The sequence below is a fragment of the Geospiza fortis genome, unplaced genomic scaffold (genome assembly GCF_000277835.1).
Source record: "Geospiza fortis unplaced genomic scaffold, GeoFor_1.0 scaffold450, whole genome shotgun sequence".
NCBI classification, from domain to species: Eukaryota; Metazoa; Chordata; class Aves; order Passeriformes; family Thraupidae; genus Geospiza; species Geospiza fortis.
In genome coordinates, this window is record NW_005054416.1 from 1,453,723 (window position 1) to 1,518,236 (window position 64,514).

The 64,514-nt window shown below is 47.3% G+C and overlaps 2 protein-coding genes across 2 annotated transcripts in view; one reads left to right on the forward strand and one right to left on the reverse strand.

Annotated features, from left to right (window-relative positions):
* The first annotated feature begins 5,892 nt into the window (after nt 1-5,892).
* On the forward strand, nt 5,893-40,338 carry PLCB2 (phospholipase C beta 2). The gene is made up of 32 exons (XM_014309280.2): nt 5,893-6,252; nt 9,782-9,859; nt 11,378-11,446; nt 18,654-18,794; nt 19,479-19,558; nt 19,845-19,898; nt 21,980-22,055; nt 22,412-22,512; nt 22,821-22,987; nt 23,194-23,340; nt 23,598-23,755; nt 25,731-25,813; nt 26,179-26,263; nt 27,406-27,577; nt 28,335-28,432; nt 29,127-29,223; nt 29,341-29,425; nt 29,696-29,820; nt 30,788-30,942; nt 31,299-31,463; nt 32,430-32,529; nt 32,791-32,895; nt 33,837-33,922; nt 34,014-34,110; nt 34,283-34,336; nt 34,857-35,067; nt 35,255-35,426; nt 36,338-36,414; nt 38,030-38,125; nt 38,416-38,473; nt 39,070-39,156; nt 39,379-40,338. The coding sequence occupies exons 1-32, from the start codon at nt 6,169-6,171 to the stop codon at nt 39,649-39,651; spliced, it is 3,636 nt and encodes a 1,211-aa protein (XP_014164755.1). The 5' UTR covers nt 5,893-6,168; the 3' UTR covers nt 39,652-40,338.
* Nucleotides 40,339-44,341: 4,003 nt separating this feature from the next.
* PAK6 (p21 (RAC1) activated kinase 6) overlaps nt 44,342-64,514 on the reverse strand; it is a 26,806-nt gene continuing 6,633 nt past the window's right edge. The window contains exons 4-11 of the mRNA XM_031061543.1: nt 60,743-60,951; nt 56,263-56,865; nt 52,634-53,125; nt 52,258-52,391; nt 49,456-49,582; nt 49,141-49,266; nt 48,335-48,469; nt 44,342-46,377 (exon numbers count right to left, since the gene is read on the reverse strand). Of these exons, the coding sequence (XP_030917403.1) occupies nt 46,210-46,377; nt 48,335-48,469; nt 49,141-49,266; nt 49,456-49,582; nt 52,258-52,391; nt 52,634-53,125; nt 56,263-56,865; nt 60,743-60,946 (1,989 nt within the window). The 5' untranslated portion in view covers nt 60,947-60,951 and the 3' untranslated portion in view covers nt 44,342-46,209. The remainder of the gene's footprint in view (nt 46,378-48,334; nt 48,470-49,140; nt 49,267-49,455; nt 49,583-52,257; nt 52,392-52,633; nt 53,126-56,262; nt 56,866-60,742; nt 60,952-64,514) is intronic.

The following is a 64,514-nucleotide window of genomic DNA, read 5'->3' on the forward strand; positions in this document are numbered from 1 at the left end:
CCGCTCAGGACATGCCGGTACCGCCCGTGCTGCCACCGGTGCCGCTGCCCGCGCTGCCCCGCCGGGGGCGAGGGGCGGAGCGTAGGGGGCAACCCCGCCCTGAGGGGTGGGAACGACAGGAGGGGAGGAGGGCAGGGGAGGAGAGGAGAGGGGAGGGCAGGGGGAGGAGCCTGGGCCACCTTTAAAATGAGCCCCCTCCCCCGATGCCCGTGTCACCGTACCCATTACCGGCCCCGGAGTGAGGGGTGGGCGGGGAGCGGTGCCTCAGGGACATGGGCAGTGCTCGCCGAGCCGTAGGAAAGCTTCTGGCACGGCCTCCTGGAACGTGCCCAGCGCTGGAGGAGGTCAGGAGTCTCCTCTCTACCTTGGCTTCCCGACGGGAGTTAGTTTTTGCGCTCTCCCTGATGCAGGTATGTGCTGCCTGCACCACTGTGAGGCTGCACGGGTGCCCAAGCCAAGCGGCAATTTTTTAGAGGGAAAGGCTGCCTTAGTTTTGTCCAAATTGAGCTCTTCGCAAGCCCGTTATTGATACAATCTAAACCTCCTCTTAAGTTAAGGCTTCACCTTACTCCACAGGTGTTAGTTCCCTACAAAACTGTTCGATTGTCTTGTTCAAAATGCAACTAAAATGCTGCTCTGGGATATAAATTAGCTTTTTTTTCTTTATGGTGCAAGAAAATTGCTTTTGGGAATGATGTAGTTGTGCCTTCTGCAATAATTTTCTCCCTCCCCTCAATCTGAGGTCAGTCAGGTGTAGTGACTGCAGCAAAAAACCTCTTATAAACCAGGACTTGTAGATCTGGAGGAGGCTACAGCAACTGGAGAACTGCCTGTTACCCAGAGGCTTCCCCAAGAAGGCATGTTATGGAATAAATGGAGTAGCTCTAAAATAATTGTAATTCTTGGGAAGGGAATTTGTAGCAATTCCTACAAAATGGACTTTCTAGTAATTTTTCAATGTGTTTTCCCTCAGTGGTGGGTTTGCTCCAGCTCCTTCTCTTTTTTGGTTTAGCAGGTGAAATGATGATGAGTTACTACCTCCCACAGTCCCTTCCCTATGCTCTTGCTTAATTCCAGTTAAGAGGCAGAGGGTTGACATGTACCATGAAGGCCTCTGGGGCTGACTGAGGTCTCGACAGTTTTTGCCTGGTGCTTGTCGGGTTGAAGTACTGAGGCCTGAACAACAGGCCAAAGCTGACCTCTCGATGAACCTCCCAACCAGATGTTGTATGTATCCACTCATATCAACCAATACCATTAGCAACATGATAGATGTATCTGTTCATTCTCAAAACATGTATTCACCTGTCCCTATTTAGGAACCGGATAAGGCTGGATGTGCAGGGGAACTGTTGGAACATTCCCAGCAAATGTACAGTGTGATGGGCTTGCAATGTTCTGCCTTCAGCCCAACAGCCTCACCTCCCTGTTGCATTTATTTGTGGCTCACTCATGCTGCAGTGGAGACTTGCCCTTCCTAAAAGACACAATTCCATGGTAATATTCAAGAAATTCAGTATTCTTAAGGCACTCTTCTCCCTGCCAACCCTTTGCTGTCAGGGCTTTGAGTAGGAGCAGGCTTGTGTTCATTAAGTGTGAAGTCTTGGCTTTTGCCAAGGTCAGGTGAAGGCTTTTCATTTTATTGTGGATGAATAACTGGGTGTGAGCTTCTCTGCAGGCAACTGTGAGCAGGTCTGTGCCTTCTTTCCTAAAGAGAGCTCCTTGTTAACAACCACCCCTAAAGGAGCTGCAGTACTGTGCTTGCTTTGTCCTTGGGGTTTTAGCAAAAACACCAAGCTGTGCTCTGAGTGGATTCCTGTGGTACAAATCTGAAGCTCTGGGGTCTTGTAAAGTCGGTGACTATGTCCGACACTAGACACAGCTTGCAAATTATCCCTCTCTAGGATTCTTCCTCAAGAGCACAAAAGAGATCACTTGAAGAGAGAGTCAAGGGTACATGATGCCCTCAGGGACTCCTGCCAAGGAAGGAGAGCTGCAGAGTCCCTAAACAGCCTTCCTCCCAGCACTCCAAAAACTGCTCTGCAGGCTCCTGTTCTTTATAAGCTCCTTTAATTTTGACTTCTCATGTCTGAGGGTCCACTAGAAAGCTTGAATTCTGCTGCTACCTCTTGCAGTGGGATGTTTGTTTGGTCTCCAAGGGCTCCTGAAGGATGTAGCTAAATGAACCTGTGTTATTGATTTCCCACAATCACAGTCAGTGAATAGCTTCTTAGTGCTGCAGGATAGGGAAAACTTAATTAAGGGAAGATTGCTGGCCTGAGGTAGATTCTCTCCATGCTTCTGAGAGTAGCAGAATACTGGATGGGATGCCTGGGACATCTCTCTGAGCTGTGCAAAGGCCTTTGCAGGGAGGAGGAGAATGCTGTAGGTTGAGGCTGGATATTACAAAAATGAGAGCTTTGGGCTAGCATGTGGAGAAGTGAAAGGAAGACAATGGCTGACACCTGTTCAGTTTCATGAACCGAGTAGGCAAACAGAGTAAGTTGGGCTGGTGCAGTGGGAAGTAAATGTAGATGAGCTTAAGAGTAGAATGGGGCTTTCTCCCCCAGTATCCTGATTTCCTCTGCAGTGTTTTGCACTGGAGGTGAATACAGGCAGGAACAGGCTGCATTCACCTCCAGGTGTGGTACAAGTTGCTTTTCTCTTCTTGTTACTCTGCTACTGAAGGGTACCATGAGATGGGCATGTTTGTGTGCCACTGCTCCTCATGCTTCCTTTCCTGTTAATGACCTGTCTTGGAAAGTCTTGTTCTTTTCCCAGCAGTCAGGAATAGCATGGTTCAGCCAGCCCTGGGCAGCAGTGACCTGGCACTGCAGGAAGGTATGGGATGTTTAAATGTGATCCTGCTTGCAGCCTCACTGCACTGCTTGGAAACACACTGAAAGCTGTCAGTGCTGTAAACACAACACACTGCCCAGTGAGCAGTTAATTACAGGCCTAACCATGTCTTGGTGGTTGGACAGACAGTTTCTTGGGGTTTGGGGTTTTTTTGCACAAGACTTCACTGCTTTTATGGTTTTGTGGCATCTGTGGCCACTTCTCTGTGCCACAGTCCACTGTCCTCTGACTTTTGCAGATCAAGCTGAAGAGTCATGCTGAGAGCTGTCAGGAGTCCTTGGCCTTGTGGTTTCGGCTTGAAATGGGACACAAGATATGTCCCTGTACACACACTCAGCAATTCTGCTCTCCAGGGTGGTAAGAAAATATTGGCTTTGTGGTCTTAATGGTATTGTTAATCCTTTCCGGATTGCCAGCGCTCTGAGGGCAGAGCAGCCACAGGAGCAGTGGGATGGGCTGGCATTTGCAGAGCTGGGAGTTCATTGCTGATGTGCAGTGTCACAGCTCTTCACTAGAGGACAGCATTACACATGGCAAATTCTCCTGCAACAATGCTGGGAGAGATTTCTTACAGATTTTCTGTGCCAGGAGTAAGCTGGGGTGGAGGTTACAGTAATTTGCTGGAAGTCAGAGTCAGGAGGGAGGTTTAACGGTGTAGCTTAAATGAATGTCTGGAAACCTTGTCTACTAAACCTTGTCTGAAGGGTGATGCTGCCTGCCTTGCTGCTGCATGCACCCTGGGGGGGTACTGGCTGCAGGATAGGTAGCACAGGGAGAGAAGGAAGAATATTAAATTTTAAAAAGGGAAATGTTTGCATATCAAAACTATTGCAGCAAGTGGTGGGTTGCCTGGCAGGGAAGGTATGGGAGGAAAGCAAGGAGACAGGGATGTGGGATGAGCGTGCACTGGGTGATGGGCCTTAGAGGAGACAGAGAATAAAGGATGCTTTCGATAAACAAATACTGCTCAAGTGCTGCTGTTCGTGCCTGCTCTGATGTTGGAGCTCTCTGCAGAGGGCAGGACTGCTGCTCTATCCTATCAGAGCTCCATCAGCCATCTCTGCATGCAAGGGACAGAGGCTCCTACAGAGCAGGGAGTGTGAAGTGGAAGATAAGGAGGCTGGGTTGGGCAAGAGGAAGGGAGCTGCAGCTTTTGTGACAACCTTTGTGCAAGTGGTGGTTTGGCCCTTGCTGTTGGACATCATGTGGCCTTGCAGGGCATCTACCAACTTGGGCACAGCTCTTCATGCTTCTTGTGTTTGGTTGAGTCTTAATTATGATTTCATTATTCATTGAATTAAGGGTTTATTCCTTAGGGGAAGCTGACCTTGAGCAACATGTGAGTTAAGCTGTGGCAGGATTCTTGCTTACTTTGCTCATGAGGCAGAGAAAGCTGATGATTATCCGGGTGTGAGAGAAGAACAGAAGCAGCCTCTCAGTGAGGCCCTGGCAGGAAGCACACTTGCTTCACAAAGCTGTGATAACTGACAGTACCAGTCAAGCCATGGGATCCAGTAGCTATGACTGATCTCACCTGCCCTTGGCAGTTCCAGGTGGCAAAGCTCATCCCACCTCTCAGTGCTTTGCAGCTGTGACCTCCAGGGCCTTCCTGCAGTGCTGTCAGTGTTCCAGAGGCTGGAAGGACTGCAGCACCTCTGAGCAAGATTAATGCTCCCTATTGTCTCCATTGCTGCTCCCTAATTTAAAGGGAAGCAAACCCGAAACTGCTTTGGCTTGCAGAAGAGATCAGTGAGTGTAGAGAACTTTCACTCTCACTGCACTCTTTATCATCTTCTGCTTCTCTGCCTGGGAGTAACCACTTTTCCTGAGTGTGGGATCCTGGTGACACTGGCTTGGCTGGGCCTGGAATATCCCAGTGACCCTAAGGAAAGGATGTTGCGTTTGCTCAGGGTTCTCTTTTCTTGCAGCAGGGAGCTCTGATTCCTGCCTTTATTGTTTTACAGTTGGAGCACTTGCTAAAGTTCCACTTTATCTCTCCAGCCTCATGCCACTAGCACCTGAGAATGCCCTTAGGATGCCTTCAGTGACCATTCCCCAGTTGTCCAGGCTGCTCCAAAGTGCCAGACTCATCACATCAGGGCTGGGAAGAAAGGAAGGAACAAAACATGCAGCTGTCTCCTCTTACAGAGTGGAGGAGGCGTTTGTTCCCCCCTTTTCTGTGCTACTTTTGCCAGCAGCTTGTCCCTTTTGAGCCATGGCAACCTTGGCTTTGATAGGAGATGAGGATGACATCCCACCTCCGTGTGCCTGGGAATCACAGCACAGTTATTTCCACTTGTAATTAGCTGTGGGGCTCTGCCTCTGACTAAATGATCTTGCCCATGTCAGGCCTTTTCATAAGGTGCTCTCCAGGTTAGCCAGTGCCCATCAGCCAGTGGAGCTCCTTTCCTCCTCTGCTGCCCACATGGAATTCCTTCGTTCCAAGGTCAGAAGCAGAGACTTGTTTTGGCCCTGTTTGCCTCTGACCTGTTCTGCTTTTAGTCCCTTCCCTGCTGTTTTGTCACTATAATCCCCATCTTGCCCACCTCTCCTGTTCTGTGTCCCATGTATCTGCCACAGGGCCAAGTGAGTGTGTGGAATAGTGCAGTTCCTGGGACTCTGGGAATGTTTCATTTCATCTGGGGAATTTCCAGCTGCCCTGCTGGTCTGTCTCACTTTGAGGCTGACATTCAGAAGAGCCCATAAGAGAAAGGAAAACTGTTTAAGACTGGACAGTGCAGTGAGTGGCTTCAGAAATGGCATCTGTCCAGAGCAAGGAAGGAGTTTGTTTTCTGGGACATCTGGCCTCTTACATGAAGGGGGCAGTCTGCTTGTAGCTAGAGCTGAGCTGCTCCGTAACCACAGCTGCTGAAGCAGTTGGAGCATTTCTGGCAATGCCTGTGCTTCGTCAAGAGAGCATTTAAGGAAGTTGAGTTGCGGAAGTTCACTGAGCCGGGTGCCTCACCAGCACAGCTCCAAGGAGTGGATCCCACCCGGAGGGACGGTGGGTGTTTGTGCCCACTGGCACCCCAGCCATTGCCGACCTTCCTCGGGGTGACCTTGGGTGAGGCTCTGCTTGCCTGGAGAGCTGTTGATTTACAATGCAGATTCATCGCTCCTCGCCTGCCTGTCCCTGCCCCTCCTAAATTGGGCTGGGATATAAGAGGTTGTTTGCTCTCCGATGCCAACAGAGGCCATGGCAGAACGCCCTGCCACATGAGAGGCAGAGATAGAGGAGAGGGGGCTAAGGAGGAGTGAACTGTGCAGTTGCTCTTGCTTCTGGTAGCTGAGGAGCACGTCTGCAGGACCATGTCTGTGCTGAACCCTGTCCTGCAGCCCACAAAGGTGAAGGAGTACCTGTGCAAGGGCGGCCGCTTCATCAAATGGGATGATGTGAGTACTGGGGTGTTCCTTCCCTGGGCTGTGCCTGTGGTGGCAGGGAGACACTGGTTGGGTCATGGTTTGTGGGGAGGCTGGGAGCCTGTGTTCAGTGTGGTATCCCACCTGACAGCAGAGATCTCTAGATGGGGAGAGGGAACTGGGAAGAACAGGAAAGCTGCGGACTGAAGTTAAGGGGATGTTGTGTGTGTGTGTAAGGGACTGGGTATATGTTTTCTACATCTCTTGTAGTGGAGGATGGAAACAAATGGAGTGAGTGTGCTCTGGGCCTGTGTGTGCAGCCCCTGGTGTAGGACATAAGGTGCAGCCTCAGGAAGGTGGTCGCTGCTGGGAGTCTCTGTGGGGTGATATGCAAACACCACATTTGGACTTTCTGGAGGAGCATGAGGGGTAGGGTAGGATCTACTCCAGAGCAAAGAGCACACATTGCACTTTTCAGATAGAGATGAAATCAGGCTCCAAGTTGCTTCCTCTTATGGCCCTGTTGCCTGAGTGGATCGGGGGTGGGCCGTGGCCTCCCACGCCTGCCTGGCCCCGGGGTCTGGGAATGACTGAAGAGCAAAGGGCCTGTGCTATAACAAGGCTGAAGCCTCAGGGTGCTGCAGCAAGCTGCTGCTCTCTCCAGCTGATTGTCCTCTATACCTTCAAAACAGCTGCTTTGCAGTCACTGCCTTTCTGTGTGAGGGGAAGAAAGTGTAGAGCAGCAGCAGTTCACTGGAATATGAGGATTCCCCTCCTCACTTTCTAAGGAGGCAAAGGAGTGCTTACTCCAGCACCCACAAACCTGAGCAGGAGGAGAGCTGCTGCCCATCTGTGCTGTCTGGAGATGGACTGTCTGTTGTTGGGCATGGATGTTGATAAAAGGGGGAAAACCCAGATTATTGGTTATTCACAGGGATCTGGGGAGATGGTTCATGTGGTGTTGCAAATGAGATGATCAGAAGGAGCCTGCAGCAGCAGTGCAGGAGGGATTAGCACTTTTGTGGGTGTGAAACTGGAATAGAGTGTTAAATCCCAAAGGAGCATGTGGGGGAGTGGATCACCTGTGCTCAACATCAGTGAGGCGGTCCAGTGGCACTGAGAATGAGAGCAGTGTACTGTGCAGCTGGCAGGAAGGATGGATGTGAGGAACAGGAGTTGGAATATGGCTGCCAGTTCCCCTGTGAGCAGTACATAAACAGGAGGATGACACCGGGGTACAGTGAAAAGCACAGCCTTCCTCTTTCCTGTGGGCCTACTCCCTGCAGAGTGCACTTAGGGCTTCTCAGAATTTGAAATCTGCTTTCTCAGAATAACAGTAGCCAAACTTGTCTAAAATTGCTGATGACTTTGTGTTCAGTCCTTGGGGACCATTCTCCCAAGAATTGGAAGCTGTTAAGTACATCACTGGGTATTCCTGGGTTAGGGTCCCCTGAAAACCAACGTGAGTCAGTTGGGCTTCCAAGACCCACCAAGTGTTTATTTCCTGCTGTAGCTGTTGATTAGTGAGCTCAATTCCCATCTGGATCTTTCCTTAAGGTTTATATATTTATATATATTTGTAAACATTTCTAAGTGGTTGCCTCAACTAAGTAGTTTACAGGCTTGATCTCCACCAATAAAGAAAGGCTTCTCCATGAGTGGGCTGTTCTGGTGACATTGCTCCATCACATTGGGCTTTCCCAATCCATGATTAGAATAGGCTGCAGAGGATGATGGTGAGAGCTCCAGACTGCAGGACTGCTGCACTTTAGAATTCATGAGTGTTGAGTTTTTTGTATCTCTTTCAATTGACATGGCTGTACTGTTGGTAACAGTTTTGAACTCCCTCCAGGATAAGTGAGGCAAAGGAGTTCAGGAAGATCAGACTGGCCTCTTATATCACTGTTCAGCTTGGGACTGAACTAGGGCCTTCCAGCAAAAAAGCAAACCCACACTTTTTCTACAGAGCCCTCACCTTGTCCAGCTTTGGTAAGGCACTGTCTAGAGGAGAGAGCAATGGGTCCCTGACAGGCAGGACTGTTCTGACCTGTCCTATGGAGTTAGTTGCAGGACCTTGGGGTAAGGAGCAGCTCTGCAGTGCTGTGGTCAGCATCCAGCAAGCTGGGGCTCCTAAACAGACTGAAGAGTTCTGCTACATGGGTGGTAGCTGAGTTAAAGAACCAGCTGGGAACACTGGCAGAACCCCATGCAGGGCACAAGGCAGTAGCTGACCTCTTGAGCAGGACAGATGGGTATGGCTCTGTGCTGCCTCTGAGTCCTCATAGTAGAGTCAAAATTGTTCCTATCTCTGAAAGATTATGGATTACAGGATTTTAGCAGACAGTGTTTGCTTTTTGCCCCACGGAGTGAGAAGAAACCAGGTTGGCTGCAAGACCATCTTCTGTAGGGTTGCCCATTTCCTTTGCTGCCAGGAGCTGCCCCATTGGAGAGGCTGCCTGCACCCCCTGGCAGGCCTGGCCCTGCCTAGGAGTCTGGCTGGCAGCAGCTTCCTTGCAGCCTCAGCTTGCCCTCCAGAAAGCTGCTTTGTGGGAGATAAGGGTAATCTAGACCATGGCACAATCCTCTGTGGTGGTACCGTGGGGCTTGTTCTGCTCTCCATGGCCATGTGTGCAGGGAGCAGCCAAGGGCTCTGGGAACATGGACATGGTGCTGGGCAGGCTGGTGCTGGCCCTGGCACAGCAGGGGAAGACAAGAGGCAGTAAAAGGACCACACACAATGTGCTGTGCAATGAGCACTTTACTGCAAATACTGTGTATGGAAGTGGAGGTCCCTGAAAACATAGATACACTCTAGAATGAAGTATGAGTTGAGTAAAAAACTGAAGAATTTGAGGCCAGCAGATAAGTACAACTTCCAGATTTCATTACTGGTTTCATATTAGCAGTGATGTGTTCCAGCTTCCTGAATTGAATCTGGAGCCTTCCCACAAATGGCTGTGTGGGGTTCAGGATCAGCCCCAAATGATTTCATCTCATTGCTGCCTCTGGTGTGGGTGTTTGTGTAGCTGCTTCTTGCTATAGTCAGTGTAGAGACTGAGTGTATAGTCTGTGGAGTTTCAGAATGCCCCTCTAAAGCAACATAATGATGCTGCATTGATGTATCCCCTTCTTGAAGCCTTCCTGACAAGGAGCCCAGATAATCTGCATGAACGCCTGGATGGGAGACGCCATGGATGAATGCTTTCTCTGCCTGGCCTGGGTTACTCCTGAACTTGTAGAATGAAGCAGGTCAAAGAAGACTCTTCAAATGAAACAATTAATTGAATTTCCAGATACTTTATCTCAGTTCTTTGTGTAGAAAACTCCAAGAGAGCTGTTCTTGTTAAATGCACAGGTTAGGTGAGACTCAGGATTCAGCTTCCAGAGCCTCACAGGTGTTACTGCGGAGGCATCCTTAAATCCTTGGGTTCATTTTCATAAATCCCAGAGGGTGTTCACCTGCTGGGTCTGTATTTGAACTGGGAACCTCGTGTCCCAGGATGTTTTCTCCAAGTCACCCAAGGTGCCTACATTCTTTCTTTTGGTGTTTTTTTTCTGTCAGGAAACATCAAATGCTTCCCCTGCGATTCTCCGAGTGGATCCCCAGGGATTTTATGTGTACTGGACCTATCAGAGCACGGTAAGCGCTGAGGCTGCACAGCTCGGGCTCCAGCCAGCCAGGTCAGGTTTGGCTGAGATGACAACACTTGCAAGTGCTTGAGTCATGCACTCAGGAGCAAACTGCCACACTTACTCCTTTTAGCAGGGACACCCCACCAAGGAGTGGGAGCTGCTCAGTGGCAGGTTGGTCTGCACAGCACCAGGAAAGTGCAAGAACTGAAGGTGTGAGTGTGGCTTTTCTGTGCCTTTCACACTTTCACCTTTTTTGACTCCTGCAAAGCTCATTATGTGTCCTTCAAAGGACTTCATGGAGAATAGTTTTACTTATACTACTGATATCAGTAAAAAAACAGTGCTGATATCCCTGTCACCCAGCAAGATACAGGATTCTCCTAACCTGTACAGTGGGGTCATTAACTGACTCACTGGAGTTTTAGACTTTAATTAAAAAGTAGTGACTGTAGTGATGTAGGGCCTACATGGAGTCTGCAGAGCAAGTTGTGCTCAGGGTGATGTTTGCAGGCTGCTGGAGGAGAGGGAGAGATAACACATGGAGGAAAGAGAATTCAGTTCCTCACTGATGAGTACATCAAATGATGGAGAGGGAGGTAGGTGGAAGGCTGGCCTTACTTCCGCTTTCCAGAGCAGGCTGTGGTTCAGCTCTACTTCCTCTGCCAGACCTACATGGCATGGCAGTCAGACAGTCCTGCCCAGGCCCTGGCCAGGGACCTGGTGTGTTTGGGTGGGCTCTGCCTTTCCAGGGATTGTGCCCAGTGCCAGCTGGGACCGGGCACTGCCACAGCCACATCCCCTGAGAACAGTGTCACAATACTAGGGACTGTCACACCCCTTGATGTCTCTGTCACCTCTGTTCTGCTTTCAAGGTCCACTCAGGCAGTAGAATATCTGCTCTAAGGGTGCCAGCAGGATGAAGTGGAGCACAAAGTGAGACGGGGAGCTGGTGTCACCATGGAAAGGGAGATACTTCATTGGGATACCTGGGAAAGGGGCTGGGGGAAGGAAGCACAGCTGCCACAAGGAAAGCCAGACTGGAAGGGGTCTCACATTCCTGGAAAATGCTGTTGGTTAGCAGCTAAATTAAACTGAACTGCTCTTGCACTAGGGACTCAGAAAGGAGTGGGATTAGGAGTAAAATTACTTCCTGCTTAACAATAAAATGGGGATACAGCCAGATGACATGGCATCCACATTGTCCTGTAATGTGTTCTTGGAAAATAATATTATCTGCTGCAACAAGTATAATTTGTTCTCCAGATCCATGGTGAGAAGAAAAATTAGTAACAGAGGAAGGAAATTCAGGTTGGATATTAAAACAACAAACAAGACAGCAAGCCAGTAGTGAGGACACGGAGGGGCTGGCTAGGGAAGGCTGTGCAGTGTCCTCTGTGGGAATGGCTTCCCTCCCTGCCTTGTTCTTGCTGGGAGAGCTCTTCCACAGGGAAAGACACTAAGCCATGGAGTGCTTTCCTTCCTCCTTTGTCTTTCCTCATTTTCCTTGTTCTTATTCTGTTTGTAGGAAAGAGAAATTCTGGATATCACCAGCATCCGAGACACCCGAGCAGGGCGATTTGCCAAAATGCCCAAGGTGAGGCCACAGCTTCTTTCTGTCCTGTGTTTCAGTGGGAAGGCAGGGCTGCCTGAGGTTTTGCTGAGCTCAGGCAGTTTGTCCTGGATTTCTGTAGGAAGAAGCTAGAGAGGATCTCATCTCCTTACATCACAGCTATGTAAATACAGAAAAGCCATCTTGACTCTTGTCCCTGACCTCCCAGGGGCCCTCTGTGCTCCCAAAACCAGCACTTCCAGACTATGGTAGATGGGCTCATTGGAAGGAATATGTCAGAACGCCAGGACAACCAATTCCCCTTCCAAGTGCCCTGCTGCACTGTTAAGTCATGCTGGAGACTCTGATGCTCCTGCACTGAGACACCAGAGCTGCTCTTGTGTAAGGATGCACAGGGTACCCACAAACCTGGAGGTACAATGCCATTCCAACAGTGTATGCTGGGTTTTTTCACTTTAAAGGGAAGAAAATGCATTTTCAGAAAAAGTGGTTTGTTTCTTCCCCCCCCCTTCCCCCCCAAATATTTTTACATTTGCACATGATCAGGGCTTTGTTCTTGATTTCAGTTGTAATTGAAGATTCTTGCAGTCCTTGTTAGGACTTTGCTTCTGGGACTTTGTTTGTTTTTGACTTTTCCATGTATGGAAAAGGCAAGCAGAAAACTGCAGTAAAGCACAAAGGTGGAAAAGAGACCAAAGAAGTAAAGCTGATGCATCATGTGGTGACTTAGGTGATTCTCTAAGGCAAAAGGGAAAGGTTTTGCAATATCTCCTGAGCCTCAAGCAGCCTTTTGCATAAGTTGTGTGGCTGTTTTCTCAATCTGCTCTGAAGATGTCTATTCAGAGCTCCCCAAGACCAGTATTTTTCAAAATACCATTAAAAAGTGGGTGCTAAAGGCACAGCAGAGCTCAAGAACAGCACCCATCATAAAATCATATTTCCTTGAGAGAAATGCCTTTCTCCTTAGAAGCTCACTAGAATGGAACATACTTCAGTTTTCAATGAGCCTAAAACTTTGTCAGCAACTCGTTTTGTGGGAATTGTGTTTTAAAAATGCTGTTAGAGGTTGGATTTTGATTTGAGAGAATAAAATATTTGGGGCTGTTTGAGTTGGTGCTGCCCTCCAGATGGGATACACTAAGAGGCTGACTTAAAGGAGATACTCTTTTCTAGGGTGTTAAACATTGAGAAATGACAAAATGAATTGATCTTTGATATAGATAATAAATTGCTGGGGGAAGCACTGAGGTCATGGCTGGATGTCCTGGTGGTAACAGAAGGCTGGAGATGTCCTAGATTTTAAGAATTAGTTAAGGAAGACTAATTGGAGAGTACCAAGAGAAGACAGTTTGCCAATGGTAGAGTTATTTGGGATAATAAAATCAGGCTGGTTTGTAGGAAGACCTTGAATTGCTGATTGAATGCATGATCTAATGAGTGATACATTTTACACAGATAAAAATCAGGCAATGCATACAGAAAAAATCCCTCATCCTTCTGTAATAACAGGCCCTGAGTTGACTGTTGCTACTCAGAAAACATCGTGGGTGTATGGTAAAATATCAATGTAGTGTTCAGCAGTATTTGCCTCCTAAAAGTAAATTGTATGTTAGGGATTATAAGGAAATCATTAGGAAGTTGTGCTGTTGTGTACACCCCAAATGGATCCAAATTTATGTGCAATTCTAGTGTACTCTCAAATTTAGTGAGAACTGAAAAAGGTATGGAAGAGCAGCAGGATTAACAAAGGAATGAAGTGGCTGCTGGGGGCAGAGCATCTGAGTAGGAGGGACCGTATTCTGGCAGAGGGAGTAAGGTGAATGGGATGTGGAGTGCTGTAATATCAGCAGTCGAATGGAGAAGGGGAGCATGAAGCACTTACTCAGGGTTTGAAGCAGTTTCTCAGGGTTTCTTCCAGTGCAGGATCTCCATATAAGGTGGAATTTTCCAGAGGTAGGAGTGGCACAAGCAGGAGGTGCTGCTGCTGTCCCACCTCAGATCACCATGCCATTGGTGATGCTTCCTGCCCAGTCATGGAAATGTGAGTATAAAATGTCAGTGCAAGAAGGGAATGCCCTTAGGGGGTTATTAAATGTGAGATAATGCCTCTGGGTTAGGAAGCTGCTGAATCCTAGATTGCTGAGAGCTGCAGGAATGTGTCAAAGAAGTGCCAGTGTGTATGCCCTGTTCCAGCACTTTTCCCTAGGCACCTGGATGGAGCTGCTCTGTTCTAGTTGTTGTAATAGGCCAGGGATGGGATTTTAGAGCCATGGGAATTGGCTGCAGCTCATTTTTGAAGAACAACGAAGCAAGGGTCAAGCACTGACTGATTTATTAAATATTCTCAGTGGGCAGAAGTGATGCACTTGATGACAACCTTTGCTGTGAAAATCCCAAGTGCTTTTTGAATTCTGCATTTTACAGAGGCTCATTTGAAATAAGTCCCCTTTTTGTTTCAGGGAGTTTTCTGGAATTCTGTGATAACCTGTAGTAAAATGCACTAGATTGGCTCCTTATCCATCTTTTCCTTGTGGATCCTGGGAGGTCTTGTGTGGGCACTGAAGGGGTGTTGAACCAATATGTGCCATCTGGGTCTGGAAGATTGTTACTTACACATAGCTCTGCTATCCTTGATGCCTCTGGCTTAAAGCCCTCAGGGTCGTGTGCATTTGGCTGATGTGAGAGCAGAAGTTCACAAAGGAATGCAGAAAGCAGGGAAAAATTCTTCACATGAACCACCACACCCTCCACATGGGGCAGCTGTGTCTGGGGCGTTGTTACAAAAAGTGTTAATATAAAAAACTGGTGTGGTGAAGCAAATAAAAATCTGTTTAGAGGTGGAAGAATGACCATGGGTGCTCTTCTGCCACATTACAAAATAGTGGCTTGGAATGGTTGTAGAATAGAACTGTTGGAATTAATACAAAGAGTTAACTTGTTTCACTGCCTGAAGGTGAATCAAAAATGAGCCATCGGCCTTGTTTAGGAGAAGGAGAGCAGGATCACAACTGTATGAAGAACTGTGGATGGCACAAGCAATAAAAGGAACATCCTTTCCCCTTCCCTGCAAGTGATGCCCCAGTCAATCTGCAGGTGCTCTGAGGCAAAGCTTGTGGCCTGGTTTTCCTGCTGGATTGTGACTGAAGGAAGTCCAGAGGAAGGAGAGTGCTGTATGGAGAGCATCTGTGCCACTGCTTTCCACAGCAAGGGGCTGTGCAGGTTTGGGCTGTGGCTCAAGGGTGTAACCTGCCCTCAGTTTTCCAGTCCCGTGGCACTGAGAGGTCTCCCTGGGAGGGGGTGGGTCACTATGGGTGTTGAGAGTTCCCTGCTTTCAGTAGCACTCCCACTGCTGCCTGCTCAGAGGTTTGGGGTTTTTCTTTGTAACCTCTACACACAGCAAGAATAATAACATCAAAGCAGCCACGTGAAAAACCGCTTGAGAAGAGACCTGCTGCTGTGTGCACTGCCAGCACGGGTCACAGCTGGAACCCCATCCATGGTTAGGGATGCTTAGGGAGCAGGTGAAGCGTGGAAAGGAACTCACCAAGGGCTGCCAGCCATAGGAGCAGCCTCCAAATGGAAATGGCCCTTGCCTGCCTTCCCCAGTCCTTGCCTCACCACAGAGCAGAATCTTCCCCAGCCCCTCCTACACAGGGCTCCCCTGCTCACCCTCCCCTGTGAGGTTCTTTGAGAGCGGCTCCGCGTTTCTGCCGTGACTTTTCTTTGTGGGTTTTTTTTAATGTGAGGCAGAACGAACTTTGGCGTGTGTTCAAGAGAATAATAAAGATAAGAATAAGCAGTGCCTTTGAACAGCAAAGAGACAAGATTAAAAAGCTATTGACTGTAGTTCAGCAGTGTGCCGATACAGATTGGGCTGTTATTTACAATCAGGTCTGTGTTTTCTTTTCAGTAATGAGGAACAATAAGGGCTGCTCCATTTGTGGGGCTTTTTGTGGTTTCTTTTTTAAGGCACCAAGACCCTGGAATGCTGACAGAGAATCTAATAATAATAAAGGCCAAAATACATGATGTTTTAGGCCAGACTTGTGGCTATTGGCTGTGTCTTGGGGTTTGTTTAGATGTTTCAGGAGCCATTGGCTTTGAGACAGACATATTTTTAAATAAAAACAAAAGTTGTACTTTCTGATTGTCATGATTATAAACCAGCTTCATGCTCTGTCCTCATTCTGTTGGTGTTGAACCTGGAGCTACAGCCTGAACTGCACATGTACAAGAGGAAAATGATACCAAAGCATTTCACTCATCATGTTTTGAGACGATAAAGTTGAAGCCAGTGGGAACGTTCAGGAACCATGCAGGACAGTTACAGTGCCCTCGGAGCTGAGCTGTGGCTGTGAGCCACAGGCTGTAAACACTGTGGGTGGTCAGTGGTTCTGCTGCAGCACAGGGGATGACCAGCTCTGGCATTGGGATTGAGCAACTTGTGAGCCGAGGATGGAGCTGAACTAAGTCTAACTCCAGCCCTCCAACTGGAGAGTGATCATATAGAGCTGTAAGGAGGCACCAATCTGTGAGCATGCATGAGAGAGGCAAGTACCAGCCTGTGTCTGGCAAAGGATTTATGAGTGGTGGAGCACTCATAAATGGGCACGTGTGAGTGATGACCTTTGCCACGCTGGGCCCTCCTGCTTCTGCCATCATTGTGCAGTGATTTCTGGGGCCACAACATCCACAGTGACACATTCTTCTCTGTCCCTGGCAGTGTGTCCCTGCTGGATTGCAGAACACCATGGGCTATTCTGTGCCTGGGAGTCTGAGCTGCTGATTTTCCAGTTCCTTTAGGTAAAACACTGAGGGCTGAGGGTGCTTCACTGTGGATTTTTGTATTCCTGTGTCCCTGAGATGCTTGGTACAGGGACAGATTGGCCCTCCCCATTCCACAGCCAATATGTCCAGAGTGGAGCAGCAGGGCTAACAGGGACAGGAGTGTTACCTCCAGAGTCAAAGGCATCCCCCAAATATCTTGGGGCTTCCTTTTTCCTTTCTGGCAACCAAACAAGAGCTCTCTTCTCCAAGAGAGAGGATTTGTTGTCCTTGTGCCACAAGACACAGCTCTATCAGGGCACAGTGACACAACAGGTCCTGCAGTCAGTCGGCTTTGCCCCCTCTCAAGCAGAGAAAGGATTGTCCCTCTCTGTCCTGTGTCTGTCTCTGACTCTTTGTTTATATTTGCATGAGAATTTGCTTCTCTCTGGACTATGGATCTCTGTACAGCTGAGGACTTTAGGGAAATCAGGAGGGTGGGACATGAAACTCCAGCCGACTCCATATTTCAGCCACTCTGCTAGTAGGTTGTTTTCTGCTTGTCTGGGTTTTTTTTAAGGGGATTTGCTAAGAGTGTTTCCCTTCTGATTTGCATGGCTAATATGCATGTCCTGCTTTTCATGCAGCAATTCCTATTTTTCCTTTATGGCTACCTGCAAGGCAACAGTGAGTAATCCCAGAGTGAAGCTGTGGCACAAGGCACTTAAGGAGTGCAGGTTGTGAAAGAGCCAGGATGTGGCATCAAGTTCAGAGCTCCTGCACACAGTCTCTGGTCCTCTCTCCACATTTTCCTTGGGTGTTGGATGTATCACTGCCTGGATAAGAGCAAAACTGCTTGGTTTGCTGGGGACATGGCCTGGACAGAGAGGTCTGGAGAGAGCCAGGTGACAAATGTCTGCTAGAGAGTAGCGAGAGTAGCGTGCAGAGAAGGAAGGGGTGGGAGGAGCCCCGGATAACAAATACAGGAAATGAGTTCAGCACAACCACAAGTTCACCATTGTTTGGGTCTCCTCTCCTGTACAGCCCTGGAGCTGAACAAACGCTGGTGCATTTGCAAGATGAAATCAAGTTTGGAGTTCAAATCCCAACATTTTGCTGCTGGCACTGGAAAGTTGAGCTCCAACAAGGAGTTGCCACAAGCATGGGACGGAGATGTGGGTGTTTGGTGATGCTAAGTTCTGTGAAGGAAAATGGCTCATGAGGCAAGAAGGAGCCATTTTAGAAATTCCCTTGTAGAAAATAGGCAAATCATATTCCTTCCCTTCCTCCCTCCAAATGCCCTGGGAGTAAACAGGTTTCAGAGTTATCCCCTTGGAGAGGTTCTTTTCCAAAATAAGAGACAGCAGTCAGATCATCCAGAGTTACAACCCACCCTGTCCTGTTTTCCTTAAAGATGCCTGTTTGCTACAGCTGTTACAAAATTGCAAATGCTTCAGAAATTAGGAAAATTGAAGTAAAAAATTCTGCAGTTCCTTATAAAATGTGTATTCAGCTCTGTGTGTGATGTGGTGCTGAAACCTGAAAGTGCTGAAACCTAAAGGTGCTCTCAGATTCCAGCTCCAGTTTAGCTTCCAAGTCTGATCTGCTCTAACAATTCTAGATTGTGGATTTGCCCTGTTTCTAAAGGAGAGCAGGTGCTCTGACAGCTCCCTGTTTGCTTGGACAGGGATTTGTCCTGCACTTTAGATAAGGGATTCCTGTGCTTTATTCTAGGAATGGAAATTTTTATCTTCCCATTATAAATAGCACCATCAGTAAAACTCTAGGATACCTTGGATACCTTGGCTTAGTGACACCATGCACAGGAATGCAGAAAATGATGAATAATTTAAAGCATTCTATAAATACTTTCATATGGTGCTGCAATCCAAGTACCACTAATCGGATGAGCCTTACACTTAACAAAACAAGTCTCTGGTGAGCCATTGCTGTAGGGTACTGGAATTGCTATGGAAAAAAACACTACTACCTACTGACAGCAGCAGAAAATGGGGCTTGGAGGGGAAGAAGCCAACTCTGAAGTGACAGGGGGTCCCAAAAACTGGGTGTCACACTAATACACTTCCTAGTGTGTGTGTTTTGATAAAATCAACTGGTTTCACACCTCTGGCACAAGCAGGCCAAACCCTCCCCTGCTTGTTTGCAAGTCCACCCTGAAGTTTCAGAAGAAATTTCTTTAAGAGCAGTCTCCAGCTTTGACTTTTTCAGGCTTGTGCAGGGATGTTAGTTATGGTGATTTGTCCCATGGAGGATCCAGTAATGCAGACTCCAGAATAAAGATAAAAAATAAGGAAAACCAAGGAAAGGAAGATTGCACTAAGCAATTTTGCAACCCTTGAGATGCTTTCTGTGAATCTGAACCAATGTGTGTACTGGGGTGTGTTTTTTTTGGGTACAGTTTTTCCTCATTCTCCAGTTACTCCCATGTGTTCTGTTTCTTTTGCAGTCCCTGAAGCTTCGAGAAGTTTTTAACTTGGATCACCCTAACAGCACCTTCCTGCTGCAGAACCTGACAATTGTATCTGGTTCTGATATGGTTGACCTCACTTTCCATAACTTTGTGTCCTACAAGGAGGATATTTGCAAGGTATCAGGGCCTGAGGTCTTGGAAGTACTGGGAACCCCTAAGGATTGGGGCATTCAGTGGGGAGCAGAAAAGGAGAGGAGGAGACATGATAATGTAAGATAAGAGTTTAAACATAATGCTGAGCTCTTTCAGCATTACTGACAAGGTTATAAACAAGCAGGTTTATGTTCCAGTCAGGTGTGGTATCTCCAAAGTTCTAGAAGCTTCTGCCCTGCACAGAGAAGGACCTGTGGAAGATTGGTCATTGTTGTGTTTTGCATGGATGAATGGGCAGCTAAGAAGTAGCAAAGTTTCAGCACTTAGTGTTTATAGGCAGGAGGAAGGTGATGGAGTCAAGCCCAGAAGTCTCAGACAGAATAAGGGGTAAGAGTGTTAAACTGGAAGAGGGTAGATTTTGATTGGATGTGAGAGTAATTTCTTCCCTGTGAGGGTGGGGGGCCCTGGCACAGGTTGCCCAGAGAAGCTGTGGCTATCCCATTCCTAGAAGTGTTGAAGGTCAGATGGGGCTTGGAGCACCCTGGAATAATGGAAGGTGTCCCTGCCCATGGCAGGATGTGGCACTGGACGGGCTTTAAGGTCCCTTCCAACCCAATGATTCCAGGATTCTGTGTCCTTTCCATGTTTGCTGTGTACTTCTTGGAGCAGTTCAGTAGTGCCCAACTGCCTCTGTCCTGTCTGTTCCAGGACTGGGCTGAAGATATTATGGCCATTGCCCGGAATCCCCTCACGTACAATGCTCCCCGCTACACCTTCCTAGAGAAAATGTAAGTTCTTTCTGAGTAACTTTTTTCTCTGAAATGTCCATGTCCTGCTCTTTCTGACAGTACTTGAAAAAAAAAAAAGACTTCAAACCATCCAGGTCCCTTGGCAGTCTCCAGACCAAGGCCTGGGTCATGCCAAGGTTAAGCTGATGGTCTACAGGACCCCGATTTTTAGTTCACTTTTCGATTATTTTCCCAATTGCATGTTTTTCCTTTCCTCTCACTTAGTAGGATCTCTTAAGATGGTACAAATGCATTTTTGTAATCTTGTTTGGGGTTTTTTTCACAGTCTAGTGAAGCTGAAGTTGCAACTGAATGAAGAGGGAAAGATTCCTGTCCGAAAGTGAGTGTGGATATTTGTTTCATTGTGTGTCCAGTCAGACTACAGGCAGAGCACCTGCTGAGAGGATGGTTGCTCAGTGGCTCCAGCTGTCTGTTCTTCCTGCACTTAAGAGGAGGAGAACTTTCCCTCTGTGTCCAGGCAGTGGAAGTGCTCCTGCTGCACTGCCATAGGTGACACATAATTTGAGTCTGGAAAGGAGACTTTGTGGCCTTCATCTACAGCAAGAAATGGCTTAAATAGCACAGATATAATTTCCTGCTTGTTGCAAGAAAAAAACAACAAAACAAAGTAACTTTGGTAAAATTCTGATCACAGATTATTTCACAAACCTGAGCTGAAAGGTGGATGAGGTGTAGGATTGTTTCCCTTTCCTGTAAGGAGTTCTCCATCTGGAGAGCTCTTTGCTGGACTCCCCAGTTCACCTGCAGCAGGGCTCCCTTGCTTTTCTTGTCTCCTTTCTCCCTGTGTGAGCACTCCAGTCCTACCCCACTTCCTCCATCCCTCAGCCTTTGCTCTGGATGTGCATGAGTGAAGCAGCCTCTGGGCCAGTGTTAGCGCTGGTTTAGGAGCAGAACAGATGGAGATTTGTCCTTCCCTGTCCCCAGCTTGGCCTTGTGCATCAGGTAGGGCTCCTATTAGAATGGGAAACAAGGCCCAGCCTGTCCCTTCTCCCCTGCAGTATGTGGCATGAATCTGGAATTGATTTTGTGCCATTCAGTGTCTTCCCAAGAAAAATTGCTCCAGGGCTGGTCCTGTGGTTCCTCTGTGTTGATTTAGCTCATAGAATGACAAAAGGCAGCACTGCCATGTTGAATTCCCTTTTGGGTCCATAAATTACCTTTTGTTGTAAGAATAAGAAGCTGCAGACAGTGCATTTGGGAAGTTCTGAACCACTCTGCTCTAGGTCTGTGCTGTGTTACAGCATCACAAGAGGTGAGCACTAATTACCCCAAATAAATACAGGCTCCAGGGTGTCTTGTAAGGCAGAGCTGTGCTGGATTAGGGCTACGCTGACTAAATGGGCTCCTGGAGGGCTGAGCTTTATTCAACACTAAACATTTTTGTTATTTGTTTTCTAAACCACCAGCCAGAAGAATTTCATTGTCAGAAACCAGAATATTCATCAAAAGGCTGTTAAAAATGTGTAGGTCTATAATGAATAGCACACTAGGGAAGAATGCTTTGAATTAATCTTTAAAATGCAAGCAAGGTAGCATTGCTGCAGGGAGAAACCAGCTTAGTCCTCTGGAACAAGCTAGGAAAAAATATCTGATACAGGTTGTACCTCTCCTCAGTGCCCATTTCTTGCAGAATGGTAAAAATGCAGACCATTAAATAGTCCACATTAAGAGCAAGGTTTATAAAAATACTCAGTACTGTAGGGTAAAAAAATTCCAGTAAAGGCTATAGGTAAACATAAGGCTTTCAAAACTACTAAAATTCTGAAAATTCCACAAGCATTTGCCTTTCCTTTAAATATGTAAATCCCTCTGGAATCATACCAAGGCTGCTGTAGTTTTGCCTTGCAAAGGGCAGGGTTTGCATGAGCTGCTGCAGTCCCCACCAGGCACTCCCACCTGGCAGCACAGGGCATTCCTTGTTCTCCTGTTTGCTATGTGCACCTGTGACTCCAGGAACTTAACAGGCTGTTAAGTGCCTCCGTGCACTTATAAATCCATGTGGATTTATCCGTGGTGGAGACCATGGTGCTGCTGACAGGGATGTTCTAAAAGGAGGGGAAGTTCAGTTATTGTTTCTTCTCCACAGCACCATAGGAAGCACCTCCAAGAGGGGCAGAAAAGGACAGGAGAGGGATTTTGAGTGACAGGGCTCTTACAGAGTCCACTGCAGAAATACAGAACTTCTGCTTTAAATCAGCAGTCAAAAAATGCTGTGTAGGTTTATCAAAGTCAGTCCCTCAGTTACTGCCCTGGAAAAACACTGTCTGTCTTTGCTGGTTCATGCTTACAGTTGTCTTGCCTGTCTCCCTTGCTGTGTATGTGGAGTGTCCTGCACTGCCTGCAGCTCCAGCCCCCCAACCTCTGTCTTGTCCCATGGTGTTTGTTTGCCTGTCTGGTCAGTATTTTTCAGATGTTCCCTGCAGACAAGAAAAGGGTGGAAGAAGCATTAAGAGCTTGTCATCTGCCAAATGGCAAGGTAAAGGTTTCTCTGGGTATCCAGAAGTCTCATGAGCTTGAGAAGGATCTTTTTCCCTGCCCTGACTGGGATGCCTTTGGCTGTGAAAAACCATCAGCCAAGATGCTCACAGTTGTTTACCTTACCCTACCACCGCCAGGCCTTAACTCTGGCCTGCTGGCATCAGCTCTTAGTGTCTTCCAGTAGCACTTGTGACTCCAGCACGTGCACTGTGTGGCACAAGGAGCAGCAACACCTGGCCAGATGTTCCAGTCATTACTGGGGTTGTCACAGCCAAGTGCTGAGCTGTGGGTGTTCATGACAGGTAAGAGCTGTCCCGGGTTTGTGGTCCTGACACATCTTCATTGCATTCTCAGAATGATGCCATCAACCCCGAGGACTTCCCCGAGCCGGTGTACAAGACGTTCCTCATGAATCTGTGTCCACGGCCCGAGATTGATGAGATATTTACCTCACAGTAAGTTTCCCTCAAGCCACAGGCCAGAACTTGGTCTCTTGTGGCAAAAGATAGACAGGAAGGAGGGGATTTAGTGTCATGGGGTTTGTATGGCCTTAGGCCTTAGAAGGGCAGGATCCCAGGTCACTTAATGCCTTCACTCATGGCCTGAATAAAAAGGATGAGACCTCAGTGTGCTATAGGACCCTGAAATATATGGGCCCAGAGGGAGGATCAACCTGAGGAAGGATCAACCTCTCCTATGTGAAAAGATTTCTGGGGTAATTCCCAAGCCTTACCTCTGCCCCTCTGTGATTCTCTCACTGCAGCCATCTAAAAGCAAAGCCCTACATGACCAAAGATCACCTGGCAAAGTTCATCAACAAGAAGCAGCGTGACACCCGCCTCAATGACATCCTCTTCCCACCAGCCAAACCTGAGCAGGTGCAGAGTCTGATAGAGAAGTATGAGCCCAGTCAATTTAACATCCAGAGAGGTGAGTCTTGTTCAGCCCAAAGCTCTTGCTATACAAGTGGGATGACAGAGCAGAAGATCTTGTGCCCTCTGCCATCCTGCTTCCCAGGGGAGCAGTCAGCCTGCTTCCCACAACTCCCTATTGTTCCCACAACTCTCTTTCCACCTCCAAAGAGGGGCCAGAACCGTTCTATTTGGTGACCCTGAACAGCTCTGTTTGCCACACAGGGCAGCTGTCTCCAGAGGGGATGGTCTGGTTCCTCTGTGGCCCCGAGAACAACCTGATAGTGCTGGACAAGCTGATGCTGTATCAGGACATGACCCAGCCACTCTCGCACTACTACATCAATTCCTCACACAACACCTATCTGACAGGTAAGGCTGTGCCAGGGCAGGCACACCCAGGGACAGGGAGGGACACAATCAGCCTGGCAGATGTGTGTGCCCTGGGGGATTTGAGGGCTGGGCTGACTCCAAATGCTGTGTGACATGAAGCAGTGTCACCCTGCAACCAAAAACATCTTGTCAGTCTGCTGCATCCACCTGCTGAAGGCTGGCAGAGACTCCTGTTGCCCCTGTGTGTGCAGGAGCTGTCCTGTGTGAGTAGCTAACACTGAGCCTCTCTCCTGCAGCTGGGCAGTTTTCTGGGACATCCTCTCCTGAAATGTACCGGCAGACGCTGCTGGCTGGCTGCCGCTGCGTGGAGCTGGACTGCTGGAAGGGCCGGCCCCCGGATGAGGAGCCCATCATCACCCACGGCTTCACCATGACAACTGAGATCCTCTTCAAGGTAGTGAAGAGCTTTCTCCATGGATGCTTTCCCCTGCCTGCTTTTAGACTGATTGCTGAGGGAGCCAGATGGCTGAGGATGTTTGAGAGGAAAAGATTGATGGTGAGGTGACAAGTGAATGAATGTGTGGGTAGAGGAAAAGTGAACAGATAAACACTAGCTTGGAGTTTGTACAATTTTGGAATCGGAGGAGTAGAAGAGAGGTTGATAGCTGGATGAAGATGGATGGATGAAGAAGGATGAAGAAGGATGAAGATGGATGGATGGATGGATGGATGGATGGATGGATGGATGGATGGATGGATGGATGGATGGATGGATGGATGGATGGATGGATGGATGGATGGATGAGGGAGATGTGGGAAGTCAGGCAGAAGCCATGGAGAGACGGCTGAGCAGAGGTGTGTGTGTACACAGGGCTGTGTCACAGAATGGATGCACAGAACTGGCATGAGGCTGGGGGGTTTATAGACAGAGGCACATCAGAGGAGCGAACAGGATGACTTTTAGAAAACAGTTAAAATGAGTTAATCTTCTGGTCTGCAGCAGGTTTCTATGGCTGACTGCCTCAAGTGGAGGCTTTTGGAAGAACAGGGTTCAATTTCTTCCTAATGATCTGAGTGTTGGAATGTATTTTGTGGAGCAGCTGGCTTCCCTGAGGATTCAGCTCCCAGCCTTTGGAAGCACAGCACAAAGCCAGGCAGTACAGGGCATTTATCCACAGCTTGCAAGTTACAAATAAAGGCATCACATTGACTTTTTCTGCACTCCTTTACACAGCTGCTGCCAACAGGTAGAGGCGCTTTAGATGGTTTTTTCCAGCTCTTTATTTTTCTTCTGTATCATCCCCCCAATTCCCACACTTCACTATTACTAAAATACTTATGTGTGAAGGGGAAAAAAACAACAAACCAAAGCAGTCCTTAAGGTCAGAGGTATTGTCCTCAGACTCAGTTATTTCCACAGCCCTGTGGTATCACTGCTGCTTTTTGCACAGCAGTTCACTGCAGATGGAACAGAAATAATGGCATTTGTAGCTGCTGTAATTGCAGAGTGCTGCTGAAGCCTGGGACCGTTCCTCAAGGAAATTATAACCTGCTAACACAGCATGTGCTGGGTTTTGGTTTTACATAACACATAGTCCTTCCTTCCACTACAACTCCTTTGGCCTTTTAGTAGCATTGTCTGAGGTTTCTCCTGAGAGCCTTGAGGCTTCTGTGACAGACTCCCAGTGGTCCACGGAGGAGCAGCTGTGGCAGCCTCCCTCCTTGCTGAGGTCATGGCTGATCCAGGATTTGAGATGATCAGGGGAGTCTAATTGCAAAGGAGCAAATGGCACTTCTTTACCAATTAGCAGGACCAGAAAGGAAAATAGTGGAAAGTTTGTGGCAGTTTAACAGGGGCTTGGGGAAAATATTATTTTTTCTTACATCATTAATGCTGAAAAGGTTTCCATGGTATTTGCATTTGAAATGTCAGCACAGCTGGTAACTGAACACTCCAGCTCTCTTTGCTGCCAGGCAAAAGGATTTTATAAGTAGCAGAAATGATAGAAAATTGGGCAGGTTCAGAGGTAAGTATGGATAGAGTTTGCAGTGGTTTAATGTGGTGCTGCACACACCTTTCTGCGCCAGTTCAAGGTGCTTGGGGCAGGGGTTTGTCCCTCTGGCCACACGCTCTCATGTGCAGTAATGTGTACGCTGATCTGTGCAGCAAAACCAAAATCTCACCTTGTTGCATCTTCAGCTTCTTTTTGGTGCAAGCTGTTGAGTTTAGCTCAGCGTGGATCCTCTGGAGCTGGAAATCTGGGCAGGTGTGAAAAAGATGACACTTCTCACTTTCTTACTAGGAGAAGTTTAGTGACTTTGAAAGGAGCTCCTGAGAGACAGTTATGGTGTCTGTTCAGTGGGAGGTCAGCTGTGTCTCTGTTATTAATGACTGCTGAGCTTCTCTCTGACCATGGCCTCTCCCTCAGGATGCCATTGAGGCCATTGCAGAAAGTGCTTTTAAAACATCTCCGTACCCTGTGATCCTGTCCTTCGAGAACCACGTGGACTCGTGAGTATTTGGTGACTGGGAGAACTGGCTGCTATGTCCAGAGCAGAAAACCCACAGGCAAGGGCTGCTGGGTTTTAAGTGAGTGCTGAGCTGAAGTGAAGCATTAATTGAGGTTTTTGAAGCAACTGAAGGTGGGTCAGAGCTGAAAGATGAGCCTTAACCTGTAGAGTGGGGTGATCACAGTTGTGCAGCCTTTTACCTAAGGGTTGCAGAGTATGAACATAGGAGTTGGCTTGGAAATGGGACCTTAACACCTGCATAGCTGAGGTGGCTTTCTGGGTAGAGGACATGGACATCTTTTGTTCATGCCAAACTCTGATTTTGGGCATTTGCTTTCCTCTTCACTCCTGCCTGATCTCTCTTAGGCCCAAGCAGCAGGCAAAGATGGCCGAGTACTGCCGAACAATTTTTGGAGACATGCTGCTGACAGAGCCACTGGAGAAATACCCGGTATGAGGGAGCTGGGGCAGGAGGCCACTGGGGAGGCTTTTCTGGAAAACTTGGTCACTCCTGGTGCTGGGAGGTGCCACAACAACAGATACGATGCCATGGACCTGGATCCTGGTTCATAGGGATAGGTGCAAAACTTGTTTAGCACTCTGTCACCTGAGGGGGTCCGGGTACTAAGCTCTAGGTGGCCAAGGATGTACCAAGGGTTCCAGGTGTGCTCTGTATGTGACACTGGTCCAGCTCTGTCTGTCAGCACTTGGAAACAGGAGCAAAGGCCTAATCCTGCTTTTAGCCTGGAAATATTCCCTTCCAGACACAGGTGGGCAGGTCAGTGTCATGTGCTTGGAATAGCTGAGGAAAGTCCCCCTCTGCTTGACCTCAGTCTTGATCTTACCCGTACAACAGGTATTTCTGTGGCCCCAGTGACACCTCTGGTGACACAACTGCCCTGCCAGGAGACATGGTTTTAAACATCTGAGCAGGATCTGTGTTCTGCAGGACACGAGGCAGATCCTTGGGGTGCACAGAGGAGGGATAGCTGAGGCACCTGGCCCAAGCATCTGTTTGAAAGCACTGAGACCCAAAGAAGAGCTGGAAAGAAGCAGTGAGCCAGCAGCAACTGCCCACTGTCCAGCCCCATGTCCAGGAAATAGGAACAGAGGGATGGGGGGGGGGGAACAGTTCAAGAGATCAGCTAAGCTATTTACAGGCCTTTGCTGTCTGTGCAGTCTGTCACATGTCCTTGTCCTGAGCCACCTCCTCTGGGATCTTTTTTAAATCTGCTGCAGGCAGTGTTTTAATGTGGCCTGAGTACTGAGGAGGGACTGAGGATCTGGGATATAATGAGAGAAGTAGGTGGAATGGGAAGCCAGAGGTATGTGGATGCCTTCAGGCCATCTAGGTGTTTTTTTTTAGCAGAATGGGTGGCTAGGCAGCATGGCAGAGCCTGAGAGGTGCAAAATGCTGGTCTGAAACCACAGGTGAAATCTTAGGAAAATTCTGCATTAATCTAGTGGGATATGCTGGCAGATGGAGGAAGTTAGGAATATAGTGGGTGAGAGATGTGTCTATGCACTGGCAATTGGCCAGGGAAACAGGAGAGGTGAGTGTTTGAATTCTGTGATGAAGTTTATCTGTTACAGCTGAAGCCAGGAGTACCTCTCCCAAGTCCTAAGGATCTCTTAAGGAAAATCTTGATTAAAAACAAAAAGAACCAATCTATGTCTGGGAAGAGGCAGAGCTCTTTGAAGAAAGGGAGGAACATGGAACCAGAAACCACTGAGCAGCCAGCCTCTGTGGATGTTGAAGATACTGGTATGTCCGAAGGGAAGGGAGACTAACAAAACTGATGGGCAAAGCCTTCTAAATCACTCAATACCTGGTGAGTTTGGGACAAGCCAGCACTAGTCATTAAATCAGTTATTCCAAGCAGCAGCAGAAAACTGGAAGAGAAATTAAATTTTCCGAATACTTTGAACACTTAGTCCAACCAAAAGAGAAGATCATTTACCTGCCCATCAGGTCATCCCTTAGTGATCCACTGATACACTCTGGCTTTTGGGTTGAGGGAGGGGGAATAATTTGTTACTGCTTGTAGCTCTCTGATAACCACAAATTCACCACAGCCTAGTTCTTCACCATGAGGGTCTTGGAGGTTCATAAAACCTTCAGCCCCTCTCTCCTCCCTTCCTGTCACCTCCTGGGCTCAGGGCCTCTGTGGTAGAACAGTCCCAGTCACGGTAAGAACACATGATATCATGTGAGGACAAGATGAGCATCACTGCAGAACACCTGGAAATGGGCATTTATTAGGAGGGGAAACAGCCCAGTGATTGTTGCTCCTGAGTGTGAGGGGAGCCTGTAGCAGGAATGGTTTGGTCTCTTGGGTGTGCTCATCCTCTGTGTACCAGTTAATGTTTGGATTTGGCCAATAAAATTGTAAGATTCTTCCCCTCAGTGTTCCAGCATTACTTGGTGGTGAAGTTTGGCAGAGCCCTCCACTGCCAGCAGCCTGCAGGGTCCTGTCTGTGTCCTCCTGATCCATACCACTGATAAGGGCCTGTGTGCTTAGTCTGTGCAGGTGATGTTGCTGAAGAGGAGCCAGAGGAAGAGGATGAACAGCTCAGAAATCTGGATGAAGAGGAAATTAAAAAGATGCAGTCAGATGAGGTACTGTCACTGTTGGTTCTTTTCCTTTTCTGTTTGGATTTTTGCTGGCTTCCATTTTTCTCTGGGGTCTCACCCTATTGAATAGAGATGAACCCAAAGTGCAAAGAGGAATGAATCTGTGGGGGACTTTCCATCCCCCAAGGGCAAGACCTTTGCAGTAAAAACTGAAAAAGAAAAATTTTGTTGCAAGCATAAAGAATGTGGCAGAGGAGTTACTGCTGACTGTGCATGATTTGGAGATAACTGTTTGCCTTGGGGGTGTTGGAGAGGCGTAGCCTAGGTCTGAGAAGTTGTTACTGAAAGTGCTGCTGCTGAAGGGGGAGGGAGGAGATCAGCATTTCCTTGAATAAAAGATCTGTTTCCCATTTCCATCTCCCTGGTATCCTTTGGAGAGGAGGAAAAACAATATCCCCATTTATCCCAGACTCCATGTTCTCAGGGGTCAAAGAGATCCTGGGCTTTGTACATCCTCCCTGGAACCTCTCGATGTGCCTTAATTCCATTTTTGCCCAGCCACAGGGAGATCCTGTGCCCCTACCCACCATGGAGCTGTAGGTCTGGGAAGCCAGAGAAACTGGAGCGCTCTGGTCAGGGCAGCCACCAGAGCTCTTTGACTGGGAGGGCCTGGTGCAGTTTGTTTCATCTCCAGGGAAGGTCTCTTCATCTGTTCCCTTTTGAATTGTTCTCTGCTCAGGGCACGGCTGGCCTGGAAGTGACAGCGTACGAGGAGATGTCCAGCCTGGTTAACTACATACAGCCCATCAAATTCAACTCCTTCGAGGTCTCTGCCAGTAAGTCAGCCTCAGTCCCTTTGGAATGCAGGCCAAGCGCTTCCTGCCTCTGCCAGGCCCCCATGCAGAACAGGGGCTGGGCGTGCCTTGCTCCTAAATGCAATCTCCTGTTTCTAGAGAAGAACCGGAGTTACGTCATCTCTTCCTTCACTGAGACCAAGGCTTGTGATCTAGTGAGCAAGTTCCCTGTGCAGTTTGTAGAGTATCCTTTTGGCAGCCCTTTTCCAGTGCCATTGGGTGCTTGGAGTGTGAGGGAGATGCTTGACAGGATGCATCCTGCTGTAGCCAATGTCAAGGCTGCCAGAGGCTTGTCCTTAAGTGAAAAGTGTATGGACAAGGAGCCTGAGCCTCCCTGGGGTCTTGTCTGGAAAGCTCTGAGCATTTGGTAGCAGAGCTCCAACAGTTTTTACAATAGGAATATGTGGGCTGGCCCCAGGCACAACAGGAATGGTGTTTCCTATAGAGCCTGTAGATACAACAAGTGGCAGATGAGCCGCATTTACCCCAAAGGCACCCGGATGGACTCCTCCAATTACCAGCCCCAGATGTTCTGGAATGTCGGCTGTCAGATGGTGGCACTCAACTTCCAGACCATGGGTGAGTGTCGGGGTGTGCTCCAGCCTCCGAGCAGGTGAGGTCAGGCACTGCTGGTCCCCAGGTGCTCCTGGTCTCTGTCTCTTCCTTTTCTGCCATTTCCCTGGTCATTACTCCATGTGCCTTTTCCCAAAGTGCTGTTCTCCTCTGATTTGATCTCCCACAGACCAACAGCACTTTTCCATGCCCAGCACAGACCTGGCAGGCACACATATGGACTGCTGTCACCCTGTGTCCGGGCACTGTCCCTGGCTGTCCTTTTCCACAGTGTCACAATTAATCATATCCCATGAGGACACCTGCAGCTCCCATCCCCCAAGTTGCTATCTCTACAAGGCAGAGGCAGAGCTCCATCTTGCCACAGCACTGACCTGTCTGTGCCATTATTTCCAGGATTTCGACCTGACCAGGGAGGAAAGGTCTTTCTTTGCTGCACAACCAACATAAGAAGGAAAGAAAAGACTTGAGAGAAAGCTGTACCTTACCCCTCGTCCTTCCTCAGAGGGCTGTGTTATGTATAAAGCATAGGAGACAAAAGGGAGCGTGTGCAAGGTTGATTCTGAAGAGGATGACAGTGCAGGCAGGTGCAGCAACCACCAGGCAGTGTCCTCAGTAGTGTCAGACAGAAGATGGCCTCAGAGGAGGCCCAAAATGAAAGGGGGAAGGAGTAGAGGAGCTTAGACAGTTACTTATTCCCACCCAAAAATAGCAGGTGCTCCTTAAAGCAGGTTTTAATTTAGTTCTGCCCATGACTTAAGGTGCAAGCTCAAGCAAACCACTTCCCTTCCTTACAACAGCTGCTGTAATACTTTTCCCTGTAGGGTGCTGAGAGGCTTAATTAGTTTTCAAGATGGCTTTGCGAGCTGTGGGCTGGCAGGGGCTGGGAGCTTCCGGCAGCTTTCAGCTCCCTCCCAGCACACAGGCTGCCTGTCCCCCCAAGCCCTGTCTCACTGTGTTGCTCTGCTCTCAGACGTCCCCATGCAGCAGAACATGGCCCTGTTTGAGTTCAATGGGCAGTGTGGGTACCTGCTCAAGCACGAGTTCATGCGGCGCCCCGACAAGCAGTTGGACCCCTTCTCTGTGGATCGCATCGACGGGCTGGTGGCCACTACTGTCTGTGTCACGGCAAGTACAGCCTGGGGACCCCGTCCTGTGTCACTCAGGGGGACTCTTAGTGCCACATGAACCCGTGGAGTCCTGTGAGAAAGCGTTACTGTGGCAACTCCCAGGCTTGTCGCTATTTTAAATTAATCATAATCACATGAAAATGGAAAATGAGCATCTGCCATGCAGAGGGAGCCAAGGCTGTGCTGGTAGGGAGAGAGGAAGTGCTGAAGCAAGAAATAGAGGTGAAGGTAAAAGAAGAGCTGGAGCAGAAAAGCTGTTTTGGAGTGGGAGAGTGACTTTAGGGTGAAGGAATGTGTGGGTCCCCCTGTTCTATTCTTCCCAGCAGTTGCTAACTCCGTTTGTGTTGTTCACAGGTGCTCTCTGGTCAGTTCCTCTCGGACCGCAGCGTGAAGACCTACGTGGAAGTGGAACTCCTTGGGCTGCCAAGGGATGCCAAACGCAAACACAGAACCAAATTGACCTCCACGGCCAACTCCATTAACCCTGTGTGGAAGGAGGAGGCTTTTGTTTTTGAAAAGGTGAGAATGTTTGATAGTAATTTAGGCAGAGAATCCTAAAAGCTCCCGATGGCCATGAGCACTGCCTTGGCAGAGGTCAGTTCCAGCAGAAGGGACTCCCCTCTGGAGACCTCTGGCCTGGCTTTGGACACTCTCAGGTAACATCCAAACAACAATATCCAAAACAACTCTGCATCAGTATTTCCCAGAACAGACAAGGGGTAGCTGGGAATGGTTCTGGAGATAACAGGCATCCAAAGTCTCCCCTCTATGATGACCTCTTCAGACTGATCAGTTTGGACAACTTCCAGCATCAGAAAGGAACTGAATTTCTATGGTTAAACTGTCAGTGAGAAACAGCCAAGCTGGAGTAGTAATGGGACCAGTTTTCAGTTGTGCCAGAACATGGAAAGCTGCCCTGTCTCTCCCCAGGAATTCAGTGATCACCAATCCAGCTGCAGGGCACAGGGAAGATAAGTCAAGTATACATTATACAATTCATCTGTCAGGCACAGTATGAAGCTACAGATATTTTCAGCCTACTTGGCTAAAATATCCTCCTTTCAGAAACACTCTGAGGCTTCACTCCTGGCAGAATAATTTTGAGTTCATTTTATGGCACAAGAATACAGGGAAGGAGGGATTCAAAAGCCTTTATTAGCAATGTTACCGTGTTTGCTAAATTATCCATCGCAGTTCATTCCAGTGAGTTCTTCCTGGAAGCAGTGGTTTGGAGGGTTTGTTGCCCTGTTTTTGTCTTTAGGTAACCTGTGATCCTGGGCAGGCTGAGAAGACTGTGTTTGGTGGAGTTTCTGGGCATTCAGCTATGATGTCTATGATAAACTGTGCCCTTAAATTACAAGGATTACAATTTCCAGGATGGCAGTGCCATCCTGGAAGACATGGAATGGTTTGGTTGGAAGGAGGAGGATGCTGCTATCAAGAGTGAGGTGAGGATACTGATGCCTTACTCTGCTTTTCCCTTAGATCATGATGCCCGAGTTGGCATCTCTCAAAATTGTGGCTTGGGAAGAAGGAGGGAAGTTCATTGGCCAGCGTATCATTCCCATCATCGCAATGCACCCAGGTAAATCAGTGGAAATTCCTTCAGCTTTTGTGCCCTTCAGACCTGTCCAGTGGGAGCCATAAAGACCATACAAGCAGCTGCATACTTTGCTCCTTAATCTTCATGCCCACAGGCAGAGGAACCTTGAAATCCATCTTGTTATAGCCTTGGCTTTATCCCATGATATACAGGCTCCTCCTGTAAAGAGGAGCCTTGGGCTGCTGGAGCAGACAGGGAGGGACAGGATGCCACCAGCTCAACTCCCTCCCCTCTGTGCCCCAGGCTACCACCACGTGTGCCTGCGCAGCGAGAGCAACATGCCACTGACCATGCCTGCCCTCTTCGTGTTCCTGGAGATCAAGGACTACGTGCCAGATGCTTGGGCAGGTAGGGAGTGCTGGAATGGGGGGGGTGCTTCTGGCCTCCTCCAAACTCTGATTCAGAAGTATTTTTCCAGCATGGGAAGTGCTTTCCTGCTGCACCCTCACTTCCTTGTCAGGGTGGGACTTGAGTGCATGCCAGCATCCTGTCACAGCCTCGCTGCCTTGGGAAGAGCATGGAGGCTCCCACTGCAGCTGTGCCTGGTTCCCACCTGAGGTGCAGTGCAGGTGGACCAGGCTCCAGTGTGGAATGGCTCGGCCCTACCCTTGTTTGGAGGCAGGGAGAATTTTCCTTGAAGGAATAGGTGACATCTCTCAGGGGCTGCAGAGAACAGGGGCTTTAGGGAGATTTTAGGAGTGATGCTTTTCCCTACTGGAAGAGAAGGGAGGTTCTTGCTGGTACTGAGATATGGGGACCTTCCTTTGAGAAGGGTCAGAGCTGGATGTGACAGAAGCCTCACCAGAGGGATCAACTGTCATGACCAAACCAGAGTGCAGTGGCATCAGCTACAGGAGCTCTTGTGAATACTTCCCATGTTTGCTCTCTCCTCCCCCATGTTCATACAAATGAACCTTATTCACTGGAGAAATCCTGAGAAATTTGATTTATCACATTTTTATTAAAAAGATGAGGTTTATACAATGTTGGGCTGGAACTGGAGCAAGCAGCTGTGCAGGTGGGAAAAATCCTAACCTGGCCCTTGCTTTTGGGAGCAGCGTTTCCAAAATCACTTCACAGAGCTACCCTGAACATCATTTGTGAGCCATGGCCTTGGACTGGCACTGAGGTGAAGGAGGTTCCCTTCCTCCCTCCCTTGTGCTGTCAGGGACACTGTGTTACAAGCAGAGAACACAAACTACTCCTTCTTCACAGTGTCCTGCACTGGGCAGGGAAATGAGTCCATGAGTTGTTTGCTATCCAAGCCAAGCCCTGCTCTCTGTTTCCAGATCTCACTATTGCCCTCTCCAACCCCATCAAGTTCTTCAACCTGCAGGACAAGTGCTTGATGAAGCTCAAGGATACCTCAGGGGAGGTGAGTTTTTCCAGGTTCTGTTCTCTAGAGTACCTTGCATGGATTCAGCTTGAAATAATGGAGCTTTCATTACCTCTGATCTTTGTTTTAGAAGCCTGGCACACAGACAAACCTCTCATCTGCTGAGACTAACGGGGTGGCAGGCTCCACTAGGAAACCCAGCATTCCTCCCTCTAACAGGTCCACAGGTAAGTTTCCAAGAGCTTCCAAGCATTTAAGCATCTTGGCAGCTTAATTAATTCTTCTGTACTGACACCAACGTCCTTCACACGGGCTGTGTTCTGGTGAGCTCTCCTCTGTCCATTTCCAACCTGGACATCCAAGATGGGACATTAACAGGAACTTCTTTTGGAATTTCAGGAGCAGCAGTGTTCACCAAGGATGAAGCTGTGTTAGAAGTAATGCAGATGGCAGGTAACTCCTCATGCTGGTCACCTGGGCTGAGGCCCTGCCTGTCATCTTATATTTCCACATTAAAAAGACATGTCCCAACCCTTCCTGGTGTAGCCAGCACTAAAGATAAATCCTAGGAATCCTGGGGCTCCAGGACAGGTTTCCTTCGGCACAGCTGCACGCCCTGTGCAACATGTTGTTCACCTGCTTCTGGGTGCCTGAATGCAGTGTGATACCAATTCCTGCAAACATGAGGCCTAATTGTGCCTCAAAACTGAACTGAAGGCACAAGAGAAAACCTGTTTAGTTCAGGATATGTTGGCAAATTACTGTTATGTACATTGCTTTTTTAGAAGTTATTCCTAAAGAAAAGGGTTTGCCAGGACAGAATGTGTACCTGGGGAGAGGCATCCCAAGGTGTGGAGCAGAGGGGGCTCTGGTTTGGATGTGGTGATTGAGGAACATGTATTGGAGCTGTATGCTCCAGTTTCCCCACTCCAAGCCTTGGGAAGGAGTTGGCATTGTTCAGTTTGTGTTTCAGAGCCTGAGACAATCACCCTTGCTGAGCTGCAGCAGAAGAAGCGCTTCCTGAAGCTGCTGAAGAGGCAGGAGAAGGAGCTGAGGGAGCTGGAGTGGAAGGGAAGCAAACAGAGGGAGGAGCTGCTGCAGAAATACTCTGTGCTCTTTTCGGAGCTGGCCTGCCCTGGGGGCAATAAAAGGACAATACGCACAAGGAAAACACAGAAGAAGAGGTAACCACAGCCTGGGATCACCTTCCCAAACCAAAACAAGGATGCCCAGGGAAACCCTTCTTTGCAGGAAGATGGAGCAGTGCAGGCATGTGCATGTCCCTGCGTTGCTCTCACTGAGGGTGGGTGGGAAGGTTGGGATGGTATCGGCGTGGCGAGAAGCAGCATGGCCCCTGTTTCTGTTCTGCAGGAGCGTGACCCCAAGTGATGCTGGTACCAGTGCAAATCCTGTGAAAGCAGCAGAGAGCATTGATTGCCACTGGCTCGTGGAGCTGAGGGAGAAGCTGGAGAGGGACCTCATCCACCTTGGGGAGGAGCACCACAATCACATCCGAAGGAAGAAAGAGCAGCATGCTACCGAGGTGAGGGCTGCGAGTGTCACCTGAAAACATGTACTGGGACAGCCCCAAAAATCCGAAGTTATTCACTAAACTGAGCTTGGGAATGTGGGCCCAGAACATACCTGACACATGCACACGCCAGGTAACTGAGAATGAAAACATGAAGCTTATTTGTTAGAAGCCCAAAAATCCTGAAGAAACATTTTTATATGTCTGCTGTTTTTTAAAACAAGAGTAGCATTGCCCTGGAGCACAGCACACTCCAGGAGCCTGGGGGCTGGGGTGATGTGGGGGTGGGCTGAGGGCTCACCAGTGGCACCATCAGAGCGTGTTCTGCTGTTTGACTTGGTGGAAGTCAGAGTCCAGGTGAGGGGAGTCCTGCAGACTGAGCTCAGCCAAGGCCAGAAGGAGCCATGGTGGTGCCTGGGGACAGAGTGCAGGCCATGGGATGGTGGTGATGGTAAATCCAGCATATGCTATCTGTTCCAATGAAAGGGGAGTGATTCCAGGCTTGGGAGGCCTTTTCCCATTAGTGTTTTCTGAAGGAATTTGCACTGATATATCTTAAATCTTCAGTTCCCTGGTGCACCTTAGGCTTGACAGGCCTCTTGCAAGCTGTGTGCAACCCTGAGGGGAAGATAACACTTGGGCTCTGGCTCACCTGGGAATCAGGTTTCTTGCCTGGGAGAGGAGCCAGGGATGAAACCTTCCTGTCTCACAAGTGCAGTCCACTGGCACAGTGGGGCTGCATGTAGAGCTGAGCTCACTCCTGTGCCAATGTTTGCACTGAGCCTCGGGGTTTCAGAATTTGCTGCTCCTGGAATTCAGTGCAGGGAGGTGTACAGCTGGCTTGGGTGCAACTGGATACAGATGAGGTGCAGTGTCTCATCCTGCTTTGTTCCCTTTTGGTCTTGTGTTCATCCCTTAAACAGCAAGTTGCCAGGATCCTGGAGCTGGCCAGGGAGAAGCAGGCAGCTGAGCTGCGGGTGCTGAGGGACACATCGGAAAGGTAAATATGGCAGTGGAATCACAAACAATGCCAGGTTCTGCTCCAAGCAGCACTTTCTGCTGGATCTCACAGCTCTGCTCTGCAGCCAGGGAGGGAGGATGGTAAGAAATTGAGGCAGGGGGATGTGACAGGAGATCTCACACAGTGGTATGGGGGAAGATGCCTCTTGTGATTCCCAGAACAGTGTTCCTGCCAGGAACAGGAGGCACCAAGCAGGATACAGTGTTCCATCTGCAGTGAGCAGCCTGGAGCCACTGATGGGGAAAGATAGGAAATACACTGCTAGTCCCTGGCTGCCACCTCTGTCTCTTGCAGTCAGGAGCTCACATTAATCCCTTCCAGGGACTGATGTGCTCTATCTTCTAAGTGAATTGAGCATCTTGGCTCCAGTATTTAAACAAACTGACAGAACCAACTGACCAATTTCTAGCCAGACATGTATCCATTTGTTCTTACAAGAACTTTGTCCTGAAGCTGGAATCCTCACTCATTCCTACTTCCCATTAAATGCTGTCTCAGTCTTTAGTTGCAAATTCATATAGAACTGCCTCTTTTTGTGTCCTGTCCCAAGCCAGAGTCTCTTTACTCAGCTATTCAGTGTATTCAGGCAAGTCTAAGGAAACAGGTGAGTAGCCAGGTAATGGTTTGCTGACAGTAGGATGTCATTAGTACCGTCACATCTCCCTGGCTGGGAGAAGCTCCAGAAAGATTTCAAGATCTGCAGCAACAGGCAATGAAATGGCAGTTCAGTTTAGCATGAATGAATATAAAATAATGTGAATGGAAAACCCTGGCCACAGCCCATCAGTGCACTGGTTTTGGCACTCAGGTAAGAGATCATCAGCTGCTGTGGATGTTCTTCATTCCCAGCTCTGAAGTGGCCAAAGTGACAAACAGGATTTTGGGAATTGTACAGGGAAACAAAAAAAAGATTGAGTCAGCCTTGTCAGCCACAGGATCCATCTGCATAGAGCTGTCCCCTTCTTAGTGTGCCATCTCAAACAAATAAAGTCTCTGAAAGGCCAAGAAGAACAGCCAGCACTGGGGAGGAATTTGTGCACAAAAAGGAATTAAATGGGACAGCTAGGAGAACAGATGTTTGAGGGAATGTGACAGCAATGTGTAAGTCATGAATGGTCTGGAAGAGGGAAGTGATTGCTCACTGTTTCTCAGTGGAGGGAAGGATGGGACATCCAGTGAATGTCTTGGGCATGTCTGTCACACTGTGTATAAATTAAGTGCTGTTCCTCTCACAGCAAAGAGCTGTGAAATCCAAAAGTGAAGGTAAACTCTAAAGTACGAGTGACATGATGGAACACGATACTTGCATAGATACTGGAGGATAGACTGGAAACTGGGAAGGTAGAGGAGGGAAAATTTCCTGTACACTTGTTCTTTCTTACACTTGCCTTTAGTATGTGCTGCCTCCACTGCTGGGCTAGGACATATCCTGACTCAGCACTTAAAATATCCTTGAGACTCCAGACCTCCTCCTGCACAGTCTCCCACATTTGGTGTTTCTGGACAGTGGAACACTCCAAAGGGCTGTGGATGGAGGACTGCTCTGCTGTCTGGGGCTGGTAACCAGGCTGTATCTCCTCTCTTCTCTCCACAGCAACATTAAAGACATTAAGAAGCGGATGGAGGCAAAGAGAGTGGAGCGGGTCCAGGCCATGCTGAGGAATACCAGTGACAAGGCTGCTCAGGAGAGGTGCGGGAGTGGATGTTCCTGGCTCTGCCCATGCAGGGTCTCCTGTTGACTTGGAAGATGTGAAAGTAGAATTTTGCATCCAGTTATTTGCCTTATGGCTCAGCCAACTCTTAGTGGTGTTTTGGTGTTTTATTTGTCCTTTCTAGAAGTACAGCAGCTTCTCTCTGTGGTAGGACAGGGTGGGAATGTAACATACCTGTTGGTCAGTATAGTACTGATCAGTCCTGACAAATGGGTTTTATGGAAGGAGAAGAGCTGGATTTTACAGGGTTTTATAATTTTCTTTAAAGGTTGAAGAAAGAAATTAACAATGCCCACATTCAGGAAGTGGTGCAGACAGTCAAACGGGTGAGTTCAGGGGGGTCAGGCCGCCCCAGCAGCTCTGGGGTCTGCGGGGGGGTGGGCAGGGCAACTCAGCGTCCCGGGCATTTGTAACTCACAACGCGGGAACAATGGGAAAGCCCAGTGGGAGGAAAGACACCTCAAGGACCCCAGCTCTGCGCCCTTTGAAGATCCAGTGCCAGTTCATGTCTGTCTGTCAGTGAGTGTCAGCATTTGAGTCCATTTGTCCATGTGTGTCCATGTATGTGTGTCTGAGTGGCCATGTGTCCAGCTGTGTCTATGTCCATCTGTGTGTCTGTCCATGTGTAGCTGTGCCTGATTGTCTGTGTGTGAGTACAGGTATCCCTGTGTCTGTGTGTGTCCAGGTGTCTGTCCTTATGCAAGTGTGTGTATCCATGTATCTCTGTGTGTGTCCCCCTGTATGTCTGTGTCCCTGTCCTTATGTCCCACATGCCCACGTGCACTCAGCCTGCCAGGCTGTTGTGGTGTCCCTGAATCCAGGCTGCTGCTCCTGGCCCACCCTGCTAGGCTGAGCTTGGGATGTATAAAGCCCTTGCTTATAAAACTGGAACCTGAGGGGGATTAATTTATTCTTTTTAAAGATGACAGAGAAGACTGGCAGGTTCCAGCAGAAACTGGAGGAGAAGCAGGCAGCAAATCTTCAGTCCATCAAGGAGAGGGAAAGCCAGGTAAGAACAACATTTCGGGTCAGGGCTGTTCCTTGGCACAAGAAGTCCAAACCCCCAGAGAATCAATCTTGATGGCCGCCCTCAGCCCACCCATTCCCAGGGGGTGAGAAAGTGGATGAGAGAACCCACACAGACCCCAGAAGGACCAACAGCTCATCCCAGAGCTCCTGGTCTCTCTGCTTGACTCCAGTGTGTGGGAATGACCTGATTCTCCATTTACAGCTCCAGCAGCAGGTACGGGTAGAATATGAGGAGAAGTTGAGAGCTCTGAACATGGAGGTTCAGGAGATCGTGAAGAACTACACCAAAGCCAGCTTTCCTGGAGAGCCACAGACTGGGAAGGAAGCAGGTCAGAGCATTCCTGAGGGAGAACAAGGCTCTACAGATCGACTGGAAGCAAATATCCCAGTGGCAGAGGTGTCCAGGCTTACACTGGCAATGACTGAGCCGTCAGGAGCCGCAATGGATGTGGAGATAGAAGAGAGCATATTCTGAGATGAGGCCCTTCCTTACTGTTGATTGCAGGAAGTTATATGGTGAAGTAACAACCAGCTTCACAAACTACTGCTATCCCTTTCCATTCTGGGGAGCTCCTGAAATCCTTCAGGAATGTACCACATTATTCCAGACATCTGGAAGCAGTCTGGAGAGCTCACCCTTCAGGGTACTGCACCTTCTGTGTTCCCCAGCCTGAGCTCTGAGGTATTTCAGCAGTGGGAAAGGGCGTGTGCCTGCAGACCAACACTCCCTGTTGGCATCACAGCAGCAGCTACAGGAATATTTACTTTGCATTCAGAACAGTTTTTAGAGTCAGTTCCCTCATCATTCCTCACATGCATCTCTTCACATCAGCCCAACTCCTCCTAATATCTTCCACATGGTTCAAGGAAACAGCAATAAACAAACCTAAACACTGATACAAAGAGACACCACAGGTGGGGATAGGGGTGGGAAGTGGGCTCAGTCACAGCAAACCACACCATGCTGTGTGTCCTACAGGAGAACAGTTACATCTGAAGCTGCATTAATAAACAATTACAAATGCTGCTATAAACAAACCAAACCCCAGGTCAAGCAGGTATGAGACAGCATGTTCTAAGCCTAGTCTGAACACCCAACAAGAGTCCACCTCTCCCCTGTGGTGTCACCAGAGTACTGGAATTATGGATTGTACATTTCTGAGCTATTTATTTTCTAAAAAAAAATAAAACATAGCCGTTCTTAAACAATGGGGTCACTTGTTACTTAGCTGCAGTTAGTGTGTGTGTGTGTGTGTCCATCTCCATGTCTGTGTCCAGGTGTCTCTGTAGCTGTATCCATGGCCCTGTGTTCATGTGTGTGTCTGCGTGTCTAGGTATGTACGTGTATGTCTGCATGTGTCCATTTGTGTGTTTGTGTGTCTGGTGTCTGTCCATTTGTGTCTGTATGTCCACACACATGTGTGTGTGTGTGATCCATGTCTCAGTGTGGGACTGTGTGTGTGTCCATGTGTCTGTCTGCGTCCATCTATCCAGCTGTGTCCCTGTGTATTTCTCTGTGCGTGTTTGTGTCTGTCTTTGTATCCATGCATCTCTGTGTGTCCATGTCTGTCTGGTCTGTCCATGTCTGCAAGCATGTGCATGTGTCTGCATGTCTGTGTCTCTGTAGCCAGGTGTGTATGTCAGTCTTTGCATCTATCTTCTGTGTGTCTGTCCATGTCCCTGTGTCTCCACATCTGTCTGTTCGTGTCAATGTCACAGTGTCTGGGCCTGTGTGGCTGTGTCCATGTGTGTGTCCCTGTGTGCCCATGTGGGTGTGTATCTCTGTTCCATGTGTGTCTCTGTGCACGTATCTGTCTGCGAGTCTGTGTGTCCACGTCCCTGTGTGGTTGTCTGTCCACCTGTCTCTGTCCCTGTGGTGTTTGAGGCCCTTCCTCATCAGAGAACAAGGTCCAGCTGCAGCCAGGGAGCAGTTGGAGATTTTACCTTAAATCCAGAGAGGCAGCACTGGCAGTTCTAAAGCAGAGCACAGGGGCACTGAGCCCTGCATCCTACACCAGTGTGTCACCAGCTTTGGCCACTCAAACCCCTCCAGAGGAGCTTTTTAGAGGTTATTTTAAAGGAAAATTTGTCCCATCTCTCCCTGGAGGGAACCCAGACACCAATGTCAGACCAGAACATGGGCACAGGGTGGCCCCTTTTCCACAGACTGCCAAAGTTTCAGGGCTGTTTTTTTTCCCTCAAAGCATCTCTGGAAATGAATCTGCAGAATAAACCTGAGTCAGAGAGAGACGCATGGAAAGCCAGGGCACAACGGCAGGGCCGGGGCTTGCAGGAGTTTTCCTTCCTCCAGGGCTGCACCCTAAAGATTTTGTTGCACAGGGACAGTGGCAGGCAGGACGTACTCTGTCCCTTCACACAGCACATGACAGAATAAACACTCCAAGTCAGGCTGGCCAGGTTCAATCTCACAGGCTGCTCCTACCAACAGCACCGGCACAAGGTGTGACACTGGACAGCACCACTACAGTCTCCTTCCCTCCATCCTGCCACAATTCCCAAACAGCTTCACTTTCCGGCCTAGAGACCTCTAATTCCTGCCTTGCTTCAACTGCTCCCCCAGGAGCCATCTGAGAGCCAGCAGAACCCATTGCTCTGCCCTCCTCAAGCTGAGCTCCTCTGTCCCTTCCCCATGCAGAGCATCAGTGTCCCCACAGCTCTGAACAGCACAAACCCAGAGGCCAAAGCAAGGCCTGACACAGCACTGGAGCAAAATGCTCTGCAGGGGGTTCCTTGAGGCATGGGCATTTCAAAATTGACCAGAGCTCAGCTGGACTATGACACAGGGAACTTCAACACATAGAATTCGTGGTATTAATGTCCACTGATGTTTGAAACCTGAGCAAGGTTCACACAACGCCGCAACAACTTGTGCCCTCACACAACCCCATCACAGTTTCTGCATTGCAACCCTTCTGTTATGGAACCCAACACTGGCACAGGGGTTAATGCCAAATTTCATGAAAAACAGCTGCAATCTTTTACATAGATTTCACCTCAGTGCTAAAAAACACTTTCTAAATGTACTTTTCAGAGTGCACACAGAAGCATCACTAAAAGCAAAGCCAGGGCTCCCATGAAGCATGAACCATACTCTGTATCACCCCCTTTCTCCCCAGGGTGCCTCTGAGCCCATGTGCCGTGGTGCCTCCAACACCTCCCTGTCTGTCTGCACAAAATGGGGGAAAGTTCTGCAAGATGGGAAATGGACAAACAAATAAATAATAAATCATAATAAATAAAGGCACTAAACCAAACATTACTGCAAGGGTTCCCGAGCACATCTTGAACCCAACCATCCCTCCAGCAGCACAATTCAGTCACATAATGGTTTGGTTACTCACAGACTCCAGAGGGAGAGGCCATCTGATTTTCCAGCACTATTTCTTCCCACGGGATTGAGACATCTTGAGGATTCCTTCCTGTGCAGCCCTGCCTGTGTTTTCACTTACCTGCCAAGCACAGGGCAGTGTGGGATTTTGCTCAGACAGGCCTCTCATCAGGCCTGTCATTACACACAGAACTCCAATTCAATGGCAATTGAGACAATAACATCTAGTCAAACACTAAACAGCAGCAGATTCAGGTACAATCTCTGATCCTTTCCAGATTTTCATCTTTCAAATGGCATATTCTAGATCTCATCCTGCACCCAAAATATTTAAGTGAGGCTAAGCTTTTTAGTAGATAATTAAAAATTAGATAATGGGTATGTCTAAAGCAGAGGACAACTCCAACCCCAGCAAGGGACACAAACAGGAGACACTGTACCTAGATGACCCCAGTCCTTTTTATCTCCATAGCAAAGGTACTGCTGATGTGCCTAAGGCACTCAGAGAAGGAGCTGCTGCACAGTTATCTATTCCATTTTAGAGATACTCTCACTGCCCCACATGTATCTCACATGTCAAGATTCCCCAAGATTATCTAGATTATTACTTGTTATCCCATTTATAACCTGAGCACAGCCAGCAGCTCTCCCCAGTCTGCAGGGGAAGGATGGCACTTGACTCAAACCAAACTGAACAATATCAAATTCAGGAACCTAATTTAAACCAGGGTCCTTCTGTTGCCACTGGTTAAAAAACAGGGGCCTCTACACAGAGATTTGTTCTGTTCCAAAATAAATGGGACAATAAGCTGCTGCATCCAGCATCAGAGGCCTGTTGGAGGGAGACAGGCACCATTATAGATAAACCAGTGCAATTGGGATGTGACAGCACTGACAGACTCCCTGTTTGATTCAGCAAATTGTTCATATAAATACCATGTGCCATCTTCAAAGGCCTCCTGGATGCTGATTGCCAGAGCTATGCCAGCAAGGAAAAAGGCTCTATACCAGCAAAGCTGACAGGAAGGAAAATAAAAGGGAAGGATTCAGGGGAAACATGACAGAACAGCAGCAAACCCTGAGACATGAGTGCATCCTTGTAGAAAAGGAAAGATACTCAGAGAAAACAGCATCTCTGAGCATAATTACCCACTGAGTAGGCTCTGAGCTCGTCAGAGAAGAGGCTACACCTTGTTGTACAATCAGATGTAAGCAAGCATACGTGAAATCCTGACCTGAACACTACTGCAATACAAATTCCAAACCTGCTCTCCATCCTCATTCATCCTGGCTGCCTGGTTCCTGGGGAAGGAGCTGTTGGCCCTGGAGACGGAGCTTCAATCTCTCAGCTAATCTAGACTTATTTTAGGATTTATGTTTGATTCCACACTCATCTAAGTAATGGAGCAGTTAACTGGTGCTGGGCCATGCATGAACTGCAAAGAGAGAAACATAAGAAGCAGGAATTTAATTCTACACTGCACAAGAAGATGGATCCTTTCTGCATTCCTCAGAAATATGGTAATGAGAATTTAAAATTTTATAAGATACTTGAAGGCAATTTTTCCAGGACCTTCCCTCACTGTGTTTAGTCAGATTTGGGCTAAAGTATAAAATGGTGTTAAATGCTAAACCTGTCATCCCTGTCTCCCAGAAGCCTTTGTTTCAGGACTCAGGATCAATGTTCCTGCCCCAGTCTCGCTAATTTTAGAAGCCATATAGCCACAGAACAGGGAAGTTAGAGCAGACTCCAAGGTTCACACTCGCATCTCTGAACTACAGACACAATTTTAAGCATCTCAACACTGTAACAGACTTATGAATAAATCAAGAACTACTTTAATTTAAAACACAAGTGCAAAGGATTCACAACTAAAGACGAGCAGGACTGTTTGTTTCAAATTATAAATCTTTTCCAAGCCCTGCTTTTTTCGCATTAAAAAAAAGCAATATATCTGGAATACAGAAACATTTTACATCAAAAATTTTCCAGTGCAGCTAAGGAGGAGCTTAATGAATTAATTTCAACCAACTCCATCAGCCCAAACTTAGACATCCAGTCTACAGAAACCCCCTATGACCTCTCTACCTGCCATGGGGGAGAGAGAGAGCGATTTTGTCCTTCAGCAGGTGTCTGAACCAAGGGGATGAACCACCTCTGGAGTTGTTCCCCCAGGGGTGTTCCTCTCCCCATGGGCTACAGAGCCAACCTACACATTCCGCAGACTGGGTGCCCACCCTTTGATGGTTGGCAGCAGTGCAGATGAATTCCATCCCAAATTACTTCAAGTAATCAACCATGGCTTCAATTTTGAAGCAGGATCTGTAGCTGGAGCAAATAGCAGAGGACAGAGGTTATTAACATCTTCTGAAGAAAACGCAGTTCTGAGGTCAGTTTCTGAGACAGCAGGACTGTCCTGAGAATAACTAAAAGTCCAAAATCTTGGTATCTGGAGTTTCAAAACAAGATCCCAGCTCCACATCTACAAATATATTCTTGAGACCTCACAACAACACACACCATCACTGTACAATGTTAATCCTGACCTAGAGGCCAATTACCTTGAGGATCTCACTGATCAGAGAGTGCAGCATACAAAATACCTAAAACTACGTCAAAATAACTGAAAGAACTGTTTAAGACAACCAGAAACCTTCCAGATTAAAGGGCTGATGGGGAAGGGCAGACCAATAGCCAGACAGCAGCACACAAACACAAAAAATCAGTCCTGGGATATGCAGGACAGCTCAAATATTTCCATTTGGTCTCCTACAGCATCCCCAAAATGCTACCCAATAACTGCCCCGGGGCAGCACTTCTCAGCCTCTCCAGAGAGAAAGGACTGGAAAAGCAAGCCACAGGAGCATGCTGTTCACATTCCAACCAGCACACAAGGTGTTGCAAATGGTGAATTTTTAACCATAAGATCCTGGTGGTAAGAGCACCTGGTCTTCATAGAGTCCACTTTGAGGACCATATCCAAGGGGTTCCCCCTCCAAAAGTTTAAAATCATGAAATGGATTCAAGATTGACCACTAAACCATACACATTCTGCAGCAAAAGAGAAGCATGTTGATGCAAGAGAGCCACTTAGAAACGAATATATACATATCACATCTGCTCCCTAAGGAAGTGTGTGCAGGTTTCTAGGTCCATATTTAACCAAGGGAAATTAAAATAATCTGTGAAAAAGTCTCAGAGGAAAAAAAAAAGTCTTTGTGCATTGACAGTTTAAAGGGGTCTGTGCCCCAAAGTGAGTCAGCTCATGGCTCCAGTGCACAATGAAGGAAACAAAGATCACATTTCTAAGTGGGAAATATCGTTCCAGCTCAGTAGTCAGCAGCCTGGGTGTGCAGAAACCCACAGACATTCGGAAACACAACTTCAGACTCCAGTTTTGAACGCCATCCTTCGGCAGCAGTGATCCGCAAGCCATGGAATACCCGCTTTATCCTTGAGACAGACTTGGTCTCACTCAGATCCAGTCTGTATTGATTGTCTTCAGCAAAGAAGAAGCCACAGGAGGCTGAGGATGCATGGACAGGATTCACATTTGTCCTCCAAAACAATCACTGGCAAGTTCCAAGCACCATTCACAGGTTGAGACTGCCTGGGCTCTTAATTTTTTCTATATATTTTTTGAATAAACATTCCTTTTCCCTAGAGTTTCCCCTCATATAAAGTCAGCAGGTGGAGGTGCGCTTCCTGTACTGTTGGATAAGGGGCACCAAGCACTCTGGAAGTCCCGTCTGGAGCAAAAAGGGGTGATCCAGAAGTTCTTGTGCTGTTGCTCTTTCCAATGGATCTCGTGTCAACATCCTCTCCAAGAAGTCTCTCAGAACTGGAGAGGTCTGTGAAAAAGCAACCAACCAAGTCAACCCTGCAAAGGGACCAGGCACAGCTCATGCAACACCAGGCTGCCAAGGTGGGTGTGGTTAAAAGGATCCTGCACATTCTCAATCTGTATCCCTGTTTTTCCAGCAATGTGACACAGGTCACATGCTTTTTATGCTATGGACATAACTTTCTGTCACTGCTAGGCACAACACTTAGGTTGTTTTCTTTTGAATGGGATACAGTCAATTAAACTAAGACTACCTGCCACATCCTTCCATTTGAGTTACTTCTGCTTCTCACTTTGTTACTTAAACTTTCCTGGATTTCAGCTCAAAAACTCTGCAGGACTCCTGCTACCTGGGCACATCACTTGGGTGGGAAGGGGGCACCAATCCATTCTTTTACTGGTCACAGATTATGGAAAGGTAGTAAATAGAGTCCTCTCCTAGGTTCGGAGAGCCTGAAAAACCCTCATGCTAATAGTACAAGAAGATGAAGAAGCTGCAGCACCAGCACCAGTACCAAAAAGCTGAACGACCTCACAGGTTTGTCCTTTGAAAGAAGTGTAAAAGCCTGGTAGTAGCCAGCCCCAGGCATCACTTCATGACCCTGCACATCTCTGACTGGTTTAATCCTCTTCATCATTAAAATGGAATTAAAAAATGATCTTGGCATATATTTATTTACTGTAATGCTGATAATTACATCCAGCTTAGACTGGGGGCATTTCCCCAGCTCTGGTTCCCTCAGTAGATCCTGAAATACCGTTCACACTGAGGAACTGCTCATCTCAGGAGTGCTTTGGATGACTTTGCCTGGAATTGCTGGAGAAGGCACCACACAGCTCAGGATGAGTGCCAGGATCCAGCCTGTATCCCTGTCTATAAATCTGCCCATGCTTTAGCAATGCAGCAGGGATTATCCTAGGTGGTATCCCTTTAACCTGCTGCCCCCAGAACTGCAGTCACTGACGACAGTGAGCCATGAATGAGCACCAGAATGGAGGGCTGGATCCACAGCTGGAGCCGCACTCCAGCAGGACACTGGGGAGGATGCCCACCAGCTTGTAAATCAGTCTGCTGGAAGCCAGTCTGCTTCCCAGTACAAAGTGGAGCAGAGCAAGACCGTAACCAGCTCTGGCTGCCACAGCCTGTGGCATGCCCATGTCACCAAGCAAGGTGTGACACAGACCAGGATGGTTTTACACTGCCCAAGGAGAGCAAGCACTGGGTCCAGAATGTGACCGTGAAATTTTAATTAATGTTGCTAAGGCAAAAAGGAAAGAACAGCTGTTGATGTTGGAATGTGTGCTGTTAGTTCAGCAGTCTACTCTCTTAAATAATTCAGTTTTAGCAGCTGCAGATGCTCTGATTAATTGGAAAGGCTGGGTACTCAGGATGCTGCAGAAGCTGTTTGATCTCAGAGGCTGGGCATGGAATGAAAAGAAGATTTCTTTAAGTGGGCACTGAAAGGTGATCACTATTTCTTATGTCACTGCTACTTTTTCCTAAGAAACCGTGGAGCCAAGTTCATCTTCTGAGCTACTGCAGTGTCTCCATGAGTTGGTATCTGTCCTGAGCTCACCTGCTCTGACCATAATGCATCCTTTGTAGTCCCAAAGGCCATGAAGCTGAAAACTCCCAAGAGCAGGGATCCTCCTGCTCCCTCCCCTGGAAGATAAGCTACTCAATCAACATCAGTAAGCTGGCAACTGCTGGGTCCACCTGAAGCAGCTCTAACCTGCACTCTCCATTTATGCCCAGGTGCCCTCACACTGCCAGGGCTGTTCCCTAAAGCAGCCACCAGCTGTCAGCAGCAGCTTGCAGCCACTAAGACCCCGAGGCCAAAGCTGTTCCCCAAGAAACGTGTCCTAGCAAGACCATTTCCACAGCCAGCTCTACTGGGAACAGCTGATATGGTTATTTGCCCATGATAACCATCAGGCTTACAAGTGTTTGGCAGCATGCTCACCCTGTGGAAATTTTTCAGTTTGGGAGGAGGGCTGTCACGGAGTCTCTTCATTGCCTGGACTGGAGAATCACTAAAGTAGGGGGGTTCTCCATCTACCATCTCTATCACCATGATCCCCAGGGACCAGATATCCACCTGTGGGAGACAATGTCATATCAATACACACACTCCAGAGGAGCAGGTCTTTGTTTTGTTGCTTTCACAAAGACCACAACACCCCACCCATGACAAATGGTACCAAGACAGTCCAACACTGATGCCCTTAATGCTTTTGGGCTCCTTACAGAAGTTTAATAAAGTCAATTTTGCACCCAGGACTGAGCCATGCTGGTGTTGCAACATGTAAAGGTGTGCAAGTAACTGCTTGTACCTGGCTGGATGGTAAACAAAACTAGTCAGTCTGCTGCCACCTGCCCAGAACTCCAGAGTTCCCATGTCTGCCTTCCCTGAGGTGAGCCTCTCAGAGCTCACATCTCCCCCCGCCACCGCCTCCCTTTATGGAATTGATTTACTGATCCCTATAATGTCACAGGCTGCTCCTTGCTCACATCAGTCCACAGCAGACACAAGTCTAGGCCAAGCTTTAGGTGTAAAAATAGAAGTTGATGCCCTGTTCCTAGAAGCAGAAAAATCTGGTTTTCTACTGATTTAGGAAATATTGATGTCATCACCATCAAAGCTGTAGTCATAGTTGGGTTTATTTTCTAAATAGAATCTAGAGACTTCCTAGAAAAGCCAATAGTTATTTTCCTGTGACACTTCAGAATATTACCTCCTCTCCTGCTATTAGGGAGGCGGTCCCTTACCTCAGTGGTGTATGGTATCCTTGCAATGACTTCTGGAGCCATCCAATAAGGAGTACCCACCAGGGATTTTCTTTTAGGTACATCTTTACTGATCTGAGCACAGAAGCCAAAATCAGAGAGTTTGACCTGTACAAAGAGAAAAGCAACCAACCGTAAAAATAAGCCTTAAACAACACAGAGGGAAACGCCACAGACAAAGATGATAAAGAGAGTAAAAAGACAAGGGGAAAACAAGGGATGGGGAACCAGAAAGGAAGTAAGGGACAGAGGCTGCAGCAGCAGAAGACAGGAAACAATTTGTCTGAGGAAACACACCCTGCCATCCAACGTCAGAAGAATGGAGTCGCTCTTGATGTCTCGGTGAATGACCCCCTGAGAGTGGAGATAGGACAGAGCCTGCAGCACCGACTCACACACTGTGGCAATCTGCTCCTCGTTCAGCCTGCAATTACAGACAGGGCACTTAAACTGTGCAGAGCACAGTGTTCCTTCACAGGGACACAGGGGTTTGAACACAGACACTTTGGTTCCCTGTGACAATCACCATCTCACCTTCACCACTCTTCCACGTCTGTTACTGAGGAAAACATTTTTTATTTGATGGTTGACAACTTTAAAGTTTTCATAGGTTTAAGACCGAGAAATTGCATTTCGAGTTCTGTACCTAAATTCATTCTGCAAGATGCTGTTTCAAGCAGTTCTGACAGGCAGAAGTGCTGCTTGATGCCAAGGTGCTGCAGTAACTGGTGAGACAGCTTTTTTTAAGCAAACACAGTAAAGACATTATTCACAAGGCTTATTATGCAACTGTATCCACAAAACATCCAAATGCATAATTTGACAGTGAATACAGAGATCCTTTAGGATCCTTTAGGTGTTTGCAGACACTTGGGGTACACTCACACCTAACTAAAGATAGCACAGGCTACAAGCAGGGAAGGCACTACTGATTTCTACCACTGTTGGCACATGGAATATGAGCCACAAGAAGCCCCTCTTTAGAAGCTGTTGCTGTTTAGAATAGCAATACAGAAACCTTCACATTCAAGTGAAAATGGTAGAAATGAAAATTCTCTCCTGTACCTGGGGACAGTGACAGCTCTGCATGTTTATACTAAGCAATGCTAGAAGTAAATGATTTCAAAGAATAGCTGAAGTACCAATTTGAGTACTTTGGATTCTCAGCCTGTCTCTAGCTGTTGTTCTGAACAACCCCTGGTTGAGGACAGAAATGAAACCTCCTCAGATTTGGATCTGCAAGTGAGCCTAAGGAGAAGAGAGCACTCAGAAGGCAGAACTGTGCAGTGAACAGTACTTTCGAAACCCATAACAATTCCTACACCATCAGCTGAGAAACCTACACTTGTGCTGCTTTTCTGGCATCCCATATCTTACTCTTCCAAACCAGGACAGCTACAAGGTTGTAGCTGCACTGTGCCACACTGATGGCAACCAAATCTGAGGGATGTCAGGGGGCTACTTCTGCCTTTAAGATTTAATCTGAAAAGGGAGAGGGACAAAGGCTACCTGTGGCACTTCCCAGCACAGAACCCAATGCCTTTAGGAACAGTGCTTTTCCTTTCACAGTGCCTGAGCTGATCCACCTGAAAGCCCTGGGGTTCCCAAAGATCACAAGAGGTGCATTTTCACCCTGTCACGTATGGAATTTGGTTTCAGTCGAGTGACTGCATAGTGTAAAACAGATTACTGGAGGATTACCTCACTCCTGGAGATGTAAATCACTTATCCCCCTCAGCAAAAGTTTAATGACTGCAATGATGGCATTTTTCTTCCTGGGAAAAACTGATAAAGGTTTGCAGCTTACTTCTGATAAATGTTATGGTTATAACAGATCTTTCTTCCATCATGAGGTTAAAAAAAAGCATTCACTAACAGGTTTAAAGGGAGCTTCTTTAAACAAATCTAGGCTGAGGTCTCACTGGTGGATATAAATACACAGACCCTTCATAAACCTCTTCATCACTTTTTATCTGTAATTCAGTACTAGCCAAGAACTACAAGAGTTTCATTGGCCCTGTAAGCTGTAACTGAGCACTCCTCAGGATTAAATGTTGGCTTGCAGACCCTGAGATGCCCCTGAACTCAATTCTGGAAGGGCTTGCCCAGGTAAGTGTCTCTAGGGCGCTCCTTCCAAGTGGGGTTGTGGAGGCTACAGAGGACAACGTGGCTCTTGATGCTCTCAAAATTGTACTTCCAAACCTCATAACCCAACAGAGCAAGATACATGCCTTAAATCCACCAAGCAGAGTAAGATACCTGCGTTAAACCCACCACAGGACCTAGGCCAAGCACATATGTGAGCTAAAGGTATACTACGGTTTTTTAAAAACTAAATACAATTGAACTATCAATACTGCCTAACTGTAATCCAGTTAAGATCCTGAATCTTCCAAAAAGAAACTCTCATCCTACAGACTTTCTTGGTCAGTCTTTCCACTGGCATTCCCTGTCCCAGTTTCCAGCCTTGCAGGACTGCTCTGAAGCAGGAGGAGGGTGCTCCAGAGTCATGGGTAAGACACAATCACCATAATGCAACATCAGACCACCTTCTGAGAGGGACCAGAGGCCATCTGAGAACAACTTATTTGCCCTACAGAAATGCCTTGGGTACTATTGAATTCAAGCAGTGTAGATAATGAAACAAATTTAGGAGAGTGTCCAGTCGTTGCTATCTTTAAGCAGTGAAATTTGGGAAGGAGTCCAGATCTCAAGGCTCTGCTGCACTTCTCCAGGGGAGTTAGTGAGGTTGAATTTGTGGCTAAGGTTGCATCACTGAAAACTATTTTTTTAATACTTATTCAATGAAGTTCCTGGCCAGGATTCAACAGATATAGTAAACACTTTTTTTAAGTACTGTATTTTACAGGGAAGGTCATCAAGGAGATGACTAGTGGGTATCTAAAGGGATCAGTACTTTAAATTAGTCCCTTCTACATCAGAAGTATTATCACATATTCAAAATTGATAACAGTTATAAACTGTAGTAGTTTCAAGGCACTGCAAACACAAGATCTCTGAGGGAACCAATTTGTCCCAGAAATCCCCACTCTGCTGTCCTTGCTCTCCCATGTTGATGTCTGGGATTTTGCTTTATACCTGATCTGAGACACGATGTCTGTGAGGGCTCCTCCCTGCAGGAACTCCATCAGCACCCAGAGCTCCTCTCCCACGAGGTAGCTCTTGTACATCTCCACGACGTTGACATGTTGATAGTCCCTCATTATCACCACCTGTAAAACCATAGAGGACAAGTGACCACCACAAAATCACTCACCACACTTCATCCTATCCAACCAAGTAAGTACACACAGCCCTGCAACTACAGCACAGAGCCTCCATCCCCCCAGCAACAGCTGTTCTTGGTATGAGCATAACACTACTAAAAGGAAGATGATCCTGCTCTTCCCTTCTTTTTGCCACACTGATGGTTCCAAGGAGGACAGCAGAATCCCCCTGTCTCCAGCACCCTCACCTCATTGAAGAGGAGCTCCCGGCGCTGCTGCTTCCTCAGGTCCATCATTTTCACGGCCACCTGGCGCCCCGAGTGCTTCTCCCGAGCGATGCACACGATTCCTGTGGAGCCTTCCCCAATCTTGATGTAATTCTCCAGCAGTGTCCTGGGATCTCCCTGGTCCACAACCATCCTGAGGGCAGCTTTGAACTGCTCGTGAGTCACAACCCCAGGGTCCTCACTGGGTGGCTGCCCCTTCCCAGCAGAGTCCTGGGGCAGGTGGAGGTTGCTGGAACTGGTCTGGGTCTGCCTGTTCCTGGGGGACCCCGCTGGGGAGGGCCGGCCTGGTGGCACTGCCACAGCCTTCTCTGCTGTTGGGGACTTCTGGGGGGTCCCAGCTTCGCAGATCATCCTGGGGAACTCGGAGGCAGGTTGGTCTGGGGGGAGAGACTGGGCTTTGGCTGCAGGGCTGTGGGGGGAACCCCACTGCTGGGGCTTGAAGAAAGCATTAGGCTTCAAGAAGAACAAAGAGGAAAAACAAAGTGATGGTTGGATTAACAAGCAGAGAGGTGAGAAATCAGTTCTATGTCATCCCACTCTGCCCTAGCACATCTTGGAGCAGACTGGAGTCAAGAGCTTCAGGTTCTTGTCTCCAGGTCTGCCCAACACATGGCTTGGATGAAGATCTCCTTAGATGCAGATCTTCAAGAATCCCTTAGTGAATAGGTGCTATGCTCTAGCGGCCTCCAAATCGAGCCAGTTTAAAGGGAACATGCTTTAAAAAAAACACCAAGACACAAAACCCACAGAAAAAAACCCCAGCTGCTAAAAAGCATTCCAACCTTGCCATCAAAAATCAGGGGCAACCTGTGCTGCAGAGAATTTGAAAATCCTTTATCCCTCCATGCCTCTGATCTTCCTTTGTATAAAAGGAAAGGGGATTCATGCCAAGGCTGTAAATCACTTTGAAGTCTTGGCCTAATTCCCTTTGGGTAATTACACTCTGCCTACTGAAAACACTCTCTGCGCTTTCCACTGGTACCTGCAGAGCATTCCTGTCGATCAGGCATGGAATTAGCTCTCCACTTTGGGAAAAGCACCAGGCACCAAGACAGCTGGAGGCAGCCAACATAAGACTCCAGCTACACAGAGCCACCTGCCCCCTTGCTGGCTTAAAACTAACCTGCAGTGAATTTGGATTAGCAATGCTCGAGGTTTTTGGAGACCTCCCACTCAAATGACAAGCAGGCCCAACCCTATTTAGTGTAGAAGATGTAGTAAGATCACAGCCTGTGGGAATGTGGCTTCAGGATACGCATTCCCATGCCAGGAAGGATAAACACTGTCGTGCTAATACTCACCCTGGAAATGCTGATTAATTAAAATCAACAACATTTAGCAGGTGAGGTACAAAATACATTATATACGTACATACGTATATGTATAATATACATACTATATGTATATAAATATATGCAAAATAATAGTAGATCTGTCAAAGAAGCAACTTCAGAAAGAGCAAACCCATCATTTATATTATAGGGCAAAACAGAAACTTCAAAGCAAAAAGCTTTTTCTCTCTCACAATTCAGAGAGTTTATTAATAAAGTTAATAATATGGGCATGGGAACTGAAAACTGCCAATCGAGAATTTTTTACAAGAGCACTCATTTTCTCTGTCTCAGACAGGGAATAATTGTGTAGGATTTAATTCTATGCACTTTGGGTTTTAATCAAGGATTTTTGTCAAGAGCAGAATCTGCATAAGCCTCACACACAGAGAGGCCCTGGAATACGCGATTTAGCAGCATCAGGCACAGCACAAACACAACTGTCTGTCAGGAGCTCCTTCCTCCATGTACACCAGCTCCACCCCTGCAGTCCTGTGCTGACATGCTCACAGCAACACAGAATTTACTTCCCAAATCTTGTTTTGTCTCAGGAGAGAGAAAAAAACCACGTTTTACATAACCCAGAGCATGCAGAAGGGCACACAACACGCATGCAAGCTCACACAGGTTTGCTTAACCACACGTAAGTCTTATTTCCTGCTCCTGTAATCTGACAGTCCCCATGTACATGTTCTCTGTCTTGGGACATTTTGAGGTGTCACTGGTTCTTCCACTCCTTCCCCTCATAAGGAAGGTGCATTCAAACTTACCATGGTGCTTTTCAAGGCACCACCTTTTCATTTCAGCCAGCTACCCAGCCAAGTGGTGGATACACCATCTCTGGAAGTGTTCAAGACCAGGTTGGAGCAGCCTGGTCTAGTGGAAGGTGTCCCTGCCCATGGCAGAGGGTGGAACCCGATGGACACTGAGGTCTCTACCAACCAAACCAGTCTGGGATTCCATGATTCAGTTATATTACTGTTCCTTTAATCTGCACTTACACATTTCTTACACACCATCAGCTCCATTAGAGCAGGAGACCCAGGTTTTCATCATCAGAGGCTGGTAAAAACATCTTGGATAAACAACTATGGCACAGATCCCTCACTGGAGTAGGGAGACAGATTAGTCTTAAAGGTCTTCCCTATTCCTCTCCTCTGACAAACAGCTGGAGTTCACACACTCCCAAGCACATTCAACTTGGCTGGTAACTTCTGCTCCTGCTCCTGGAAGTGCTGAGCATGGCAAAGACACTCTGGGGAAGAGAGAAGAGGCCAGTTCTAGGTACTAAGGGGATAGGCCTCGAAGCAATGTAAATCAGCCCAGAGTCACTGAGACAGCAATAAGTGCAGTTTGTGTTACACAAGGACTGCATTCTTCCAAACTCCTCTCCTTTGGAAAGGAAACCTACTGTGCCCAAAGCCTTGAGCCTGGGTCCTTATACAAACTGCAAGAAACTGGATTGGAGACATCTCCTCCCTGCAACACCCTTCAGAACAGTCAGGTTAGTTTGGACAGTGGCTCTTGTCATCATCCTCCCAGCTCACAGCTGTTGGGAATCAGCCAGGCCCAGTATCAGCTTTGAAGCCACGCACAGAAGACGGATGCTGGATCAGCCCAGAATGGAAAAAAAGCAATGGCTGCATTTCCTATCCAGTACCAGGAACCAGAGATTTTCAGTTTAACAAGAAATGAGTCATCCATTCAGGACAGCTTTCCTGGGGGAGCTGTAGCTATGAGCTGTCCCACCCTTTACAAAATCCAACAATCTGACTTCCTGTGTGACAGCACCGTGGGTGCTGCTGCAAACCCTGCTGCTGTAGTGGCCTGGCAGATAGAGCTATAACCAACACACTCCCCCAGGTTAGTTCTGGTTTACACAGGCAGAAGAATACACTGCTAATGTAAATCGTGGCAATTTCCCAAATGGCAAAGGCTTTTTGGGGTCAGCAGAATGGCATTGCAGTTATGCCTTTACCTCACAGAAGGTAGTGACTAAGACCCCTCGTCCTTCCCAGCCCACGCTCCTGCAGCTCCGCCAAACCTTCTGCTGGAGATCTGGCTGCCATCCTGAGCTGTGCCTTGCAGCATCTCGTGGAGCTCAGGCGGACCACACATTTCCTCTGCTCAGGAATATTTTGATTCCAACATTAATCATAACAAGAACAGATGGTTGCCCGATGTTTGCAATTAAATTGGCTGCATATGTAACCTCTGGAACTGTAAAGTCAACACTGCAGTCCAGTGAATAACTCTTACCTTGATCTGGAGGGGAGGGCCCGGCTTGTTTGAGGTGCTGGACGAGGGGAACACGCTGCGCAAGAGCCTCCTCTTCAGGCTGTTCTCCCGTGATTTGGAGCTGGGGCTGCCCTCCCCGGAGGGCCTGGCGCTGGGTTGGCGCTGAAGCCAGCCCTCCTCCGGGCTTTTCATGGCCATTTCGCTCTCCCCCGGCACAGCAGGCACGTGCTGCAGCCCAGAGGTGCGCTGCAGACAGCTGCCATCGGTGCCCTGGAACTCCGATGGCCCCAGGGACTGGGCTTTTGTCACCATCCCGTTGGGATGAGACTGCCCTTCCAGGCGGGGTTTGTAATCTGGCCACATGGTCTGCCTCCGGGCCACCTTGGACCCACCATTGCAGTTGAGGTAGTTCCCATACTTGTCTGCCCAGTCTCCTTCAGGACTCTGAAGGTACATGTCTGGGGGTCTCTCATCTCCCAGGAGCCCGAGCGACTGGGCTCTCCTCCTGCTGGTGGGGCTCCTGCCCCTCAGAGTGTTCGAGCTGATGGCAGAAAGCTTCTGGATGTCATTGAGCAACCCAGAGATGTAGCCTTCCACTTCCACAGTGCTGCCCCGCACCACAGTCTGGGAAACACAGGGAAGGTGAGAAACAAGTCAGAGTTGTAAGAATCAAGGCTCAATTTGTCTTACCAAAGGTTAGATTTTGTACATATAGCCAAAGACAACTCAAGGAATTCAGGAAAAATTACCAATTTTTGTCTTTTGTTTCAATGTCCTTTACTGAGGGAAAATAAAAGTCCTTGGGTTACATCCTGCTGTCAGAGCAGCAGTGCTGTCAGCCAGAACAGTCAATTCTGCTGTTGTGCTCACATTCTAAAAGACTATATTAGAGCAAAACTGGGGTATTTCAACACTCCTGGCTTTCTTGTGCTGAAACTGTGTGACACTACATACATCACTAATGCACTCAGCAAGCTCCTGAAATATTAGTTCTCAGAAGTTCTAGCATGCTGCAGGCTCCATTTGCAAAACTCACCTTTGCTGTGCCAACACAAGGTTCATCTCTCCCCTGAAGCACTCTCAGTAGCATTGTAACCAGCATCCCTCAGTCGGCTTCTCTACAATTTCTGCTAATACATCCTAATCCTGACCACTGCAGACTGCGCTGTTCCAACTCTGCCTCCCTGCTCTACTCTGCCAAGCTATTATAATTAAAAATGATGAACAAAGGGTCACAGCAGCTCACAACTGCCTTGTAAGCAAACACTGAAGAACAAGGCTTCCATCCAAACAGGCACCAGCTCTGTACAGTAGGACACTTGAAGCTGTTGGTATATTAGGTAGTGTTCTACCTTGTTTTTTTTCTGGAACTGAAAAGCTTACAGAAGCTTTTCTAGTGCTGGGAACCAAAATGTTTCATTTCTCCACAGAAATTCGCAGCACAGGATCACTCCTACACTTTCCTGAACCTCTGCTTGAGGAAAGTCCTTCCCTGGAGTGACAGCAATCTTCTGTTTGCTAACTGAGCTCCAGGGATCTTCTAAACATGCTGAATTAATTACACTGAGACTAATACTTAGCTGGTGCAACACAGTAGCTCCAGTAATTTCAACAGAACACCACCACAGTGCACAAACGAGCACCTGGTTTGCTCAGTGTCTGAGAATGAAAAGCAGAACAGAAGATTTTTGTTCAACAGGGTGAAGAAAGGACAACTCAACTCATTCCATGGCACACACACCAGCTGCAGCTGGAAATTCTGGTCTTCACTCCTACTCTCTCACCACACACACACCCCCTTCCTCCACAGCCCAGCTGCTGTCACGGAACAATCTGCTGGGGACATGAACTTTTTGTCCAAAATGGACAAAAGTAATTCCAGAAAGACATGGGTATTCTCAAAATAAGAAGCCTCCAACAATATGCTATGGCCCCTCCAGAAAATCCACTGCAGTGCTCTTCTCCCCTTCTAGCTAAAACTCCCTAGAATTAGACTCAGGTCACTCCCATGAAGTCAGGCCTAGCTGCAGCAGACAGGGAAGATGGGAGTTAATCTTGCTTTGCTGCTGTGTTTAAGCATTGCACCAGATTAATGAGGAAACATCCAAATTTGAGCCAAATGTATATGGAGTGCTCTTACATGCCTTACTGACCAAAACTGAGAAGTTCTAACAAGAAAAGCACCTTTTTATAAGCTACACACAAACCCCGGAACTACTATGGTAATTTAATCCAGGACTATATACAAGGGCTTGGCCAACTAGCACTTGAAGAAAAAAAAATCTAATTGATTGGTATCATTGAATCAGAGTTAATTCAAATGGAGTTTACCAGAAACAGTCAGCTTTGTTATGCAGTCCATGAGAGTGCTTGCATTTGGAATTACTGGGAAAAACAGTGTTAGTTTAAGATGATTCTTTAGTTTTTTAAAGCCTGTTGGGTATTCTGTCCTTGTTCTCTTAAGGATTTGCACCTCCTTTCAGCTTTTACCATCCTTGGGTTTAGTAAGTCAGACATGAAAGTCCTGACCAGAATAAGGCTCAGGGCAAACTCCAGGAAATCTCTTCACACATATTTCTGTTTCAACAGTGATGCCTCACTATTTTTTGAGCATCCATTGCCTAATACTTGAGGAAATTTGGCTTGCTCTGGAAACGCCATCGGTGCAGTGCCCAGAGGCTCCCTGAAGTCAAGATACAGGGGAGTGCTATCACTTCTTCCTGACCCAAAGCCCCCTACCCTGTGATTAATGAAAATTGGGTTGCTTGATGTGATTCTTTTTCTTGATAAATCCATACTGGCTGCCAGCTATTACCCTGCTATCTCCTTGGAAGTGGCTGCAAATAGATTACTTGCTTATTTGTTCCAGTCTCTTTCTGGGGATAGAAATTATTCTGACTGATCTGCAATTCCTTGAATTTCATTAGGCCCAGCTGACTCGAAAATATGCAACTTCTTAGCTAAGTCTCATTTCTGTTCCTGTTCTCTTCTTATTCTGGTCTGCATTCTCATCCCTTTATCCTCATGCTAATTGTCAGTCCACTGATCACACTTAATGAAGACCAGAGAAAAATCATTAAACACTTACGAATTCTCAGTATCATCTGTTAAGTTTCTTCCAAAACCCGCAGTGAACAAATTCTTTCCTTCATCCTTCTCCTCCTCCTCATTGCCCTCATGATGTGTCCTCAGTGCCCTTTATGTTCTTTGAGAATAACATCTCTTTTTGTGCATTGCCCTTCCAGTTTTGCTCCTACATGAATTTCTTTTCTCTTTGCCCTTTATAACTTGACCTAGTTTCCACTCTTCTGAGCAATCCTCCCGCAGTTTAAGCTCATTACAGAGCTCCTGATCTAACCAAGTTGGTCTCTTATTACACATTTTATCTCTCCTCTGGATTGTGCTCCTATCCTCTACTACATTTTGAACCTCAAAGCACATTCAGGACACCAGGCAGTACCTCCTGTCTTTTTTTTTTTTCACCTATTCTTCCTAAGCAAGTTTTTCCTTTATAAACCAGCATTCTGCTCAAAGATCCTGATGAGCCATTTCATTTGTAGGTTTGATTATGTACTGAAGCTTACATTAAACCAAATATAGTCCCCTTTATTCCCCATGCTTTAAGCACCTGTACACAAAAAGCTAAATATATTCATCAGATAGCCAACTCTTTTTTATATCCCTCCTAAAACTCAAGTAGCAACATCTCTGTTTTACAACACACCTTCCAGTTTTTAGACCCCTGCAGGATTTTTTTTTTTAACTGGGAACAAAAACTTCTCCCAAGCAAGCAAGATTTTAAGCACAATATTTCTGTCATCATCTTTCATTTCCTTTCCTGAGAGGTCACCATGAAGTTGCCTTTTCCCACAGCACGTTCCTGCTGTCACTTACACAGGCTCCAGATGCCAGTACTAGAGCCATCGAAACCCATCCATCTACAGGAATCACTTTTTCCTTACTGAAAGACACTGTCCCATTACTGTGTCACACTTTCCATTAAAATGCTGGTTTATTAACCCTTTTAGCCCAGACCCTAGTTTAGTCCTTGTGTTCCTCACTTGTCCATGAACAGCAAGGCAGTGCTACATTTCTCTCTCTCCCACTTAGACTTCCCTGGCAACTTAATTACCAGCCAAATTTGCTCACCCACAAGAATGACAAGCCTTCTAAAACAGGTCTCTCCACAAATTCTTCTCTTGGCTTCCCTGTTCAACAGCTGAATGCATCCTGGGTCCTGTCAGTTACAACAGGAGCTTTCACAGGTCCCCATCACTGTGACAGGCAGCCAGCTGGTTATTTCAACAGCGACAGCAACAGGTCAGGATCCTACTGTCCTTATTCCTGATGAAGTTACTATCACCTTGGGCTATCAAAGCCTGCTATGCACTGAATTCCATACAGATACCACCCTTAGTCGCATTCATGGGGCACCAGAAGCAGTGCCTCAACTTGGAGGCAACTCCCTGAGGAACAGGAAAGAACTGTCTGCCTCCCTCACCTTCATAGGCTGGAGCTGCATCCTTGTGATTCTTGAAGGGTCTACCACTGGCTTGGGGCGCCTCAGTGTGTCCAGAATGTTCTGCCATTGAGGTGGCAGGCCCACAAATTTGCCCTCCTTTGGGTCAAATGAGGTGTGGACACGGTGCTCAAAGTTCTGCGGGGCTGAGATCTCCGGGCGTTTCTTCTTCTTCTTCCGGAACATGATGCCTGAGGGGGAGAGGGCAACACGGTCAGTGCCTGTCTAGGGCTGAAGTGCCCAAGCAGTTAAAATCAGGTATCAATTCTATGAGTTAATTATGTTGTATTAAGAACATTTACCAGTGAAAATCACTTTATCAGGAGTTGATCACCTGCTTTTATAGATGAGGAAACAGGGACCAAGAGAGCAATGATTTTGCCCAAGGCCACCTTGCAGGTTCATGGCTCAGATGGGATTTCTAGTGACTTCCCTTATTTCTACAAATTCATATTGCCTGATAAAACTATTTAAAAAGTAATTATGAGATACATACTTATATTTTACCTGCTTATACCTATATTAAATGGCTTTGGAATCCACCCAGTTAAACAGCACTGATTCCACCACAAGCCTGATATTTGAGGTGGCAATGAACAGGGCTCAGGTCGTCTTTCCACTGCTTACTCCAAGTAAGTAATACCTACTTGGTTCCCATTTAAAGACAGTAGAGCTGTTGCCAAAGGAAGAGCTGCCAGAGACTGACTCTGGATCTCAGTTTTTCTTGCTTAGACAGAGGGCTCGGGAGAGAGGGAGGAGGTGGTAGGTGGAAATCAAGCTCTGTCAGCAGGTAGCTGAAGAAGCTAAAATTAAAAACTAAGATTCTTTTCCCTTGGGGGCTTGAGAGAGACAGCTTGTGTGAACAGCCAGTGCAAGTGCAACAAGCCAAAAGCACCTAACACTGAAATATACCCAAACACAGGAGACTTCAAAATCTGAATTAAGAATTTATAAACAAATTTATAACTAAAAAAGAAGATACTTAGACAGCAAGCTCAGAGATTGGACCTTTCTGAAATCAGGAAGATATGAAGGAAAAGGAAGACCCAGAGTTCTGAATGCAGACAAGAGGTGGGAAAGCTGGAGGACTGCAGTGGATTGACACAATCTCTTCACAAAAACCAGATAGGGAAGACAGGGTGAGGTAAGGAGATTTTCTGTGGAGAGCCAGGTTTTTCACAGTGGGGAGTGGTGGGAGTGAGAGACAGAGACAGACAGGCATAAATCAAAACAGGAGTGGTCCCAACAGCATAGAAAGAAAAGCTTTCCTGTGACCAGGAGAGTCCAACATTGGAGCAGCCTGCCCAGACAGGCTGGGCAGGCTCCATTCTCAGGGGTTTGCTCTCAAAGCCAAAGCCCTGAGTAATCCAGCCTGACCCTCCAAGCTGCCCCCTGCCTTGAGCAGGGGGGTTGGGCTGCATCTTTCAAGGTCCCTTTTCCCCTGAAATGTTCTTTGACTCTACTGCTTTAGGAAAAAGCTGCACAGGTTTTAAAGCAATTAACATCTGCCAATAAACAAAAATAACAATATTTATATGCTCTTCCTTTTCCAAAGACAACATTCCTATTGGCATTTGCCTCCCACTAACACTGCTTACAGCCATGAATGCCATCTCTTCCTGACATCAGGCTTAGGATTTTTGCCACTTAATCTTCAACTTTGTAGCAGTCACTCTTCCCCTGTACAGGACCTCAGCTTCCAACTATTTGTGCTGAGTAAATATTTACAAGGGTCAGAGAGACAGACCGCATAGAGAGATAACCCACTGCAGTATAGACATGAACACACTTCTGGAGGACACCAGTCTCCAAAATCAGCACATCCCAGTGAAATCTATGTCAAATATTTCCCAGATTGTCCCACTCTAAACTTGTTTAGGGAGCAAAGTGCAGCCACCACCTGAACAATGACTTTGCTCCCTGGTGCTAGACTGGGATTGGATTGAAAATCCAATACACAATGGCTCCCAGTTTGGTTACAATGACCCTGCAGTCACAGGGATAGGAAGTGTTTGTATGGCAGAGAAGGACTTTGCTCCATCTAACCCCCCATTCATGCAATCCATCCTTGGTGAAACACCAACTTCACGTGCACTGGCTATTTCAACAGCCTACTAAAGATACCTCACAGGTGAAAAAGAAAACAAAAGGTTAGGAAAGAAAAGAAAAAACCAAAAAGCTTACAAAAGACACTGGAAGTAACTGCTCTGCCTAGAAGAGATTTTTCAGCCAGAATAATCTTTGCTTAGAACAAGCTCCAATGAAAACCCAAATAGATCTTAATGGAGAGCTTATGGGAAGGGTGTCTATGCTCCAGGTCTGTATTGCAGCTCCTCAAACACAGTGATTCATCTCTCAGGCCCCTTAGGTGCTGCTTATTAACTAATAATGAAGACTAAAGTCAGAGGGCAATTCTTTAAGGAAAAAAAAGTGCAGACAATCCCAGAAAGGAAAGATACTCTAATAGCTCGTGGTGTTAGTAGTGCTCAAACCAACAGCTGGAGCTGCTGAGGAGCTTGAGAGCCTCCAAGGAAAGCAGGGAGTATCTCTGTAGTATTACAGCAAGTGGTTCCGTTCTGAATCCTTGACTACCTGCGAGTTATGACAGCTCCTTGATCCACCTTCACCCAGCCACAGCAATCCCAGGGATCTTACTATTTCAACTAGTACCTCTTCTTCTGCTCCTACTCTCACAGCTTCACTTCATAATGAGAGGATACCCAGGGCATAGCAGACAGTCTTAAGTTTGCTTTTTAAGTGCTTCATGTGGCAAAGGCTCCTGTAAAACACGGTGTTACAAATGCCACAATCATTAGCACTTGCAGCATCAATGGTTTTCTGAACATGTCAGGTATTTCCTCATAACAAGAATGATTCTGGCTTAAGTATTTCAAAATGCAAAATTTTAAAGCCCACGTGATATTTTGGCCCCAACCAGAAAAGTGGCTCTATTTCATCATCTCATAAACACAACACTACATTTGTATATTTACATAAAATCTCTATCCCTGACAATCAACATGTGGACTACAGCTGGATCCCATAGCCAAAAGCATGCTTCCAAAACCCAGAAAGGAGCACCTACTGAGCTCCTGGTCAGTTTTAAGTGACTGGTTGGCATGGTCTGCATCTGCCTTATTGGCTTAAAACAGACAGCTTAAAAACAACAAAATGTAATCAGCTCCAAATACAACACACCCCTGGGCATCCAATGGCATTTGCTCTACATGGTCAGCATCAATCCCTGATTATAAAGAGATCAGACAGGTGGTTTAAAGGTAAACTGCATTAGGATCAAATGAAATACATACACTAAAAATAGTTATTTGAAATCCAATGAATTCTAATAATCTTGGTAGGTTTTGCATCTCATTGAGGAAGTCTGTATTTAACCAGTCTCCTTTCACTTTGTGGTTTTCATGCAAGATCTATTTACTTATATTTCCAATGCCCAGCTAAAGAATATTTATTGTTAAATAAAACACATAAACCAGGCCTTTTCTAAGTCAGTGAGAAATTCATAAGAACATTTTATGCATATAAGATTTTGTAAATCAAGCCAAACCTGTATTTAAACATAGACAGCATCCCTTTAATATAACAACACAAATACTGTGACAATGATTTTATAATAATCTACTAGACTTTAGTCTTTCATTCAGTGCTGACAACTGTACTGTAAGAAATGTCACAAACATAAATAATAAAAGTCACTACCACAAGACAAAAGCAGTCGGAGATTGAAATTCTCTCA

Excerpts from the sequence above, each read along its gene's own strand:
- PLCB2 (XM_014309280.2), top strand. The coding sequence starts at position 6,169 with ATGTCTGTGCTGAACCCTGTCCTGCAGCCCACAAAGGTGAAGGAGTAC. Across the intron at positions 18,795-19,478 it reads ACAAGGAGGATATTTGCAAG|GACTGGGCTGAAGATATTAT; the intron begins GTATCAGGGCCT and ends TGTCTGTTCCAG. Across the intron at positions 32,530-32,790 it reads CATCATCGCAATGCACCCAG|GCTACCACCACGTGTGCCTG; the intron begins GTAAATCAGTGG and ends TCTGTGCCCCAG.